Source organism: Protopterus annectens, chromosome 17.part0 (genome assembly GCF_019279795.1).
Source record: "Protopterus annectens isolate FY-2018-M chromosome 17.part0, PAN1.0, whole genome shotgun sequence".
Lineage (NCBI taxonomy): Eukaryota > Metazoa > Chordata > Ceratodontiformes > Protopteridae > Protopterus > Protopterus annectens.
Window position 1 is genome coordinate 162057959 of NC_056751.1, and position 72089 is coordinate 162130047.

Consider the following 72089-nt stretch of genomic DNA (forward strand, 5'->3'; position numbering starts at 1 on the left):
TGGTTCATACAGCCTACTTGGACCTCACCAAGGCTTTCAACACTATTCCCCACTCTAGAATCATAGATAAACTTACTAAGCTGGGCATTAATCCCTATGTCACTCGATGGGCTGCAAACTGGCTTACTGACAGAATGCACACTGTAAAAGAAGTCGACTCCAAATCCAGCTCCATACAAGTGACAAGTGGTGTACCGCAGGGTTCTGTCCTGAGACCACTCTTGTTTGGCATCTACTTCTCTGAAGTACAGGCCAACACTAAGGGACTCTGGCTTACAAAGTTCACAGATGACTGTAAGCTGGGAGCCTTATTGAATCCCCAAATGATGTGGCATATACTGCAAAAGGGCCTTACCGAAACAGATGCTTGGTGCCAGAACCATGGGCTTAAGCTAAATACCAAGAAATGTATAGTTGTTCCCTTTGGGAAAAAAACACATACCTGTGAACTACAACATAGGTGGCAGTACACTAAACACTGAAAGTGTGATAAGAGACCTAGGGACACAGGTGGACAGTGGTCTCACCTTTGATAACCACATAGCCACAACAGTTAGACAATCCTTCTACGTGGCACACCGCATCACAACAGTTAGACAATCCTTCTACATGGCACACCGCATCACTTTTCATCCAAAAGAAAGAAGGTCATTGTCCCACTGTACTCATCCCTCATTAGATCCATTATAGAATACAATACCCTGTTTGGTATGTACCTCACAAGACATCTGCAACAACTAGAAAGGCCACAGAAATACGTCACAAAAAGAATCACAAGCAGATGCCTTATGCTGACCATCTAAAGAAATTCTAGCTATACTTTGTCACATATCGCCTACTCAGAGGCGATCTCTGCCTAACATACAAGGCCATGTCAAACCCAGAGTTGTTGGACATACTACACTTAAAGAAATCCCAATCCCACCGAGCCACACGCTCCAGAAATCTTAACCTTGTCATCACAATGAATAGAACATGCTGGAGGGATAAGTTCTTGACCCAGATACTCCCCATACTCTGGAATAGGCTCCCCATCCATGTCAGACAGAGTACCTCAAAGACCCTCTTCAAGAGGAACCTTGACAATTGGATGGGAGATAGGAAATTCACCCTATGGATCACATAAGTAGCCCTGCTAGACAGAGGTCCCGGAAAGTAAATATTTATGGGAAGCAATAGCCAGGGAATCGTTATGGCTGGGTTTGTATAGGTCCTAGGGCCGATAGCCTAGTACCTACCTATGAACCTATGAACCTATATCCCCTGCTACTGGACATCATCATGACTTAATAGAATTTGCATTTACAGCAGAGTGAACTCAACATAATCCTAAAGATTTTCTTAACACTTCTTGTCCTTCAAAATGAATGATTCCCACTAAAATGCCAGAAAATTTATCATCAACATACAATCTGGCTAAGGATCCCACTGAGGAACAATTTGAAAACCAGACATATTGTTTGTGTTATTTGTATTAAATCCAGAGAGGTCACTAAACTCACTCGAGCAATATCATCCTTTTGTGGAAGGAAGTGCTTCCCAATTTTAGAAGAAAAAAAAATCATTAGCCCATTTGGGTTTATATTAGAACATCGAAGTTTCAAAACTTCGAATGTTCTAATATCGACCCCTATACACCGAACAGTTACAACATCGAACATGCAGAACAGCAAATTTTTTCCTAGGGAAAAAATTTGCTGTTCCAAAACACATACACACAACACAAGCACACCAAACAAACAGCAATCCACACACAGACACCTAATATCTTATATCTAACCCTACACTAAACTGTACAAACACCACTAACTATCCACTTACCTTAACCCAAACCCTAACCCTAAGGTCCGTCACTATCACACACTCACCTCACCCATGCCCTAACCCTAACTCACCTAACCCACCCAAACCCTCACGTACACACAATTGCACACATACCTAACCCACACCCTAACCCTAACTCACCTAACCCATGCCCAATCGCACACTTACCTGAACCCGACCCGTAACTTTCCACCACAGCATTGAAAATAGATAAGCAACAGAAACAGACAACCAAATTCTTTCCCTAGGAAAACAGTTCTGTTTTCTGTAGCTTCGCTATTTTTAGCGTTCGCTCAATAGGGGTCGATATTAGAACATTCAAAGTTTTGAAACTTTGATGTACTAATATAGACCCGCCCATTCCTTGAAAATGAATTTGGAAGAGAACAAGTTTGTTTTATCTTCTGACTGTAACTAGCTCCCAAACATTTTCACGCAGAATTTACACCTCAACAGGTCATTAACACATCCATTTCTAGCCATACATAATCTGTTTCCAAAGTAATGATCAAAGTACACAAGCAATAATGCCCAACAGGATTTGTGTTACTGTGTAAATAATGCCCACCCAGGGGTGTTTTGAGCCCAGACACTGCATGTTGAGAGCCTCTATGCCCATGGAAGGGCATTATTTACACAGTAACACATACCATGGATGATGCTATTGTGCTTAGAGAATGGGCTGTCAGTAAAAATGTGTTTTACATATTTACTTTTTATTACTATGGTATTATTATTATTTATAATTTTGATGTAAAATAGTTTCACCGCCTAATGTTCCAAACTTGCTGTAGTTTATGCAAATGGTGTTGAATGAGGTATTTTACATCCAAAATAAAACGTTTTTAAAACATGTCCAGATATTTGCCTTATTCATCAAATTTGTGGTTTATGAGCAATTACTGGGGATTGAATTCAATAAATATTGATTTACATTTGAGTTTTAGACAGTATTTCCTTCAGAAAAATGCATGCTAAAACAAATCTTTTTATTATAGCAACTTTCTAATTTTATATCTACAATGTTTAAAATCTGTTCCTGTTTTTTGTCTTTGTTCCCCCATACCTCTCAACCTCTAAGCTCCAGAAATCTGGACACATTACAAAATAATAGAGGACAAAGCTCTAAAATTAGGGACAGATTGTAAATATTGCACTTATAAATTTAGAAATTTACTATAATAACAAGATTTGTGATGGCTTGCATTTTCTGAAAGATAAGTCTAAAACTCAAATGTATGTCACCATTTAGTGACTTCAATTTGCCAGAGAACCTCAAATTTTATGAGGAACAATCCAAGAAACAGTAGGCAAAAGTCTGGACATCCTATAAAAATCTGGACAGTTGAGAGGTATGTTTCATCCTCCCTTATTTTAGGCTTTATCCAGATTTCTTGAGTTAAGAGGTTGAGAGGTACGCATATGTCATAAGTGCTGCTGCCACTGGTCTATTGCTTTCATTCTGTCTCCCACACATGAACGCACACACTTCTTCCTTCATGCATGCAAGCTCACACACACACACACACACACACACACACACACACACACACACACACACACACACACAAACACACACTGAAACCTAAACACACTTTTCTCTATTTTTATCTTTCTTTTTTTAAATGTTTATTTTAAGTCTGCACTCGTTAAACAGGAAAAGTGCTGCTTAGAGAGTGTAAAATAATGGCTCAGTCAATCTCACTTCCACTTTCATGCACGCATACACTCACATACACAGACATAAATACACACATTCTTCGATTTTTTTAACATTCTCTATTTTAACTTTACACTCAATAAACAGCAAAAGCACTGCTTAAGCATAAAATAATGCCTCAATTAATCCTCACTCTCACTTTCACCTTCATGCACGCATACACTCACACACACATACTCTTAGCTTTTTTAACATTATTTATTTTAATTTTACTCTTGCTAAATAACAAAACACTACTTAGCTACTTTACTACATTATGCATTCTTGCTAAGCAGTTGACAAACAACTGTGTGATTGTGTCAGAAAGAGCTACATATATTACAGTAGTCATTATACTTTGTACATATTATTATAGTCAGATATCTGAAGTGTACACAGTCAACAGAGTTGCTATAACTTCTGAGTATGGAGGCTCCCTGTGGATGAAAATGATTGATCCTGTTGTTGTCTGCTAATCTTACAATGTCATTATTCTGCCTTTGCAGGACTTTTGTGTACTTTTATAAAGCAAGATAGAATACTGTGGCTGCTGTTAATGTGAAACAAAGCAAAGGCATGCAGTGTCACAGTGTGTGTGCATGCATGTGTGTGGGAGGGTGCATGTGTGCATGCGTGTGTGTGAGTGTCTCGGTACGTGAAGCAGTGTCACTGATTTTATCTGTAGATATATACAATATTGGGGGCACATACATGTAACTCTTCCAACTGGTGTTAAAAAAAGAGGAGATAACACACAACTGGTCTTAAAAAAAGAAGAGTTAACATGTACTTGTCATTCAAAAATAAGGAATAAAATGCATCACAGAACATCTAGATCCTCAAAGCTTCTGGGATGGCTGGCTGTAGAAGCTGAATTGGACACAAAAGGCTTAGTAAGGGGATAACCCATGCTCACCCTCTGCCATGGGGCCCAGCTAGTGTGACCTTGGCCTTCTTGCAACTGTGCAAAGAAGGTAATCATAGCTTGTGTGGGAGCTTGGGAGAGTATGGTTAGTATTTCATTAACATTCATCATAAACATATCTCAGAGGTGTGTACAAAAGGTAGCTTGTGTAGGGAGAGGAACAATGTGTCATTATTTATTTAACCTTCCTCACAATCTGAGTTTAGATACGTGCAGAAAAGGTTGCTATAGCTTATCTAGGTAGTAATGTGCTATCTAGGATGAACAAGTCTGCATATATTATTGTGATTTTTTTTTTACTTTCCTCAAAAAAAGCTTAAATGTGTATATAGGTGACTGTGTTTCATGGGTACAGGTAATAAGACATGCTGTGCATATATATATGCATCTGTTAGCAACAAGATTAAATATATTACTGTGTCCATTTATTCTTCCACTCACATCCTAGTGTAATATCAGAGGGGTACACAGAAAATGTCTGTTTTCTAGGGCAAGTGTTAGGAGGTATATGTATAATAGCAACAACTTGAAATATTTGACTGTGGTCATTTGTTCTTTCAATTTCAACCCAATCTAACACCATAGTCATACACAGGAACTAAGTTTTTTAGGAGGATGGTGGCTTGGGAGGCAGGCATATTTTGGGCATTGTTACTCCCTACCTTCCATTTTTCTTTTGTCTTGTTGCCTCAGCCATGTTATATGCTGTTTCAGCAATTTGACATTACGTATTTCATTTACTGCTTGTCTTTTGCTGATCTTGCATCAGTTATTAAAGTTTACGTTATTGATTATTCTGAGGAGAAAGGCAAGTAACTCCCAGATATTTTGCTTGCTCTCCATCTCTACCTTGGTGATCTTATTGTGACAGTATTTTTCTTTTAGAAGTGGTTTTGGTATTGTAAAAATTATGCCAGTTACTCCCACAAAATCATAGAATCACCAGTGCAGCATAATATTTCTGTTGCCTCTGTAATATTTAGTTATAGTCCAATGAACCTTCTATTTGAAGTAGTTATACTAGGCTAGCAATTCCTACTAAACTGTAACCAAACCTCGGAGATGGAAAGCGAACAAAAAGAACACCAAAACCAAACGAAAACATTCGCAATTGAGAACCAAATGAGGGTCCAGACCGAGACTGCTGCCAAATTGAATAGTTTAATGTTCCAAAAGCACTGAACACACAAGAACACTGGTACTAACGCTTTACACACAGAAAGTACGTTTTCGAAAATCTTCATCAGATAGCAAAACACCAAGCCTGGGTAACATTACAATTAAATACATCAGTTTAAATGAGTGCACCAATGAATTCATAGCAATTAAATCAATGATTCAATTAAAATGTAAATTCATTAAAAGTTGAAAACTTTTCAAATATACTTTCCTTGTCACTTCAACACCAATACATTGTGTATTGTATATTATACAAATGTATATTTAAATACTAAAGTGTTTATCAAAAGAAGAATATATGGTATAAAATCTATTTAATACACATAAAATATCTATTTAATACACATAAAAAATAAATAGTTAATTAAAAAGAATTTGAATGGTCATTTTAAACCTTTTGTAGTCCTATACTACCCTCTAGTGGAGGTTTATAGTTTGGCACTCCTTAATTTTAAAACTGGAAGGATAGATATCATGTCATTTAAACCAGGGTTTCTGTTAGCTTCCAATATAATTTGCCATAATAACTCTCTGTATTCAAGTTTAGTCTCCCACATACCCCCCCCCTAATTTCCTTAGCCACTATTTCAATTACGAAAAAAACAAAGGAGGCTTGTGGGCAAGTTAAAGTGTGTTTAAAAAGTGTAGTATTCATATTGTGTTTAATGATTTCATAAAAGTGTTCATATATTCTTAATTTAAGCTTTCTCTCCGTTTTGCCAACATAAAATGATCCACAAATTGAGCAAAGAGCTAAATAAACCACACCGTTGGTGTTACAATTAGAGAAAGAATAGCTTTTAATGTGTTTATTCCTACTAGGGATATAAATGCTGGAAGCATTAATAATGTGTGAACATTGGGAACATGAACCACATTTAAATGTCCCCAATCTTTTAGATGTACCTTGAACTCTTGAACCACCTCCAAATTCAAATAACTTCTTAAAGTTGGTGTCCCTTCTATAAGTAAATTTTAAGGGTTGACTATGTATTTGTTTGAGTTCTGATATTTGTTTAAAACGTTCCCATTCTCTAGAGACAGTTTGTTTAATGTACCCTGAATCACCTGTAAAATCCATAACATATGTCTCATCCCAATTTTTAGTGGAAGTATTAGAATTGTAACAAGAGTTAGGTCCTTCATCCTGACCCAAAATAGGGGCAAATCTCTCTTTCCTACCATCAATAACTTCTTTACTAATTTCACAAATCAGATTTTCAGGGTAACTTCGGTCTCTGAACATTTGGGTAACAAAGTCACATTCCTTTAAAAATTCAGTATCTTCAGAAGTCATACGACTTATTCTAACCAACTGTCCTTTAAGTATGTTCTTTTTTTGAAAGAATGGATGCCCACTGTTAAAGTGGAGATATAAATTGGAAAAAGTTCCTTTTCTACTGACTTTAGAAGAAAAGGAATGGTCTAATTTAATTAAAGAAATATCTAAATAAATTAGTTGTTGAGTATCACAATGGTAGGTAAAGTCCAAAAATTCTGTGGTACCTTTCAAGTAGGAAAGAAATTCAAAAAATCTTTCTTGTGAATCATTCCAGAAAATACAAATATCATCAAGAAAGCGTTTGTAAAAACACCAACAATTGGAAAACTCTGAATCAGTAACAAATAATTTTTCCCACTTAGACAAGACTATATTTGCATAAGTGGGGGCACATTTTGCCCCCATAGCAACCCCTCTCTCTTGCTTGTAAAATTCCCCCTCAAAGAACATAAAATTGTTCTTAAGAACTATTTCCATTAATAACAAACATGTCGTAAAGTCCTGCGAACTAAATTTTCCACTGTCTCTCATACTTTCCTCAAGCCATAATAAACCACTTTCATGAGGAATAGAACAACAATGTCCAAGGTTATAAAAAGTATATTAGGATGAAATAATTCAGGTTTTACCTGCCTAAGAAAGTCCCAGAAATCCTTTAAAACAGTAACTCCCTCACTTGAGAGTGTTTTCAACTTAACATCCACATATTTTGCTAAAGAGGTAGTAATAGAACCCTCAGAGGAAACAATAGGTCTTAAGGGTGGATCCACGGGGTCCTTGTGGACCTTTGGAATGCCAAATACTGATGGTGTCCTTGAATGTTTATTGAACAAAAAATTGTAAATATCTAAATCAATAGATCCTTCTAACAACAAATCATTTAAAAGAAGATTGATTTTAGAATAAGCTATATTAACTTTGTTCAAAGATGATTTGGAATATTTAATATCATTGGACAACATATATTTCATTTTTGATTCATACAAAATGTAGGCCATAAGCACAGTTCCACCCCCTTTGTCAGGTTGCATAATTCTCACAGCTTTGTTGTTCATCAGTTCATTCAATAATAACTTCTCATTTTTGGATAGGTTGGAATTAACTCTATGGGTATTAATAGTATTTCTAATCTCCCCTTCCAATATTAACTCCAAATTCTTAAGCACTTTCAACCCCCCCTTGCACCCACAGCACTGACAAAAAGGCAGGAGTCAGAGTTTGACGTGGCAGAGTTGAAGATGTTATGATTTGCACTGGGTGTGACGAGGATGGACAGGATTAGGAATAAGTATATTAGGGGTTCAGCCCAGTTTGGAAGGTTTGGAGACAAAGCCAGAGAGGCAAGATTAGGTTGGTTTGGATATGTGCTGAGGAGGAATGCTGGGTATATTGGGAAAAAGATGTTAAGGATGAAGCTGCCAGGCAACAGGAAAAGAGGAAGGCCTAAGATATGGTTTATGGATGTGGTGAGAGAGGACATGCAGGTTGTTGGTGTGACAGAGCAAGATGCAGAGGACAGGAAGAAATGGAAACAGCTGATCTGCTGTGGCAACCCCTAACAGGAGCAGCCAAAAGAAGAAGAAGCAGTGTTATAAATAACCATTAAAAGTCTGTGTTTTCCTTGTCATACGCTTCACTGAATGTATTACATAGTGCATTTTAGAGAATTTATCTCAATGTACTCAAATGGTTGCAGTGCCTGTAGTAATACATATATATTCTCAATTAATTTTTTCTGCAGTATGATATATTATTATTATTAGTTTCAGTCAACTATTTCTTTTCACCGGTGTCCTGTTTGCAGTATGGCTAAATCAATGCTCATATTTTGTTCTTGTTTTTGTAAAATTTGGACAATAAAGGAGTGGATATCATCAGGATTAATTAGTTAGCTAAAAAAAAAGAAACAAACTACAGTAACGGGCATGATTAATCATCTGTGATACTACTCAGTTAGTTCTAGTCATGGTAGGGAAGACTTGATATGTTTTTGGTGTACCTCACTTTATGGATACAAACAATATCTCCATACACTCATCAGTTTGGGTTGATGGACACATGACTTGAGGATAAGTTCTCTTATAGGCCTGTCTAACAGTTATGCCTCTTAGCTGTGGAAAACTGAGAGGGGGCTTGCATGTCTGCTATATGCAGCTTCATTTTGGGGGGGATGGTGGCCTTGGTAAGACCAAAGCAATCTCGCCTTCTCGTGCACACCCCATGTATGTGTGATTGGCCCACCCTACATACACCAGTGCCACATAGTCCTTGCCATGCCTGACCCCTAGGCTTTGAAGTTCTACAGACATATGTCATGTAGAACTGTAATTTTATTCACAGATGAACATTCCCATTTCAGAAAACTATGCTGCAGAGTGGAAAACAAAGTAAATGCAAGTTTCCCCATGCAGCAAATTACATCTTGTTACATGTCCTATGTCTCCAGTCAGTGGATGATGAGTGATGAGAAATCTGTCCGGCTCCTCTATCATGCTTCGTCAGACATCATTAATGACATAAATGTTGCTAATGGCCAAAAGAGGGCATATAACCAAGTCAGATAATGGGTCACTGACATGATCAGTATAGCTAAAAGGCAGCCAACCTGCCTAGCACAGGAGCAGAGGGAAAGGGAAGGGGAGGCTATCCTCCAAGGGAACCACCACTAAAAGAGATGGAAGTGTTGCTGGTTTCACTGCATGGTGTCCTGACAGTTCCACAGTCCATAACAAGGCCCTAGATATCAGTGCAGAGGTGATAATTGTATTTATTTATTTATTGGCATTTGTTTACCAGGAAGGTGTGACTAGATCATTTTATCCATTTTCAGTTGAGGCTCAAGGAGAAAAGCTCACCAAATAAAAAAATCAGAAAATACATATAAATAGGTGAAAACTGATATCATATTACACTATATTGTAAATACATACATTAACACAAATACTAATGCACATGACATGTCAAATAATACACATATTCCATCATTATAGCAAGATAAATACAATATCATGTAGCAGTGAAATGTGTTGACATGTTATAAGCGTAAGCGTTTATTACTTACTCATAAAGTAAATGTCAAAGCGGAACAGTCAAACAGTGGACAAGGGAGAGGAGAGGAAGAGAGAGAAGAGTGAGAAGTAAGTATTTGTTTGAGGGAATATATGGAGTATATATGGCAGACAGGAGAAATAAATAGGAAAAGCAAGATTAAGAGTAAGGGAAATGTATTTATTTATGTATGTATGTATGCATGTATGTATGTATGTATGTATGCATGTATGTATGTATGTATGTATGTATGCATGTATGTATGTATGCATGTATGCATGTATGTATGTATGTATGCATGTATGTATGTATGTATGTATGCATGTATGTATGTATGTATGTATGCATGTATGCATGTATGTATGTATGTATGTATGCATGTATGTATGTATGTATGTATTTATTTATTTATTTGATATTTGGAAACCAGGAAAGTCTGACTGGGTACACATAACCCATTTTCAGTGGAGGCCTGGGAAGAAATGCCCAACACAAATTATACACAAATACAATATCATTAACATTGATAGATAAACATCTCTACAGATTTTTTAAAAAATATATACAGTTGATAACACGGATATTTACAAGTGGCAAAATGTACATCTTAGACATAGACATTAAACAGTAAGAAAAAATTACACATAGGAAATCTACATAGCTAATAAAATGCATTTTTGGATATTGCCAGTAGTAAAGAAAAACATAGATTGGCTACAGAGTTATTTTAGTGTGAGTAAATTATGACTTGGAGAACAAGTTAGCATGTAGTTAAAGAGAATACAAGGAGAAATTCATAAAGAAAAATATAGAAGCTGTTAATATTAGTTGAAAGCTAGCTAGGTGAGGAACATGAACATAACCAAGATTTGGAAAGTTGTTCTTTTAGGAGGGACTTGAAATTATGGTAGTAAGGGACTTGTCAGATAGTAGGAGGCAAGTTATTCCAAGTTTTGGCTATGCAGTAAGAATAGAGACTGTGGCCACTGGATCTGATTGGCCTGTAAATAGCAAGAAGGTGTTTTCAAAAGATCAAAGCTCCCATGACAAAGGTAGCATTTTAAGATGGAGAAGATGGTTGGAGAGACTGGGGGGGGGGGTTGTAGAGTAGTTTATGATTTAGGAGAAGCTGGTTCATCTGTTGTTGCTGTGGAAGCTCAAGCCAAATAAGTTGTTTAAGTGATAGAGATTTATGAGGTTAGGCAGTGGCGAATTTTGCTATTTTGTTGTAACATTGTTCAAGTTTGTTTTTTAGGGTGGTGCTTAGGTTTGTTAGAATAGGCGAGGCATAAGGAATGGAAGGTAAGAGGTAAATGGCAGCAGGTCTGTCTCTAGTAGAGTTTGTTAACCCTGTATAACATACCTAGTTTTTTGATGGGTTACTTTGATTGTCTTGTTGATATGCAAGTCAAATTATCAATAGTAACACCTAATAGCTTGGTATGAGGATCAACATCTATTACTGTGTTGTTTAATGAGGATATTCTGAAGGATACTTTGTCTAAAGAGTGTTGTTTACGAAAGAATAAGAGAAGTTTAGTCTTCTTGGGGTTGAGCAAGAGCTGGTTGTTGGAAAGCCAGGTTTCAATGGAGTTGAAGGTGTTTTGTGTCGTTGTTTGTAGTTCATTCAGGTTGTTAGAGGAGCATATAAGGGTAGAGTCATCTGTATATTGGACTAATGTAGCATGTTTGGATCCAGATGAAAGGTTTTTGATAAATATGCTAAAGAGGAGATTGCCTAGGATAGAGCCCTGAGAAACACCAGTGATGACTGGTAGATAGAGAGATAGAAAAATAGTCTCATTTGATGGATTGATATCTGTCAGATAGATAACTGGAGAACCATTTTAAGGTATTGTCCGAGGAGCCAAGGAAGGAGAGTTGTGATAGGAGATGAGGATGAGAGACAATACCAAAGGGTTTAGACAAGTCAAGGAATAGGGATGAGACAAAGTTATCCATATCACTGGCTTTGTTGACTGACTCAGTGAAAGTTAAGAGAGCTGTGGTGGTGCTATATGTTGGTCTGAAACCATGTTGGGTAGATTAGGGAAGATTGTTTTCAAGTAAGTGGTGAAGGAGCTGTTTGTGGATACATTTTTCTATAATTTTGGATAAAGGTAACAGTATAGCTATAGGCCTGTAGTTAGATATTTCAGTGGAATTTCCTCCTTTATGTAGTGGAATAATGAGGAACTTATAGAGGGATGGGACGTAGTTTTCATTAATAGATCTGTTAATGAGTATAGATACAGGGTAGGCTATGGCAATTGTGGCAATTTTTAGGAATTAATTGGGGAGATTGTCGGCAGAAGGATAGCAAGGTCTGAGTTGACTAAGCAACTGTTTAATAAAAGATGTTGGGATAGGTTTAAAGAGAAAAGGGAGTGGGTGGAGGTTGCAGGAGGTGAGATGGTAGGAGTAGAGGTAAAGCTGCTGGAAATGGTAGAAATACTTTCAATAAAGTAGGTAGTGAATATGGAGGCAGTATCAGTGTTAGAGTGGTTGGTGGAATGCTGAGGAATTTCAGTAGTTCCAGACTGAATAATGTTTTAGTAGATTGCCAAACATTTTTAGGTTGGATGTAGAGGTTTGCTCGGGGCCTAAGTAGTATGATTTTGTTTTGTCCTTAATGACATGTTTTTTTATTAGATTACCCATTTCTTTATAGAGAGATAGGTTAGAAGGGGATATTACTTTCTGGTAAGTTTTCCAGGTTTTGTCCCTGTCATGCGTGATTGATTTAGTGTGAGTTGTTAACCAAGGAGAACATTTATTTTTATTTCTTTATCTTCTGGGGGAAGCTAGACTATTTAGACTATTCAGGAATATGGTGTTGAATTTGTTAACTGCTTCATCTAGGGATATATATTTAAGAATGTTCCAATTTATATAGCTTAGAATATTATTAAATGTAAGTGGGTTAAAGTTAGTTAGGTTGTGGATAGTTTTATAAGTATGTTGTTTGTAAGGATGAGAGATGAGTCTGGAGGTACATGTGGGTCAATGATCAGTAAGGGCATCAGGAAGTGTTGTAGTTTCACAAAAATTATTGGGTGGGAGACTAATATCCAGTCTATGACTGATCTGTTGTAGTTGGATTTCTTAAAAACGGTGGGGTGCTTTATTAATTGAGTAAAGCCAAAGAGATTTATATTGTTGGTGGGGGAATTTGTGGATGGTTTCAGCCAATCTATAGTGACATCTCCAAGGATAATGGTTTCATGAGAGATGTTGGTTGACACCTAGGATAATGTGTCTTCTCGAGTAGTTAGGTTGCTTCCTGGGGGAATGTAGAGAGCAATAATGCATAGGTTTTTGTGTTTGTTTAGCTTAAAGTTGGCAATAGTTAGTTTGGCATTATTAAATGTGGGAATGGGCTGGTTGAGAGGGGTAAGAGAAAAATGTGATGGATGGATAGACTATGGCAATGACTCCTGCTTTTTTATTGAGGTGGTCTGTTCTTTGTATACTAAATCCAGGGGGAAGGATTTTAGAATCTTTGATGTGGGGTTTAAGCCATGTTTCTTGTGATAATGAGTATGTCAGGGAAGTACTGGGTAACCCAAGTGTGGAATTCAGTGATTTTGTTATAGGTACTACATATATTCATGGAGAGAAATTTAAGTTTAGTATAACTTGAAGTACACTGAGTAGATTAAAGTGACACAGTATCTTTTGGCCTAGGATTTGGGTGAATGTCACCACATAATAGTAGTTGGGATATAAATAGGTGAAGCAAGCTGCTTTTAGTAGAGGAGTTATATGTGATGAATTTGGTACATGGTGGTAGGATGGGGTGGCTGAATATTTTTAGTTTGAAAAAATAGTAGAGGAGAAATTTGACAGAGGTTAGAAGAAATAGGTAGGGAGTAATGGGCAAGGTTGTGGTTTAGGGAGGAAAACCAAGTTGGGGAGAATGGCTGAGGGTGTATTGGGAAACTGTAGGATGACAGAGAAAAAAAATTGAAAAGGAATGTAGAGAGGAGGCTTAAGAAGAATATAGTGTGGTAGTTGATGGAGTACATATTAGAGTTTAGAAGGATGACTAAGATGGCAATACAAAATTGAAGGTAGGAGAGACAAGCAGGATGATTTAGTAAAAGTGAGAGGGTGGAGTGCTAGGATTTTAGAGGTGAGATGAGATTGGAATGGAGGAGGTATAGATATAGCAAGGGAATGATATAGAATGCTAAGATGGAGGGGATTGTAAGGGAAACAGAAACTAAAAGAAGAAAGAAGGTGTTTTAGGGAGGTGAAGAAGGTAGAGGAGGAACAGTAGAGGGAGTGGATGGTAAAGAAGGGGGTGTGATGTGTTTAGATTGATATGGTAGGCAGAAGAGAAAATGATGTCAGGAGGGCTGGGATTAGTGGCTTTAAAAGTGGAGCTAGAGGGGGTAGGTGGGATTTGGCGATAGGGTGGGGAAGCAGAGTGAGCCCGAGCGGAGCGAGAATGAACGGAATGGGTAGAACTGAGAATATGACATTGATGTAAAAAACAATCAACAAAGAAAAGGAGAGATAAGGTGTACATATGAATTAGAGTAGAAGGAGTAGAAAGGTTTAGCCAGGAGAGCAGCATGTGCAAACACAGGAGCCAGAGAGGAATTATTTTCGTTGCAGCTTTAATAATAGAATTTTATGTATTGGCCTGATTGATGCAGGAATTATATTCCAGACTTTTACAACACAGTGTGAGTAGAGACTTTGACCACAGTTTTTGTAAGGCTTATAGATGTCAAGTATATTCTTGTCAGAAGATTGTAGGTGACAATTTGTGAGGTAGTGGTGAAGAATTGCACTTCTAGCTGGGCAGAAAGTAGGATTAAATATCATTTTCAGTGTTAAGAGAAGCTGGGTTATATTTAGTTGGTGGGATAATCCTAGCCAATTTGGAGTTTTTAGTGGAGAACAGTGATGTGTTCTGTGATTTCTATTAGCTGCAAACCTAGATACCTTGTTGTAAATCTGTTCTAGTTTAGATTTTAGGGTGCCCTGAATGTTATTCAGGATGGGAGAACCATATAATAGAGGGGGTAGGCATGTATTGGCAATAATGACTCTGCTGGACACAGTAAGGATTTCTGGTTTCTATATAGCATTCCTGGCTATTTGTGAGCTTTTTTATATTGCTCTGTATGCTTAAGGTGAGCCTGTCTTAATATGGACAAATATCTGCCATACCACTTCAATGTGTGGTTTGATAGAACTTACAATCATGACTACTTCATTTTTCAGAGACATCTGTACTTCAGGTGAAGAGATCATCTGCACAAGGTAAGCTACATATATTTTTCTGTGCCAATATATTCAGCATCAGTAGTTTATTCACATAGCTGCATGTATTAATGTAGGGTCTTAGTTTGAGTGATTTATTTTGGTGTTTTCACAAATGCTGTTTTATCAGGGTCTTTCATTGTGGATATACAAATGCCTGGTGTTGGAAACCTGCCCAGCTCCTTAAAATGGCAGCCGATTTCCACTATAGTTAGGACCCACATTTTCAGAATTAGTAACAGGCAATGTGATGGCCACATCCACTTCCCATTCCATGGACATAGCTTCTGTGCCTGTACAATCCATGCCACAAACCAAACCAAGGATGACACAAAAGGACAGGAACATACAGACAGATCTACTCTGGGAGGTATGTCATCACCTTGGGCACAATCCACTTTGGTTGCAACTAGCTCCATAGTTACTTCAGTCTAAGTCATGTGACACTATTATCTCAAAGGATGACCACTTACATACCTGATTGTGCATATACTGAGTATCCTCAAACACTTGACCTGTATGTACAGAGCTTCCTTGAACACCTCTCTGTGTATGTACTGAACTTCCTTGAACATCTGTCTATGCATCATGGAATGCCTGCCTGTGCATTTACAGAGTTTCCTTGGACACCTGCCTGTACATGTACTATGCTTCTTCAAACATTTGTCTGCTGAGACTTTTTAAATACTAGAATTTGCATGAAAGTGTTTACTAATTTCCTCAAACATCAGACTTTGCATCTCCTGAAATAAGTTTAACCACTTGATTGTAGGTGTACTAAGCTTCCTAGAACATCTGTCTATACAGGTACTGAGTTCCTAGAACACTAGTCTGTGGATGTAATGTATTTCCTTAACCACCTGTCTGTGGATGTACTGAATTTCATTGAACACTTTACTGTGCAGGTGATGAACTTCCTTCATTGCCTGTCTGTGCATGCACTAAACATCCTCATACACTGTCTGAGCATGTTCTGAGCTTTCTCAAAAACTGCTCTCTGCATGTACTGTACATCCTAAAACACCCATCTGTTCTTGTACTGCACATCTTTGAACACTTGTATGTGCAAATACTTAGCATCCTGGAACACCTGTCTATGCAAACGCTAAGCATCCTGGAAAACCTGTCTGTGTGTGAATGTATTGAGTTTCCTCCGACATCTCTCTCTGCATGCGCTGAGCATCCTTGAACCTGTGCATGCATTTTCTGAGTATTCTTAAGCACTTGACTGTGCATATACTGAACTTCCTCACATAAAGGTTAAGGTTTTCACCAAACTCACACAAGGTAAAGGGTTTGATTCTCACCCTTGGTCACTTTCTGGTTATTGGCTAGAGATGTAATAGTTTGCAAAGTAATTGCCTTGTTTTTTCCTATGAACAGCGCTGGCTTAATTAATACCTGAAGGTGATCCAAATGTGATCCCAAATGCTTGGTGGTGCAAGGTTAGCATAAGGGTTAGGGTCTTTCCCTCACAGATGCAAGGTACAGGGTTTGATTCTGACTTCTGGTTATTGACTAGGTGTGTAATACTCTGCAGACTAATACCCATGAACAACTGTATGCACATGTACCGAATACCCTCAAGAAGACTCAAAGAGTGTTGCATGTTGTATGCTTTTTCAAAGATAAGACCATTATTGCAGAGCACTACTTATCGTGTGGGCTGCATTGCTGTTTTCCTAAGCATCAGTCCATTATTTTTCCTTTTTTATGATGCAAATTCTGTTATATCGGTAGACTGCTGTTTGTTTCCAAACATGGAAATATTAGGGACATATTTTATTTTTTCTGAAGTCGGCAATGGAGGGTTATTTAATTATCAGTGATTTAGCTTTATTTATGGATTTGCTGCAAGTTCAGTCTTCTTATCTGTCTTACCAGATTATCTTTCGTAGCACTTACTACATTCCTGGAATCTGCAGGCGCATGGCAGGAACTTCTTTTCTCATGCTGACCAGCATTCCAACATCCTTGTTTCTGGGTTTTGATGATATGAATGATCTCCATCTTTATAATTCTTCTTTTAAAATGTCTGTCTTGCATTTAGGCAGAATAGTTCCTATAGCATATACATATATTTATAACAAAAACAGTTCTGTGCATTGTATGCCTTGTAGTAAAATGCCCAGTTTACTCATTATGTCAATATAATCATAACCTATTTCTTACTTGTAAATTAAGGCCATAGTATTCACTTTTCAAAAGATTCCTGGCAAATGTTTTGTTGCTTGAAGCTACTGAGGCATTATATACATGGTGTATCATGAACATTCACGTGTATTCTTCCCAGCTGCCTTCAAGCCTCATGCACCCAATAGGCTTGTTTGCTGAGGGTCTAGTGCAGTAAGCTGTCCATCTGAGTTCTTGCTGGAACTAGTTTCGATATGTTCTTACTAGATCTGACTCCTTTCTTCACTCCCTTCAAACACCAGTGCAGTGTATTTTCTCTGAGGTTTAATAACTGAGAAAACATTTTTTCTGATTTCCGTGTATATTGCTAATTAGGCACAGCTTAGTCTGCCAGTGTTTGGGAGCCATCTTGGAACATTGCTAAGGATTATCCCGTGAGAAAGGGTAATATGCTGTTGTCTGTGGTGTTCAAATTACAGCCAGCCTAGTACTGGGTTGCATTATGATTAGTTTTTCAGTTTTTTGTTTCTCACTTGTGGTCTTGCTCTCCTTTTGTCATGAGTACTGTGAGCTGTGTATCTGAGTTATTGCTTGAACCAGATTTGCCTGTTTTTACAGGAGTTAACTCTTTTTCTTTAGTTACTTTAAACACTAGGCAAGAGTGTTTTAATCACTTAAATTGCCATTGAACTCATGAGATAACAGTGTTTTGTTGATTTCAGTGCATATTGCTAATTGGACAGAACTTGGTTTACAATGTTTGAGGGCCATGTTGAAACATTGCTAGTGATTATTTTGTGTGAGATAGCAATTTGCTGCATTTCTAAAAGCTCAAATTACTGATGACCTAATAGCAAGTTGTATTCTGACTGGCCATTTCACTTTTCTGTTTTTTAATATATAATACTCTGGTTTGTGTGCTGTGGCACTCTGCTTTTTGCCACTATAGGAGAAACTGCACATTAGCCAGTTATTGCTTTTCAGAAGTCACTCTCAGAGTGAATAGACAAATAAGTTGGGTGTTTGGCTATTGGCTAATTTGCTCATTTAAGTGTTTCAGCATAGACGCATTACTGAAAGCTGTACACAGTTGCACATGGCTGTTATCCATTTCTAGACAAGCATTTATTTGCTATGATACTGCCTCTAGGTTGAATGAGTTTGCACTGGGCTGCTATTGGTTGTGCACTGTGCTCCTCGTTGTTACTGCATTGATACTAGTTGAGCAGACTCTTTATGTCTGACGTAGATGCTGTTGTAACAGTGTTCTTCTTACATGGTGTATACATGGCTGTGCTAAACCACACTTGGTTGTTCAGAACTAGCAGTGCCTTCTCTTAGCCTAGTTCTCATTGTACAGGCTACGGACAGTAATATTCAGCACATAGACTAAACTAAATCTGCAACCCTCCTGGACAAAATGGAAAATAAAGTTGCTTGTATCCCTTCTGTTGCTAGCCTTACAGCACTTGGGACACTCTGCCAGTGTAACAACTGCCATATGTTCTCAGACAATTTAACTTCTACTTGCTGTGAATAATTAATTCTGTGAGAAGGTAAAACATTTATGGATTTTGCAAGTATCCATCTCACCTAGTAAAATGGCCTCACCCCTCCCACCAGTATCCGTTCACAAGCACACTAAACGGACTTATGCTGAGGCTGTAAAACAGTTCCTACCAAAGCCTCCTAGGAATAAGAAGACTAGGTCACAGCAGACAGCCACCACATAAGCCACATGCTCATACATAGTAAATATCTCTGTGAGGTAGACTGCAAACCATCTAGTACCTCACATTCCATCAGTAGAACATAGTGATATCTTAGTAATTGGTGACTGTATTGTTAAGAACATTGCCTACACATGCACAAGACTGGACAAAGACAGGGTTCCAGTTAGTTTTCTTTCTGGTGTCTGGATCCTTGACATCACAAGGGCTCTAAAATCCTTCTCACCAGACAAATATGATTATGACCTAATGGTAGTTCATGTGGATATGAATGACGAATATGCAGAGATACATAATGGATCACACCATGCATTTGTCCATTGCAAACAAGACACTTGCCCTGTGTAGAATCTTTCCTTCACTCATGATGATGCCTTGGCATAATACTTGGTGTCATTCTGGTGGGGGGATCCAGTATGTGTCAGCATGGAATACGATGACAAGCAGTCCAACTTGCTTCACCAAGAATGACATGCATCACTTGTTTCATGGCTTCTGCATACCAGCTGAAGCTGTTGCTGCCCACATAGTGTCTTTATTTAGACAGAGTCCAGCTAATGGGCATCCCAACATACAAGATAACAATCTAACCATTCTCAGTCCTTATTAAGATCATATCAAGGTGTCTCTTTTCAATAACAAAAGTCTTAACAACAAATTGCCTCATCTTGAGGCTCTCCAGTAATTTAAACACATACATGTTTTTGTAATTACTGAGACTTGGTTGCATTGCAAAGATAATACTCCCTCCATACCTGGGTTTTGATCCTAACATACATTCATGCCTCATGTAAACTGTGGTGACATTTTTGTATCTGTCATGGACCATATCACCTTCAGACAAATTCCCAGAGGTCCACAAATGGAACTCATTTAACTCCAACTTACCTAAAACAAGACAAACTATCAAATTATAACCTGCTTTAGGATACACTCCATACTCCCTGATGATCATGTAAGATTCCAAAATGCACTTAAGGAACTCACTGTTGCCAAAAAATGCCTTTGTATTGGGAGATTTTAAACACCCCCTCAATAAACTGGTGCATCTATACCTCCAAAGTTAGGTATGCCCAGTGATTCTTACACTTTGGAAATAAAAATTTCCAGGAACAGATAGTTAACAAACAAACTAGAGGGTATAAATATTTGACCAGGTCCAAGCCAAAAAACCTGCTACATATACTGTCCCTCTAGTCTATCCTCCCCTGGTTAAGTCTGTCCATAAACTTGTAATCATCTGTTTCAAAATCTCTAAAACCCATGTAGTTAATAATTCTGAATTTAAGGATTTCAAATGGGCAAACCTAAAACTCTACAATGAGCTATATATTCATAACCTCATCATCAGACTCAACACTGACACAGTTACTATTTATACAAAGAAGTTCTATTCACACATAGATAAGTGCCCGCAACCAGCCATTCCTATAACAGCCAAATACAATTGGGAAGTTTAAGAACAAGCCTCCCTGGCAGCCTGCCAGCTTAAATAAAATATATAACAAGAGAGAAAAAATAACACTTCTTAAATCATACAACAGATCTAAAATTTCTCATATTAAAGATTGCTTCAAGAACATTTATAAGGAGCTAAAAGCTACTGAGGGGTTGTAAGGCAAATCATGAACTTAAAATTGCCTTTTGAAGCCAAGGATAATCATATGTCTTTTATTTACATCTGGAAATTAAGAAATAACACCCATCGGTATTCTGAGGTTATCCAAAATAGCACTACCAACTCAGACCCAGTAAACATAAATTATATAAATTATTCCTTAATATTTACAAATCATAACATTCTGTTGAGTACTCACTGTATCCTTGCTGTTGTCTGTGGTGTTCAAATTACAGCCAGCCTAGTACTGGGTTGCATTATGATTAGTTTTTCAGTTTTTGTTTCTCACTTGTGGGTCTTGCTCTCCTTTTGTCATAAGTACTGTGAGCTGTGTATCTGAGTTATTGCTTGAACCAGATTTGCCTGTTTTTACAGGAGTTAACTCTTTTTCTTTAGTTACTTTAAACACTAGGCAAGAGTGTTTTAATCACTTAAATTGCCATTGAACTCATGAGATAACAGTGTTTTGTTGATTTCAGTGCATATTGCTAACTGGACAGAACTTGGTTTACAATGTTTGAGGGCCATGTTGAAACATTGCTAGTGATTATTTTGTGTGAGATAGCAATTTGCTGCATTTCTAAAAGCTCAAATTACTGATGACCTAATAGCAAGTTGTATTCTGACTGGCCATTTCACTTTTCTGTTTTTTAATATATAATACTCTGGTTTGTGTGCTGTGGCACTCTGCTTTTTGCCACTATAGGAGAAACTGCACATTAGCCAGTTATTGCTTTTCAGAAGTCACTCTCAGAGTGAATAGACAAATACGTTGGGTGTTTGGCTATTGGCTAATTTGCTCATTTAAGTGTTTCAGCATAGACGCATTACTGAAAGCTGTACACAGTTGCACATGGCTGTTATCCATTGCTAGACAAGCATTTATTTGCTATGATACTGCCTCTAGGTTGAATGAGTTTGCACTGGGCTGCTATTGGTTGTGCACTGTACCCCTCGTTGTTACTGCATTGATACTAGTTGAGCAGACTCTTTATGTCTGACGTAGATGCTGTTGTAACAGTGTTCTTCTTACATGGTGTATACATGGCTGTGCTAAACCACACTTGGTTGTTCAGAACTAGCAGTGCCTTCTCTTAGCCTAGTTCTCATTGTACAGGCTACGGACAGTAATATTCAGCACATAGACTAAACTAAATCTGCAACCCTCCTGGACAAAATGGAAAATAAAGTTGCTTGTATCCCTTCTGTTGCTAGCCGTACAGCACTTGGGACACTCTGCCAGTGTAACAACTGCCATATGTTCTCAGACAATTTAACTTCTACTTGTTGTGAATAATTAATTCTGTGAGAAGGTAAAACATTTATGGATTTTGCAAGTATCCATCTCACCTAGTAAAATGGCCTCACCCCTCCCACCAGTATCCGTTCACAAGCACACTAAACTGACTTATGCTGAGGCTGTAAAACAGTTCCTACCAAAGCCTCCTAGGAATAAGAAGACTAGGTCACAGCAGACAGCCACCACATAAGCCACATGCTCATACATAGTAAATATCTCTGTGAGGTAGACTGCAAACCATCTAGTACCTCACATTCCATCAGTAGAACATAGTGATATCTTAGTATTTGGTGACTGTATTGTTAAGAACATTGCCTACACACTCACAAGACTGGACAAAGACAGGGTTCCAGTTAGTTTTCTTTCTGGTGTCTGGATCCTTGACATCACAAGGGCTCTAAAATCCTTCTCACCAGACAAATATGATTATGACCTAATGGTAGTTCATGTGGATATGAATGACGAATATGCAGAGATACATAATGGGTCACACCATGCATTTGTCCATTGCAAACAAGACACTTGTCCTGTGTAGAATCTTTCCTTCACTCATGATGATGCCTTGGCATAATACTTGGTGTCATTCTGGTGGGGGGATCCAGTATGTGTCAGCATGGAATACGATGACAAGCAGTCCAACTTGCTTCACCAAGAATGACATGCATCACTTGTTTCATGGCTTCTGCATACCAGCTGAAGCTGTTGCTGCCCACATAGTGTCTTTATTTAGACAGAGTCCAGCTAATGGGCATCCCAACATACAAGATAACAATCTAACCATTCTCAGTCCTTATTAAGATCATATCAAGGTGTCTCTTTTCAATAACAAAAGTCTTAACAACAAATTGCCTCATCTTGAGGCTCTCCAGTAATTTAAACACATACATGTTTTTGTAATTACTGAGACTTGGTTGCATTGCAAAGATAATACTCCCTCCATACCTGGGTTTTGATCCTAACATACATTCATGCCTCGTGTAAACTGTGGTCACATTTTTGTATCTGTCATGGACCATATCACCTTCAGACAAATTCCCAGAGGTCCACAAATGGAACTCATTTAACTCCAATTTACCTAAAACAAGACAAACTATCAAATTATAACCTGCTTTAGGATATCCTCCATACCCCCTGATGATCATGTAAGATTCCAAAATGCACTTAAGGAACTCACTGTTGCCAAAAAATGCCTTTGTATTGGGAGATTTTAAACAACCCCTCAATAAACTGGTGCATCTATACCTCCAAAGTTAGGTATGCCCAGTGATTCTTACACTTTGGAAATAAAAATTTCCAGGAGCAGATAGTTAACAAACAAACTAGAGGGTATAAATATTTGACCAGGTCCAAGCCAAAAAACCTGCTACATATACTGTCCCTCTAGTCTATCCTCCCCTGGTTAAGTCTGTCCATAAACTTGTAATCATCTGTTTCAAAATCTCTAAAACCCATGTAGTTAATAATTCTGAATTTAAGGATTTCAAATGGGCAAACCTAAAACTCTACAATGAGCTATATATTCACTCATAACCTCATCAGACTCAACACTGACACAGTTACTATTTATACAAAGAAGTTCTATTCACACATAGATAAGTGCCCGCAACCAGCCATTCCTATAACAGCCAAATACAATTGGGAAGTTTAAGAACAAGCCTCCCTGGCAGCCTGCCAGCTTAAATAAAATATATAACAAGAGAGAAAAAATAACACTTCTTAAATCATACAACAGATCTAAAATTTCTCATATTAAAGATTGCTTCAAGAACATTTATAAGGAGCTAAAAGCTACTGAGGGGTTGTAAGGCAAATCATGAACTTAAAATTGCCTTTTGAAGCCAAGGATAATCATATGTCTTTTATTTACATCTGGAAATTAAGAAATAACACCCATCAGTATTCTGAGGTTATCCAAAATAGCACTACTAACTCAGACCCAGTAAACATAAATTACATAAATTATTCCTTAATATTTACAAATCATAACATTCTGTTGAGTACTCACTGTATCCTTGCTGTGTTGCTAAAACCCGAAGATATTTACTTCTTCCATTATGACAAACAGATAATCTCCTCTTATTCATATCCGAATTAAAGCAATATTTAACAGACACCTGGAATTGATCCTTCTCTAATTCAGGGTAAATACAGTATAAAATAATCACCAAAATCCACCATTCTGCATTGCTTATACAGTAGACTCCCTCTTATCTGGTCTTGCTGTCACTGAACCTTAGGCTGGAATAACGAATGGCTGGTTAATCCGAAAAGAAAAACATACAAAGTAGCATTTATAAGTTGTAAATTAGATTAAAAATTATGTATATATATATATGCTGTATTTAAATATTTACTAAACATTTAATTATTTAGTTGAAAAATTTGTAATTTCTGAATGAAGTATATAATATGTTGTCTCTGAGTACAGTACACTGTAACAGACAACAGAAAAGAACAACACTTCCACCTCCTCTGGGCACTTCTTTTCATTTTAATCTTCAAATGTTAAAAACACATACAGTAGCTCTCAAGTGTCCCAAATTACCAAGGAGCATCCATTTTTATTCTAAAGTACATTCCCAGCCCTGAATGCCAGATTTGGCTGCTTTTTATCCTGGTATTTGCAGTAAAGAGACCTCTGTTTGGCTGCAAACGATTCAGCCAATCACAGCACCTCTTTACTGCACTTAATTTGCATGCTTCTTGCTGGCTGAACTTGTCTTTCTCTTTTTTCTGCCTGCTTACTCTGTGCCGGCAGACCTGAGATGCATTAGGTCAGGTTAGTCCGCAATCAACCACCATAGAAGACAAACAAAAGCTGTCCATTCTTTTGGAGTTGAGCGTAGTGAATTGGATGTCTATCCAGGGAAACAATTTGAGTGTGGCCATGATAAATTTGCTCCTCAGAAGAGTGGAGGGAGGTTGTTGCCATTGGCAATCATTGGACCAAGAGCTGAGTGATCTCTGAAGTCCAGGTGTAGTGGCTTGGCTGCAGTTTTGCAAGTTTGTCAAGGAAATTGATCACAGGATGTCTGGGGTTTGTTTTAAAGCTGGACTGAAACAGAAGACTCAATTTCTTTTTCTTTTGTGCTTTTTTTTTTTCCTTCAGTGCTGCTGCTGAGATTAGGAGTTTTTCTCCACTGCTGACCAGAATTCTAGGTAAGGTAGACTATCACATACCACCCAAGTAGGTCTGTTTTTTTATATTGCACTCTTGCAAAATAGCACAGATATTCTCATCTGCCATACGCACATTATTTTTTGCTTTGTCTCTGATTTTTGTGTTAAGAGGTTAAGGTTTGAGGACATGGAACCCAGAACTTTGTATTATATTTTTTATCAGCTCTTCATAAAACTTGCTTTTTTTCACTAGCAGATCCATTGAAGTTTGCAGTCACTAAATAAGTCGCTAAGTAAGACAATTTTTACCCCTTTTGCTTTGCAGTTTTTATTTTATATAGCACAAGTTCATTTTTGTTTCAATATTTTAATATTTAAGATTAAAACAATAAGCAAAGATGTTCTGAAGTGTCCAGAAGAGGTGGAAGTTTTGTTCTTCAGGATGATGTAATCAGAAACATGATTTTGATTGGTTGTGTTTGTTATGTGAGTATATGTGGACCTATACTTTAGAAATTAGTAAGTGTAGGTGATTGATTAGATGGTCAAAAAGTTCTGTAACCCAGGGAATTTGAGCGTTACAAAGTAGTATATGCCTTGTGAAGGATTTATTCTAACTTAAAATGGGGTGATTCAAAAAAGGGTAGTATGTTAAAATGCATAGCATCAGTAGATGCAATGATTAGCTGCAAACCAGATAAGGTAAACAACTGTATTACAAAAATACTTTATAAGTGCAGAACTTTGTTGAGTCTTTTATGTTTGTCTTTGCATTGAAAGGCCCTGTATCTTTAATTAGCATTATAAACATCAGCTTTTAGCAGTTAAGAAGACTTACACAGTGAAGAGCAGCGAATGGGAGAAGCCTCCTTTGTTGTGACCTATGCCTTTGCCTCACAGAAATATTTGGTAAAATATCAGTTTTATCATAATTAAATGTTTTAAACTTGTTTTTCTTGATTGTATTTGTTATAAGGTCAAATATTGTAGAACAAGGATAAGCGCTACCAAATGGATCCGTAACAATATTTTTTATACTTTTTAGATCACTGCATGTGGCGATATCAAGGATTCTCATTACATGTGTTTATACTCACCAGTTCTAAATTATGGTATAATAAGATGTCCAATCTATGTCATGATAATTAAAATCCCTCAGTAAAGGAATTTGGCCAGATTCTAGGTAAGTGCTTAACTTCTTATAGTAATGAAGATGTTCTGCATACCCCATTTGTGGGCAGTGAGGGGTTTTAATAAATTGCTTCCCTGTATGACAGCCATCAAGCATTCTAATGAATTATCTGTAGTGACAAGTTTAGAAAACAAACTATTGTAAACTAATAGTAATACACCTTCTCTCCTTCTGTTTTATACCAGATGTTCATATTTGTCAAACCTTGAGATATTATATATCTAGAATTTCATGCCTTACTAACTACTGTGAGTTTCAGGTTTAGAAGTTTAATAATAATTGCCAACTCAAGATATTTAGGATTTAATTTTCATACACACACACACACACACACACACACACACACACACACACACACACACACACACACACACACACACACACACACACACACACACACACACACACACACACACCTGGGAAAGACTGGCACAGCTTACCCACTCTACCAACTTTACCCAGACTATAAGGTAGATTCACTGCCACCACTCAGTTACTATAATGCTCTTAAAAGGGTGTCCAAGTATACTGTGTAATATTAATACTAATACAAATGGTAGTAGTTCACCAAAATGGATAGGGCTTCTGGAGTGGCCCACACAGTATCACAAAATAAATATAAGTACTCTCAAAGTTTAGATACTTCCTACAATGACTAGCACAATAAACATTTTAAATATATTTAATAATAAATAATAAAAGAACAGGAAAATATTGAATATATATTTACATATTGAAATTAACATTGATGGACAGACACATAAAAATACAGAAAAACACTCCCTAAACTAAGATTCACTATATTCCTTACTGAATCTAAAAGAAGTTTACTGTTCCCTAGTTAAGTTACTTACTACCAAAAGGCAAGATGCTGTGGATGTGGGCCTTTCTAGTCAGGCTTCCCAAACACAATACTCTATATTCTGAGATTTCTCTTTTTAATATCTAAAATTTAATTTCCAAAAGGGCTGGCAGAATGACCTCATCTGGTCACCTGACTCTAGGTTGTCACAGTATTACCCTTTGAAGTTGAAACAGGAATTTAGCACAGATGGCCACAATACACATCCAAATGTTTATGGCAGTACCTGGGGCCTCCCTTCTTTTCACTGAGTGAATGAACAAAGGCTCTTTCCCAGACCTATCATCTCCAGTCCTATTCAGCACTGTGGGGTGTTGGTTTAATGGTTTAACAGCTCATTTACATTTCCCTTATTTTTCTCAAAGTTAAACTCATTTTGTGCCAGTATTCTCTAGTAAAACATATATATTTAATTCAGCTACAATAATATATGCACATTTCTCTTCATTTTAGCAGGGTGCACTGTTGATGCATTTCAACACAAGCAAAGCTCACAAATACATTTTCAGCACACGTGTCTGTCCAAAATCAGTTTGATATACAAATGACATACAGTTCTAATACATTTGTAACACAAGCATCTTGAATAAATCAGTTTATTATTCAAAGAACATATCATTCTTAAAAAAACTTCAACTGACTATGCTGGCACTTGCCCTGTATCATCACAGTGAGGTTCAAGTTCAAATTCATTTTTTGAGTGCTTATTTCTTTAAAAATATGGAAAAAATTAAAATGAAATACTAAGATATGCTATATTAATATGTAAGAATAAAATATTGCAAGTTATGTATATTGTTAAGAACAATTACACTAAACAGTAGAACGTAAATAAATAAAAAAAGCAAATGGCATTCTACTACAGAATAAACACAATCACAGCAATTTTTGGGGTCTATATCAGATTGTCGAAGTTTTCATACTTTGAATCACTAAAGATCAAACTTTAGTGATTGAAGTCTGAAAACTTCGAATTGCTATAAAAATATTTTTAAAACAACCCCCACATCCCCTGCTCTTTAAATATACCAACTCCGAGATCGCTCTACAGTGTAGGAAATGGAAATCTTCCATTTCTGCACTGTACTGCACTGAAGTGCAATCTCGGAGTTGGTATATTTAAGTAGCAGGGGGTGTGGGGTGCAGGGAAGCTTCCCCACTTCTTACAGCCTTTAGGTTTTAAGTTTTGTATTTTAAAAATATTTTTTTAGTAATTCGAAGTTTTTAGACTTCGATCACTAAAGTTTGATCCTTAGTGATTCAAAGTATGAAAACTTTGACAATCTGATATAGACCTCAATTTTGTTTACAAAACTCAAAACTGATCCAGAAGTATCTTTAGAGAAAAGTTCAAATATCTTTAGAAAGAAAAAGAGTGAGGAGCAACTAAGAGAATACAGTGAATAATGTTCGAGTCAGACCACCCATACTTACAGACAGCCTGTTGTTATTAGCAGACTCAAGGAAGCCAAGTGTGACACTGCACAAAAACATATTGTCCTGCTGCTCAAAGTCCATAGCCAAGGCAGTGCAGAATAAACTGTAATACCAATTAACCTGTCTCAAGCAGGCTGAGATAATTCATCATTAACAATACCCTCCTCCTGAGTGTTATAAATGAAATATGAAACAGTCACACAGGCTTCGAAAGCACAAGGCAAGTCCATTTACAGATAAAACAAAAAAGTGGGTATATCAAGATTAAACAATCCCTGCAGCTAAGATGAAAAAGTAGACAGCAACAAAACAGAGAGTGATATAAACAAAAATCCCAAAGACTAGAATGTCCAAAGCACAAAGACTGCAGGACTGTGAAGCTCAGGGCTACAGAATACAGGGTTAGTGGACTACACACACTGCTGTCCACTGCTAAACTGTTCATGGAGTTGGAAGACGGAGTGTTGCACATAGGTAAGCTGGAAAGTGACAGAGATCCAAAGTATGGCCTGGTGTGTTAACTCAAAGCTCAATTTCAAAACCTGGACTGGTTCAGTGTTGAAACACTAAAAAGATCTAAGACAAATTAAACCTCCAGAGTTTGGTACACAGACTCCAAATGCAGAAAACACCACCAACTCTGATTGCGATTGTCCTTGGCAGCCAGCTCGGAGTCCAGAAAGGGAGATGTGCTAGAATTCAATTTAATGAGCCCTGACATATTTATCATTGTTTAGTGTTATATGTTTTTTGTTGAATGTTTTTTTTTTTTTAACTAGCTGGTCTGAGAGATTTCTTTTCCCTAAGGCAGTCATTTTCAGAGATCATTTTTTTTCTACAAGTAGTGAAGGTAGAGTCCCAGGAACTACACAAACCAAAGTCCAAACCACAAATCCAATTTATTGACAGCAAAAACAGACCAAATGCAGTCAAGCGCCTTCATCTTTAGCAAAGACTTCTTCAGAACCTGGCTCTGAAGAAGTCTTTGCTAAAGATGAAAACGCTTGACTACATTTGGTCTGTTTTTGCTGTCAATAAATTGGATTTGTGGTTTGGACTTTGGTTTGTGTGGTTCCTGGGCCTCTACCTTTACTACTCATGGTTCTTGGTTCTTTTCTTTTGGATAATTTTTTTTCTATATTGTCTAGAAACATGCACTGTCAGAGGCTGGTGCTACATTCTAGAAGCTGATTTATGTTCTGTTATAAAGTTTCAAAAATCCTGGCTACATGCTGTTAGGTCACACAGGTAGAAGTTCCGGGGGGTGGGGGGTTAAATAAAAAAATAATATTGGAGATCATTTGACTACACTCAGTAGGAAGTTGTATAATGTACAGTAAGGAAGTAGTCGGTCCTTTGTAGTAGAGACTGACACTGCAATGCAGACAGCTCACCTTCTCCTAATGATGGTATTTTTTCTTGTTTTTTACCCAGTTACAATAAACTTACTGTAATGTTTCTACCAGCTAAAACCAGGGAGTAACTTCGGAACATTTTTTCTTTTTTTTTAAACTTTACTTGGAGGTTAGCAAAGCAGTGATAATGTTCTATGAAAGCCGTATTTTGAAGCCACATAAAGTATACTGTGGCTTTTCCAGTCAGAGAAAGGAAAAAATAATATTCATTTGAATAACATGAAGAAAATGCTTAAATGTGTGATTGCTATAGCAAATGATAACATTAAGCACCAAAAACTCAGTGCCACCAACCTGCAAGATTCAAATATATAAACAGCTCTAGTATTACGATAGAAGTAAATATAAAGGATGAAAATAAAAATTAAGGAGACCTACATAACTTTGCTTCAAACATGGAGATGAAAGGACTATTTTGGTGCCAGTTGATTGGCACACATGTCATACCAAGCTGACTGAAACCAAAACAATCAATGTGTTCTTTGGCATGTGTGTATTTTTGAGTAAACTCTCACATCCCTCACTCACCCTTAGACTTAATATATTCATCTCTGAGTTCCTGCACCTTGATGGTAAAGGCTGACTCCTGCTATAGAAATCTCAACCAGTGAATGCATGCATTGGCCAAGTGCAATCAGTCAAAAACTTGTTCATTGAGCAAAGGGAAGGATTTTGAGAAGAAACAAGACTGCATGCACCTGGAGATGTTTTATGGTGTCATTGTCCCTTTCCTTTACAGAGATCAGAATTAGCAGCCTGAAACTTGATCCTATTAATTTTGTTAATAATGACACTAATTTTCTAGGTAGAACAAGTCATGACATTCACCTACTCAATCAGCTGTGACATTTGGAAACTGCTTTTGTTGAAGACCAGTAAATGCACGTAAATCTAAACGATCACTGTAATGTATAACAGGAAGCACAGGCAGTAGAAATAAGCAACACATGTACAGCAGTTTCAAACTTTTGCTTTCACACCATCTTCTATACTTGCACAACTTTATCCTTTTATACACAGCTTAAAGGTTGCCTTTTATACCTTGCTGTGCTTCTACAGTTCCAAAGATCATCAGTGTGGATCAAGCTTGCTTCAAAAGTACTCTTCGGCTGTGAAAAAAACTACTTTCACTTTTGGAAGGCTTCTGCAAGCTGTAAGAGTTTAAAACATATTTAATCATTTTCCTATTATTACATTCTGCTTGTAGCATGCTGTTGTGAGCCTGAATTCTCAAACTGCTGTGACTAAAGCAGTTCTACTAAATACAAATAATAAAGTAAATCACATGGTGGGAGAAAGGGAAAATATATTTCTGGTGCATGACTGCAAGCAAAACAACTTGTTTTTAAAGAATGTTCATTATACCGACTTCATACAGAGTATGTCACGCTGTATCAGCTGCAGTGTTCTGTTCTTAAGAAGCAAATGTCCAGAGTTTTCTTTTCAACTGCAGACATCGTGACCAGATATAGAACTGAGTTGCTTTTTTCTTCCCCACGTGTCTGCAAATAACTAATGACCTACCTGCTTGAATGATCAGCTGGTGGTACTTATAGACTCTGGGACAGAGAGTGGGAGCCCATAATGAGGTCTTTCTATTCTTTTACAGGCTCTATTTTTTTTACTATAGATCACCTGGCTGCATACCACAAAAAATAAATGATATGAACTCTTAGCAAGTATCATCCTCTGATTCTGTATTTATTTGTCTCAGTCGTTATTTGCATATAATGTAACACACTGAATAAATGCACTAACAAGTGAATTGACCACACTAGTGCTCAAAGTTCACTATTAAATATAGGCATTGATGAATAATGGATGTATTCAGCTAAGAGGGTCTTTAGTCCAGTTCTTTTACCTGATAAACTGTAAAAAATAATTAATTAAATTAATAAATAAAATGAATATCATTAAAAAAAGACACATAATCAAGTTCTATGGTTTGGAGCTACACAGCTCTGATTGTAACCCCTGCATCCACAGTTTTCTTCATGCTCCTTATATGAGGAGAAGCTGGCTTGGGGTGGTGGGGCATGTATCTGGTAGAGACTCCGTAATCATCTGATGAGATAGGAGATGGGTAGGGCACACAAGCAGTCAGCCCGCTTACTTTTGGGACTGTTGGAAGCTTGGAAACAATTTGCATCCAAGAAAATACATTTAAACTAGTACACTTATCTTACAATTTAAATCAGTTTTCTGTGTTTCCTGTTCATGCTTGTTCTGGATCTGAATTTAATGCTATTAATTGTAGATATTTTATAGCTGCAGTGCTTTAAAGTGTGCAATGCTTTTCAAGTTGTTTCTGTGCTATTCCTAGGTATTTTAATCAGTTACAACTGGTCTCTCATTTTATTGCATTTTTACTATCTCTCTTCTGAATCTGAAGCTACGGCTATAAATTGATTTGGGATTTACAGTAGCCATTGTTATTTTTCTGAGCTCTTATGTGGATTATTAGCATTGCTCATCTAATTTTGTGTTGTAGCCACTTTTTGAACTTAAAACAAAAAGCCAGCTTTGGACAGATGTGCGATTTGCAACTAGAGCTTGTATTAATCAAGCTCATCCCTTCAGTATTTTGCACTACACTAGCAGTCAGTCATCTTAGTGTTGGGACTGCTGGAAGCTTGGAAGCTTGAAAACAAAGCATTTGGACTGTATTTTGCAACCAGGGAAGTACATTTAAACTACATTTAAAATACTGTACTTCTCTTACCATTTAAATTAGCGTTGTGCGTTTCCTGATTGTGTGCCTTCTGAATCAAGTTAAAGGCAACTTGAAGGCATGTTATAGCTGTAGTGCTTTAAAGTTTGCAGTGCTTTTCAAGTGTTTTCTGTGTTGTCTCAAAGTGTTTAAATCATTTCTGATTGGTATCTCATTTTATGGCATTTTTACTGTCTCTCTTCTGAATTTTTACTCCATATCTGGCCTTCAAAGCTCCTTCCAGTCTCATATTTTATATATCTGGCCCTAGAAGTTCCAGTCAGTCTTATTTTCTCTGCTCATCTTCCTGGGTACTAACAGATGAAACTGGGAAGGTCCTCCCCTTAGACTGTTAGTTTACTTTGAAATTGACTTAAAGTGAGTGTGTTCCTCATTACTGGTTATCTGCCTCTGAATCACATTGAAATTACTTGTTTCATAGTTTCATAGTTTCATAGTATAGTACTAGGCTATCTGCCCTGGGGCATTTGTAAGCCTAGCCATAGTGATGTGGCTTTTGCCACCCCATGAAATGGTACAAAAATGTACAGAATAAATCTAGAATACTGTGCCTCTGTCTAGTAGTGACACAATGAAGGTCCCCTTATATAATAGAATTAGTTTACTGTGCCCCTGTCTAGCAGTGACACAGATGTGACCCCTGGGGTAAACTTACGATCTCCCATCCACTCATCAAGATTTCTCTTGAAGAGAGTCAGTGAGGGGCTCTGCCTAATATGAACTGGGATCCTGTTCCAAAGCATGGGAAGCCTCTGGGTTATGAATCTATCCCTCCAGCATGTCCTTGTGCCAAGGTTTAAGTCTTTAGCTCTCGTGGTCCTGATGGATTTGGATTTTTTGAGGTGGAGCATGTCCATCAGATCCTGATTGGACATGGCCTTGTACGTCAGGCAGAGATCACCTCTGAGCAGGTGGTATGCTACTGAATAGAGCTGAAGTTTCTTTAGTCTGGCAGAATAAGACATATGTTGGAGACCCTTGATCCTTTTGGTGAGGTACTTTTGTGGTCTCTCCAGCTGTTGCAAATGCCGGGTGAGGTACATACCAAATGGGGCATTGTACTCAATCATGGGTCTGATGAGGGAGGAATATAGGGGTACAATGACATCCTTGGATCTGGATGTGAATCCCTTCATGATGAGGTGTGCAAGGTAGAATGTTTTTCTAACCACTTTGGCAACGTGGGTGTCAAATGAGAGGTCGCTGTCTACTTGGGTCCCTAGGTCTCTGATTACTTTTTCTGTACTCAGTGGGTTGCTGACTATGTGATAATTTGTGGGTACTTTGTTTTTTCCAAAAGGGATGACTATACATTTTTTGGCATTTAGTTTAAGGCCGTGACTACGGCACCAGTTGTCCGTTTCAGTGAGGCCTTTTTGTAGGTTGTGTGTGTCTGCTGGTGTATCGACTATGGCGCCTAGTTTGCAGTTATCTGCGAACTTTGTCAGCCACAGCCCTCCCATGTTTACTTTACATCTGAGAAATAAATGCTGAACAAGAGGGGTCCCAGGATAGATCCCTGTGGGACACCACTTGTGACTGGCTTTGAGTCTGACATTGCTCCAGCGATTTTAACTTTATGGGTTCTGTCTTTTAGCCAGTTTGCAACCCATCTAGTGACATAAGGGTTTACTTTTAAGCTGTTTAGCTTATCTATGATGCCTGAGTGGGGTATTGTGTCGAAGGCCTTAGCCAAGTCCAGGTATGCTGTGTGGACTGCTTTGCCCACATCAATGGCTCTAGTGACTGTTTCGAAAAAGTCAACCAGGTTTAAAAGGCAGGATCTGCCCTTTACAAAGCCGAACTGGGTGGGGTCAAGTGTCTGTAGGTCCCCTATGTCTCTGTTTATGAGTTTCATAATGATTCTTTCCATAGCTTTGCAGACCAGGCTAGTTAAGCTTATGGGGCGGTAGTTTCCAGGGTCTGTAGAGGCACCCCCCCTTGTGGAGTGGGACCACTGTTGCTGTACGCCAATGTTCAGGTACATATCCCGAAGTAAGGCTAAGGTTAAATAGCATTTTTATGTGTGGGTTTAGCTCCTCTTGGAGTTCACGTAACACGCACCCCGGGATACTGTCAGGTCCCATTGATGCTGTGTTTTTTGCTTTGTTTAAGACGGTTCTCACTTGGACATCTGAGATGACAGGGAGATTACATTCAGCTGGGTTGTTAGATTTGTTTCTTGTGCCTTTTCACTTTCAGCTAACTAAAGTGTGTCTTTACATTAAAGAAGATTAGGGCTGCAATTCTAGGGGCAGTAGAAAAGTAACCTGCTCTGTCTGAGCTGCAATACACACATAGGCTTAAGTGAGAATTGCTTGTTGTAGCTAGTTTTTTTTATTTGTTTCTGATGCCTTTTAACTTTTGGCTAACTATAGTTTCTTTTTACATTAAGATGCCTGGGACTTCAGTTCCAATGGCAGTAGAAGCCTGGTCTGTTTGACCTGGACAACACACAGGGAGGCTTAAAGAATAATTACTTGTTTTAGCTAGTTATTTGATTTGCTTCTGATACCGTTTTAACTTTTGGCTAACTAAAGTGTGCTTTGCATTAAGAAGACTGGGCCTACAATTCTAGTGGCAGTAGAAAGGTATCCTGTTCTATAAAACTTGGAGAATGTACAGGGAGGCTTAATGTGAGATCATTTGATTGGCTGGTGGAATTTTTAGTTAGTTTAGTTGTGTTTCTTTTGGTCTATAAATTCAGCAGCTCACTGTGCAGTGGCATTTAGCAGTACCTTGTACAGATACAAGTAACTTAGAAATCTATAAAACTTTCCTTGTAACTTTACCCAATAATCAGTTGAGCACTGAGCAGCTTGTGTGCATGCTGAGGAGCACTGTCACATGACTTTGATCATGTATAGTCTAGCTGTAGTTTATACCCACATAGCAACCATGTTAGCCTACTATACCACCCCTTTGTAGTTCACCTAAACAAACCCAACACCAGGTATGGGGCACTTTCCCAGTTTCTGTGGTGGCAAATTAGTAGATATGGCCATCTTGATACAATGAAGGAATTGTCTCACATTCACTAATAACCAAAAAATCCTTAGACAAATGGATACAGTATGTGAGACATGAAATTAGTCAATTTCAATGGAGGCAAGACTGTCACACAAAAGCACTCAAAATACGAGGCTGTCAGTAATGCAAGCATTATACCCACCACACATAGTATTGACCTGACATACAGACCAGCATATGTTGAGGCAACTAAAAGCAACCTTCTTAAATCTTAAAGACCTCCTAGACTAAATTACTATATCTGTGATTGTGAGAATTACTTCCTTTGTGAACATATGAATCATATCCTTTGTGATTCTGAAAATTATGGCCCTCATAGACATGCAAATCACAATCACTGCTAGTCTGTGAACCACCTTGACTTGATTGCATTGTGACCTGCAATATGCTCCCTTTTCATCTACACACAGTAAATTCACAATTGTGGATATTTGTTTCACAAGTAGACCATTCCAAAATATTTAGTTGTATTGACAAAGCCTGAAAGAGTGTATTGTATTCTTTTTTATGCACACAACACATTATTTTCTGATCCAAAGGTTTTAGTTTGTGACCAGATTAAATCAGACATGGAGCTTTTGAGAGTGGCAGTGAGCCTTTCAAATACAGTTCGTTGAATAGGTTTTCAGTTATGATATTGCATTCTGCTCCAGTACCAAATTTAAACATAAATCTCTCATTTATACCCACATTTTCAATACAGTGATTTTTAAAATGACAATACTGTTGAGTGATATAATTTCATCTTAATAAAATGAGAAACACAGACTTTAGTCATATCAGCTGTATTCACAAAGAAATCTTCTGATGGAGAACATTTGTATGGGTGGGTCAAAAAAAGAAATCATTATAACCTAGTGTTGTCTGCAGTGATTTCTGCAGTTACATCCTACTGATGCCTCTAGGTATCAAATATTGCTTGTTCATATTTGCATTAATAATCCTAAAATCATGCTACACACAAAGTATTAGAATATTTCATCTTAAAGCTTACATATTGGGAAACACATCCATGTTGATATCTGACTTCTAGCTAGTACAGATAAAGATATATATATTATTATTTGTATATCTTTATTTGTATTGTAATCATTTTCATATTTATCTAAATATCTCAACAATCAATTGACACAGGCAGAACTGCTTATCCTCATACAGAAACTCACAGCTATATGAAGAAGATGCTGCTGGCAGTATATGTGTTCCTTGAATGGATATCTGTAATATGTTTATACAGTATTACAAAATGCAATACTTATTTTGTTTATTACAGTTTATAAAATCCAGTTTAAGACATAGAACCAAATGAATGCAACCAATGTAAAAATTACTTTATGCGGAATAATGTGCAATTTACAATTTTGTAGTAATATTTATGGTTCTTCTGAAATGAACATAGTTTGAAGTGTGTGGCAATAACATTAGTTTTTAAAAGACTCAGGCCACACCCATTTAAAGTTAATGTACAAACGCAAAAGAACTCCACTGGTGGGAATGAGTTACATCAGCCATTGCACAATCATCAATTTTCTTTGCACTGACCACTCACAAAACATGGTTATGCCCTTTTTTTATTTTCTTTAGAATCACAGACTTGAGAAAAATGGTTAGGTCTTCCACATATTTTGCATACTCAAGTAAGTGCTAGACATAGCTTGTTATCATGATGGGAGCCACACTTTGAACATAGAAACATTAATGAGGTAAGCACTCCTTTTTATTTTTATGTATGGATTTCTTTAGTGGTATACTGTCAGAAGCATTTCTGTTACTGTACTTTGCCTTGACAGTATTATTTTGATTAGTATAAGCAGATTCTGGATTTGTTTTTATTTTACAAATATCCAAATCATCCTGTATGCTCTTTCATTTCCATGATAATTAGTTCTGTAGCTTTGCTCACACTGACAGCTTTACCTAATTCAGACTTTGTTAGCAGTTTGCTTCTTACTTTGTCGTTTTATTACCTCAGACGAGTCTATGTCTCAGCAATGATTCATGCAGCTCACTAAACTCAACCATTGGACATATGTCTTAATTCAGATATATGCAGTGACCTCCATTTTCTAGTGAAAAATAAAAGGCAAATATATGGCAAGTTTATGTGTGGTTCACAGTGTTTCTTAGACCTCTCTTTAATGACCACGCAATCATACTGTTTCTCTGTAGTAAGATTAAACATTAAATAACCCATAATCTCTAAATAGGTGAAAAAAAGTTATGACTTATACTTCTTTGCTTTTTTTCAGGTGTAATGGAGACAATACTGTAAGAACTGATATATTTCAGCCACTGTTTCGAGTTTTCTGTCAAATTGTCCTGGGATACCACTCATACTGGTGACATGAACATTAATACAGATGACACATTGAACCATCTGTTTATGAAAAAAGATGGTTAAAACTAAGACTTTTCCAGAATTTTCAACTGTAAGCAAAAAACATGGCTTTTTGTCTGAACTTTTAACTGTAAGCAAAAAAAAATGGCCTTTTGTCTGCACAACACCTCATTCTGACTTCATTTGGTGAGCTGCAACTTTCCCTAAGGTATTTGTTTTTCAAAATTACTCTCAATTTTTCTGCATCCTCTTTATGCTCAGTACCCTTTATAGTGAATAATTTGCTTATTTTCAGTTAAAAGACATTTGGATAGTTTTTTTGCTTGCTTGCTGAGTGGTGGAATACATTCACTTAAATAAAATTCTTGTCATTGTCTAGCCGTAATATTTTACATTTTTATGTGGTTCATTCTGACAATATGCAGGCAGAGTGGTTATTAACCACATGTTGACTTCATGTTGATAGAAACCAAATGCCATGATTCCTTATGACATTAAGTGATATTGTTGTTGGTTTATTTTCAGTGCAAAGCATTATACCTTGATGGTAAATATAAACACCCAGTATTCAATCTACATAAGTCTACACCGATTACTTGTTGTGTCTTTCGGCTTTTCCCGGTTAGGGATTGCCACAGCGGAACACTGGTCCGCTAATGATTGGCAGTAGATTTTTACGTGCAGAGTTGCCGGCTCTGTCGCACAACCTTCAACGAAGGTATGCCCAGTCACGCATGTCTCCACACAGAAGACGCTCTAGCTGAGAATCGAACAGGAAAACGTCTTACTGTGAGGCGACAACGCTACCGCAGCACCACCACCGCATGCAACAAATGAGAAGAGTGCAAAAACACATAAAATCCCACATAAATTATTAGACTTTTGGATACACATAAAGCTACAGTGCACTCTCTCTCTCTCTCTTTATATATATATATATATATATATATATATATATATATATATATATATATATATACATATAGATATATATATATATATATATATATATATATAGATATAGATATATATATATATAGAACCACTACTAAATCCCAAAAACCCAAACTACTGACACCCAAAATCCCGAGATCAAATACCCGAAACACTAAAATACCAAAACATCAAAAACCGTAAAATTCAAACCACCGAAAACTACACTCAACATACACCACACACATACACATACACACACCCTTCCCCAGAACAGAAATACACAAACCTAAACTACAGACAAGCAGGGGGACAAGCCCCCTGCCCCCCCTACTTAAATATTCTAACTCCAAGGTTGCACTACATACACAAACACAAGAAACACCACCGCACACCTACATTCCCCTCACACACACACACACACACACACACACACACACACACACACACACACACACACACACACACACACACACACACACACACACACACACACACACATCACAGTCACACACACACACACACACACACACACACACACACACACACACATCACAGTCACAACACACACTTATACACTAAACCCTAACCAACACATTTAAACATAGATACTTACCTGACCTTCCACCATACCACAACACCAGAAGTGCGAATGTCAAACTCCTGATGATCGGGATTTTGAAATTCACGCTTCTAGTCTTTCGGTAATTAGGGGTTTCAGCTATATAGTCTTGAAAGTTTGAAATTCGGTATTTCAAACTTTTGAGATTATGTAGTGAGCCCATATATATATATATATATATATATATATATATATATATATATATATATATATATATATATATATATATATATATATTGCTTCAATTTCCCCAAAATAACTTAGCTGCCACACCCAAAATGGAACAGAAAGGATCTAAACTACAATGGGTTATATTGTGCAGGGCTGCTACAGTTACATAGGATAAAAGAAAGGGAAAGACAAAAATATGCCATCTATGTCACAGTGTATGCCTGTATCCATCCATCCATCCATCCATCCATCCATCCTTCCTTCCCCTCCCCCTTTATCCCATTTTTGCATATGGGGTCTGTGCGTCACTTCAACAGTGACAATCAACGAGAGCCTGGGTTCACACAGCTGGGTCACAAGCCCTGCAGTATAATGCCTGTATTCTTTTTTAAAATCATTTGTTTATCTTGTGCAATGAGATATGTCAGAATTCAATTTAAAAATTACCTGACATATTTACAGTGGCTTATGGTTATATATTTTGTTGAACAGAATTATTTTTCAGACTGCTTGGCTGGCCGAATAAATGTTTGCTTAAATCATTATGCTTTTTTAAAGGTATACTAACCAGAAACATGCATTGTCAGGGAGCTAGGGATAACTCTTGAAGCTAGTGTATATGCTGGTACACAGTTCCAAAATTCTTGGCAACACACTTAGGAGCAATGCAGTTAGATTAGCTAGACAGAGCTCCATGGAGTAGAGAGATAAACATAGTTTTCAAGATGTGTTTGATAGATTTCAGAAGGAATCTGAGTTATGTGCAGTAAACTAGCAGTCTAACCTCAACAGTAGGGATTGAAACTGCAGCGCAACCAGCTCATCTGTTTTTAACCCAGCCAGGTAGAGTGATTTCTTTTCAGTTACGGCCTAGCTTAGAATTTACTTACTGTAAAGATTTCACCAGCTAAAACAAGGGAGAATCTATACATGGTTTATCTGTGGAACTTGCTTGTAATAGCAACCACGTCTTGAAGCTTTCAGATTATGTCACATTGGACAGCATTAGTAGCAGAGACTGACACACCAATGCAAACAGCATTTTCTTTTCTAGTGTGGACATTTTCTCCTCATTCTTTGCCCAAGGTGAGGTTAATGTGGGAGTAAGTGCATGAGGATTTACCTGTGTTACTTTGCTGTATTTGGTAAGCTCTTATTGAAAATTCCATAGCATATCATCCAGGACAGTATTAATTCATTCTCCCATACAATACCTACTAAAAGGCAACAAAATCAGATATGTTTTTTATTACTATTTTAGAGTTAGCTGAAGGTTAGCAATTTACTACTAATGATAAGGGTAAACTTGAGTTTTCAGATGGCTGTATATGGAGAGGATTTTTCAGTCACTGAAAAATATTGTGCTCATTTAAAAATATGAAGATAATGCTTAATGCCTAATGTTTTGTAACTAATGGTAGTAGTAAGCATCCCAAATCAATGCCACCAGCCTTCAGCTTTCTAGTCTATGGAGAGCTCTTGCAATACGATGGAAATGAAGAAGCTAAACGTGAAGGGCACCTGGTAAAGTTAGCTTGACGTGCGTAGATGAGAAGGCTGCCTCTATGTCAGCTCAATGAAGTGTAAGTCATTGAAAAGCAAGCTGACTGAAAGATGGCAAACAGCTTCCTTCTCAGTGTGGGCTTGTTGTGTCGGAAGAAACTTTCCACATTCTCTTGTGGTTAATGTAATCATATATGAGATTACTACCTTAAAGGAAAGGAGCAGTCCATACTGCAGTATTCTAAGATGGTGAATACAGATTCTGACCAATAAAAATTTTGATTGTTGTGGAGCCGGTACATATCAGTAAAACAAGAAGACTACACACTGTATCAGTCCTTGTCAGTTCTGTCTGAGACCAGGTCATGAAAAGTTGTGTAACAGCTATTAAATTTCCTGATACATTCATCTTGCTTGGTGATGTGTCACAACTGGTAACTGTCTTTGCAGAAGACCTCTAGATACAGGTTTATGTGAATGATCAGTGTATAATAGCAGGAAGCAGAGGCAGTAAAATGAGCTATGTGTACTGCATTTTCCAAGCTACTGCTGTCACACCAGCTGCAATATTAGACAGACCCTTTCTCCTTTTATGTCCGGCTTAGATATTGCGTCTGTATCTCGTTCAAGTCATGCAATTCACTACATCAATATTGTAATCAACTTTGTGTTCCATCTTCTACAGAATCACACTCTGGCTGTAAAAACTAATATTTTTTAAAGATTTCTACAAGCATGAAAGGTTACACTTTTTGTATTATTAAATTTAGGCAGTTGTATGTTGTTGAAAATTCTCAAACTGCTGTGACTAACATGATATTCCTGAATATAAAAATATGGTAAATTGCATAGTGGGAGAAAGGAAAACTACTATTTCTAGTGCATGACTGCAAGCAAAACAACTTATCTTTGAAGAATAAAAATGAAGCCAACTATTTACGAACCTAGTATGTCATGCTTTATTTCTAACTTAGCTCAAGCGTTCCATTCTTAAAAAGAGAATATTTAGCAAGGTTACAATCTTCAGCTGTAAAAATCATGATCAGATTTAGCATTTAGATATTATTTTTTCCAAATTCTTGCAATAATTAATATCCTCCCTACTTGAACGTCTTGATGCTTCTGGTCTCTGGGGTATAGAGTGGGGGCCTGTAAAGAGGTGATTCTGTTCTTTTCTGGCCTGCTATAATGCAGTGGTCTGACTGCATAAGACAAAGGATTAATGACATGAACCGCTAACAATTATCTTCCTATAACATTTTATTTAATTTTCTCAGCCCTTATTTGCATACTACATGAGACTGAGCATGGCATTTACCAGACCAGTGATCCAGTATCATGTCCCAGAAAAAGGTATTTGCACACAGTGAATTTATATAGTTAACACAAGAATAAAACAGAAAAGTAGAAGGCTGAGTGAGCTGCACAGCTTCTAGAGATGTAGCTCTGACTACATTCTTAGCATCCTAGATTCAGTTATGGGTCTGTACACTAGTAGAAGCCACTTGGGGAGGGTAGGATAGGAGCGAGAGGCTGCTGGTATCTCATCCATTCTCATGGCATAAAGTAATGGCTATATCCTACTGCTGGAACACTACCTGATGGAAGCCAAGATCAAAGGCTAAGCTTTAGGGATACAACACTGAGAAGCAGTGCATTGCACTGTAGGTGGGGAGGAGTATGTAGAAATGCATTCACGTGTACTGTACTTATCAGTAATTAGAAGAGAGGAGTAAGTCTAGTATATAAATAAATTCCAAGCATGTACTGGGGCTGTGACTCGAATCAGCACGTTACTGCCCCTAATGCCTTATGCATGGTGTCATCTTTAAAAGTGAAGGCTCAGAAGGTCATAGAATGTTCACTAAGAAAAAGTTCTATAACATTTTCACAACCAACCAGTCAAGAGTATTGAAAGCCTCATGAGGGAGGTTCCAGTACAAGTACAACAAATGCATTATATCCTTGTATGTCAGCAGTGATGTGCTGTGTGGTTTTTTTCTCTTTTGTTCACTGCTGTGCAGCTGTGTAACTGTAGAGTTAGTATCATTTAAATAAGGAGGATGTATGGAGACAAAGCCTTTGTGTACTTGTCTGGAGGATAGGGACACAGTCGGGTTAAATTAGTGCTGGTAGTCCTTAGACTAGCTTTACAAAGTGGCATATACTCACAAACTATATTCTTTCTTCATGCAGCATTATGCCTGGCAAAGCCAATATTTGAAACTGGACGTTCTCCCCCATGAAGAATGAGATCCTGTTACAGGCTGTCTCTCTCCATGGCTGATGGATATTTGGCGAACAAAATGTCAACTATCCCTACCATTAACATACATGGCATGATATGGCAACAGGCATAAACACAGTTGGTGGCCAAAACTGAAATTATGAGCAGGTCATACTAATGGCTACCGACATGATTTATGATGCAAAAAATGTTGCTGCCGACCTTGTACAAGACAATTTGACAACTGGAGATAGACCATCAATCAAAGCACCTCTGACAGAGCTGGAGGAGCTCCTGGCTTTTCTGTAGGGAGGATCAGACTCTTTAGCTCTCCATAGTGTGCCTCTAGAGTATGCATTGGGGATGTACTGAGTCTGTTGTTCTGTTCTATTGGCTTGTCAGTATAATGTCTGCACTTTTGCTGCTGTGCAAACAGTTAAATCATGTTTGTCCTGCTGTTTCATCCCTCAGGACTGAAAGGGACACAACTATCTGCACAAGGTAAGATTATCATTTCTATTACTGCCCCTTTAGAATGTCCCTGTTACTTTTGTCCAGGGGATAAAATAAAGGTGATGGACTATACTTATACTGGCTATTCTTCTTTACTATCTTTATAGGTAATATGCCGTCCATCTCCAACACCATGGATACACCACTGCCAGATGCCAAAGATTACTTCGACTCAGAGAAGCTGGAATAGTCAAAGAGCACAATGGCACTGTTGGGTATAGGTAATGTACAACCCCTGCCTACTGCATGGGCATGGCCCCTGGTCCTGTGACTCCACCACAGACAGACAGACTTTAAACATAAGCCAGGTTGGTGGTGATGTATGCAGTATGGAAACTGAGTCTCCCTGTGGCATAGGGGTAATGTTCTGCTCAAGTTTCCATAGGGTGTAGGAAGGACCACATGGGCATGTGTATAGGTGGGCATAGATGCCATGGGTACCACTCCAATGGAATATTGTGTGTCAGTGTCTGTAACCTAGAGAATGGGCAGGGCAATCATTGAGGCATTACTGTGCTTATGGACACTTAGCACTCCCATCCTTGCCAAGGATGTGTTGCTACCTGTGAAACATTTAGAAGAGTCAGCTCCTGTGGATATGAGAGTGCATGGGATGCCCACACTTCTTTCATAGGTACCCTGGACCTATCTGTAAGACTGAATAACAGTACTACACCATCTATTAAGGCTATGTCCCAGCATATACATACATAACCACACACACACACACACACACACACACACACACACACACACACACACACACACACACACCACACACACACACACACACACACACACACACACACACACACACACACAAATGAACAGCCCCCAGTTATCTCATATACATACATATACACACACACACACACACACACACACACACACACACACACACACACACACACACACACGCACACACACACACACACACACACACACACACACACACACACAAAACAGTGACAGTGGCCCATGCTAAAACATTTTATGGTAGTCCCCGCCACTATCATCTTTGACCCATAATGCACTCTGATAGTGTCAGTTTCTACAGCACTCATACACTTCTCTGTTGGAAATATTGCACACTTGTGGTCCCTTCTTCACCTGCAGAAATGAAGAAAATAAGTGTACCATGCTGTTTGTACTGTGTTGCTTATGTTGCCTATGTGTGATGCACAGTGTGTTCAGTCTATGCATGGGTAAACACAGTCTGGTTGTGGGTTTGCATGCATCACATTTTAATGCAGTGTATATACATTACAAAGAGACACAGCTATGTGCCAGCTGCTACCTCTTTGTTAGTGCTGCAGCATACTGTGTCCATCTCCATCTATTATGGTCATCCCCTGCTACTTGGTCCACCACTTAATCCTTATCTGCCCCATCCTCTACTGCCTGGTACACTGGGAGATGTTCCTCCTGCATATACCATCAGTGCTGCAACTCTATCTTCAATATAATGCTGTGTAATATTGAACGCACTGAGAAAATGTGCCAGGATTATACTGCAGAGTAGAAGCAGATACATCCAGGCAATGAAAGTGTGCATTTAGCAACCTAAGCACAAAACTCCACAATGACTCTGGTTTGGGATAGGGCATAACTATATCCATTGTCTGTCACAGACTGTGGATTTATGATGTGTCATCAACCAGGATTCCAGGACATATCTGGCATTACCAATAAGCTGCCCCTGTGGAAAGTCACCCCTCACAAACCATTAATACATGTCACATGGATGAGATATATGGGAGTCATGGTAGCTGCCTTGGTGGCTTAAAAACACAGTCTAAACCATAGCCTCTAAATTACAGACCAGCTGGCAGTTGATAGAATGATAAACTTTATGGTTCACATACCTTACTCCTTGCTCACTGGGGGGATACTTTCTCAATGTGTGTGCAGTGTGTGCCCCCCAGTACCTCAGGGAAACAGGTTATATCATAAACATCATGCATGGTATTGGCCTCTCCACTGTGGTACAAGGAAACCACATATACTTTCCCATGATAGCATGACATCAAATAACTGTGTGGTACTCTTAGAGGCTGATGCCTGAGATACTGCCACTGTGCCCTTGTTGGTCACTGAAAGGTCCCTGTAGCTAGTATTCAAAGGCCACATAGTATCCACTGGAATAGGTAATAAATCCCACAAGGCAGCATATGAGGCAAACATGTGTATACCAGCTCCTATGTGGTATCCCTATCCACACAGTATTAATTTATAATGTTTGTGTCATGAAGGCCATGAAATGTTAAGAGTGATCAGACAACACAGCACTTTGGAGGCAACAGCAAACACTACTATAGTTGCCAGCAGAAATAATAGCCTGTTGCATATTCATATTTGCTAAAGTTGTAGCAGCTCCTAGCATAATTCTTCTTCTACCCTGCATGTAAACAAGGATGTCACTGCGTTCAATGACACTGGTGTTAGTGCATCAAATTGTGTACTTTCATATGTTTCTGAATTGCTGTGCTGTCTTGTTTTCCCTCATTTGTGCAAGCAATGGCATTAATGTTGATATTATTACACACTACCATGTCATTATATTGCCATTAGCATATATTGTGAGCAGCTATGTTACTTAGCCTTCTCTGGTCATATTCAGTGAGTCTCTGAATCCCACATATCTTGGGCATGGGCTACTTGTCGCACACAATTGCCTACAACAATGTGGCTAATGTTCTTGGACCCAGGAACTCCCTTAGGATATTATTTTGTGTACTGTAGTTTGAGAAATAGCTCTTACAATTTCTTTGCTAAAATGTATGACACAATATGTAACAAATAGGCAGAATATGTGGTACATCAAAACTTGTGAATGGAAGCATAAAGCATAAAATGTACTAGAATGCTTGTTATTTGAAGACTGTAGGGCATCATAAATTATGAATTGCTGCTCTAAGATATTACTGACAATGTGTAAAATCCTTTTTTGCAGTACACAGGGCTTCTGAAAAAAAAATGAGAGACATACTTCATCAGGTGTGATAGCTAAAAGGTAGGGTCTGAAATGTCAGGTAGCCACTTGTATTGCACAGTACTTTTAAATGACTTTATTTAGAATTATACATCTCAGGTACAGAGAAGATGCAGAAATAACTTTATATTAATAAGATGAAATGCAAGAAAAAGCTGATATAGGTCAGCTGGTACAATGCATTGCTCTCTTGTTGAGTTTAAATTTCATAATAATGCTCATAAGTTTATTTTTAATAGCCATTTCAGTTTTACCAATATAAAATGAGTGGCAGTAATCACAAAAGGCTAAATAGATCACCCCCATTGTATTATGGTCCCAACTATATGATTTTCAAATTTTTGGTACTTCTATCAGTTGATAGGGATCCCAGATAATATATGTTTTTGGAAGAAACTACTAAGTTGTTGAAATATTTGTCAATAGAGGTTATTCCTTGGGATTACTGGAAGAAATCAAAACTGAGGTGGTAGGAAAAATACAAGGTAGTTTTGCTCCACTTCTTGGCAGAGATATTAACAAGGAAGCGACAGGTAACAGTAGTGAAAGCAGCACAGATAATTATGAAAATTCTGTGGTAATTACATTCAGCAATTCTCCTAATGCCATTAAAATATTGTCAGGAGTAACTGAAAGCTTTTAATTAGTGACCCCACGTCACAGTTAGAGTTGGTGCAGCCCCATGCTTTACATTTAAGAGACATCAATTTAAAAGAAAAACTAGAAAGAGGGGTGGTGAACATTGAAATAACTAATAGTATCAAGAAAAATAAGGGTATGTTAAAGTGCAGATTTTGCCTTCAGTGCAAATATATTTTTGTGGGTGAAATTTTAAAGTTAATAACTATTCCACGAGAATTTAGGCTGAATAAGACTTGTGATTGTAATACAAGGGGGTGATCTATTTAGCTTTTTGTGATTACTGCCACTCATTTTATATTGATAAAACTGAAAGGGCTATTAACAAGCAAATTTATGAACATTATTATGAAATTCAAACTCAACAAGAGAGCAATGCATTGTACGTACATAAACTTGCACGTACAAATAATAAAATGTTTCTGCTTTTTCTTTTAGAACAAGTTTTACCAAACCCAAGACAGGGCTTCAGAAGACAATTTAGAGTATCAGGAGCTTTAGTGGCAGTTAATATTAAATGCTGGCATGCTGCCTGGATTAAAAGACAAGCCTGAGGATTTAATAAAATCCATGTAGGCATAGTGTAAAGACTGCACAGAAGGTACTGTGGCTGTTATGTAGAATAATGAAGGCACGTTATTGAGGGAGAGCACTGTACCAGTTACTGAATCAGTGTAGGGAGTGGGTTACTGTGTCCAGAGATGAGTAACACGCCCCCAGCACTGTCAAAGTGCCAGATATCAATGTATGCATATGTAATAAAAAGTTTTTTTTTCTGTTTGTGCGGCGTGGTGCAGCATGCAGTAATGGACAAGTGCTAGACATCTAAAAATAGAAACCAGATACATTTAATTATAAATGGAAAGGTCAAGTTTAAGCATAGCTGAGCATGCCTGAGCACCACAGTGCTCAGCAGTGCATAAACATAGTGGAGAGTTATATATTAAGGGGTAGGAGGTTGGCGTAATGGTTAAGGTGCTTACCTTAGAAACACAAGGTGCAGGGTTTGATTCTGACATGGAGTAACTGGCTAGGCTTAAAATTGCCCATAAGGGCAGTTAGCCTAGTACTAACCTATGAACCTATATAAATGTATAGTAGTGATCTTTGCATCCACATAGCTGAATGGTTAGAGTGACAGCCTTATGTGCATTAGGTGCAGAGTTCAAATCCACAGGCATGTTGTTTTGCAAATACACATATATGAGAATTATTCCAAATCCCACTTAAATATTTTGTTTGAATACACAGACAAGTTATGAAATTTATTTTGCAAATATACATTTATGAAAATCACTATTAAATCCCTTATTGAATTTTGTATGAAAACACAGACAGATTATTAAGCACGTATGTTGAAAACATACATTATAACAAGTATTCTTAAACCCTTGGTTGAATATTCTGTGTAGAGAAAGACATGTTATTTGGCAGTTATTTTTCCAATACACAATATGAAAATTATATTTCAATCCCACTTTGTATTGCCCAGCTAAGCACAGCTGAGCTTTGCCAAGCACTGCTTAAACCAGGAATGTTTTAGCAGTGCTTGGCTGGTTTGAGCATTGCTAAGCAGCGCAAAGCATTGCTAAGCAATGCCTGTTTAAGCACTACTCAGCCTAGCTAAGCTAGTTTGTACACTGCTAAGCATTGCTCAGCTGAGCTTGGTGGGTTTGTGCAGTGCTAAGCGAAGTGCCACATTTTTAAAAATGGCCCAATGGCAGTAAATGGCAGGAAAACTGCCTTATTTAAGTGCAGCAGGTGGGAATACAGCTAGAACCTGTTGGAGTTTGAACTTGGCAGGAACCAGGGCAGGAGTTGGAGAGGATACACACTTCAGGGCACGGTGCTGGGGTATTCTGGAGTCCAGGGTCATGGTTGGACTCCTTGTTAAATACCATGATGTCCAGCCACTGCAGGAACAGTACCAGAGATTGGAGTACAAGTCAGAGGCCTGGGACCAGCTGGCACACAATCTCACCAGTGAAACTGGTATCTCCCACACAGAAGAGCAGGTGCATCATCATTATGATGACCTGAAGCATTGTAAGGGGGATCTCTTGGCCACCTGGGTCCAAGATGTTCAAGACAGGAATGCCCCACAAGTTTGTAAGTATTGTCATCATTGTTTTACCAAAACCTACTCTGAATGTGTGATAGACAGGTATGCATAATGGTGTGTTTCTCTCCCCACAGCTGCAGAGGAGAGAGCTTGCAACCTAGATGCCCATCCAGGGAATCTGGCAAGGTTGCGCTGTGAGTGTGGCAAGTACAGATATAACTTGCAATCTTTAGTCATATAAACAACAATGAGTAAATTAGTAGCTGCCACTAGGTATAATCAGTTTTGATTGTACTGCAATGAATTGTACTGCAATGAATGTGGCATAAACCTGGACTGAAATAAGTGAGTAATGCCAGATACAGTTCAATAAAGATGAAAAGATAAAACCTGATAATGTTAAGAAAATAGTTTCTACTGTATTGCTAATGTTAAGGGAATAAAGTTTCTACTGCATTAATAATGTGAAGGAAATAAAGGTTTCTACTGCATTAATAATGTGAAGGAAATAAAGGTTTCTACTGCATTAATAATGTTAAGGGAAATAAAGTTTCTACTGCATTAATAATGTGAAGGAAATAAATGTGATAGACTAGCATCTACTGCAGCAGCATGCATATTCTGATGTGTATGATGTATGACACTCACATCTGCCTTCCCCCTTACTTACGTCAACCCACATTGTTTAACACTGAACTGCCACATAATCAGAAAATCATTTGACAATGCCCAAACATAACATACAAAACTGTGGATATTCCACATAAATCCCAACCGTATACAGTATTTGTACCTACCCTCTGTGATGCTGTAGTCTCCACACCTCAGTAATGTCCTTCTCAAAACCTAGGAAAGGGGCCAAGGCCTACATGAAGGCTTTAAATATTACAATGTTGTGCCATGTCATTGGCTAATGAAATTGCAACCCAGCTGTTCTGGATGCAATTAGCAAGTCTGAGCCACTGATTGGTGCACAGACAAGCACCTGTTATTGAGCATTACCTACAAAAGGCAAGCAGCTGCTTATGATAAACAAGTTTGTACCTTGCTTTACCAAGCCAGACTGCGTTTCCAGAATCAGTTTTCTTCAGGCTTTCTGCACAAAAGGATTATGGCACTCTACCAGGTATGTAATACTAGTCCCCATTTAATGGGATGCAGATGGGAGGATGCAGTTATGGAATAGGGATTACAACAGTAAGCATGTAGTACATCTCTGGGAATTACATGTTGCTGATAGTCTGCTGTCCAAAAGGTACAACCATGCCTTTCAAATCTGCCTGCTGTGACTTAGATCACAACTGTGGCCCTCTCACTCCCTCCTACAACAGTTGGGTCCTCTACAAATGCCACTGGATTGTGTGTTAGACATAGTGACAGTGAGTAATGGTGGACACAGATGGCATATCACATGATGTGCCATCATTCAGCTCCTCTCAGTCTGTGAATGTCACACAGGAATAGCTCAGACATTGTACTGGTGTCCCTGACTGTCCCTGATGTACTCTGGCTTTGTTACTGTGTTGTCGACATTTGTATCTCATCGCTTGACAGCTATGGCTACCATACCTGGCAACCCTGTACAGCAGGACTTCAGGTTATAGCCATTAATAGTGGGGGGACACAGGCCCATCCTCAGTGACAAAGTGTACATAATGATCATACAGTGTAAAGGTATGAATACATTAACAGATATTAATGTAGCGTAAATTGTATTTTTGAGGGTTCTGGCGTGTGACAGCCAGATTCTCCACAGTCTAGGAACAACCAACAGTTATTGTCCACCTGTTTGCCAGCCATCCACACATTTCTGGCAAAGAGACCACATATATCAGGTGCATCTACACACTGCGCATACATCTGTGTACTGGAGAAGTAGGACACTTACAGAGAAGATATCCTACAGCACATTTGCATTGCTGTCTGTCATTGTGGCACACGGCTGTTGCTGGACTATCCCCATATACTCATAATAACACATGCCTATTTGTCAAACAGTGGTTGTCTGACATGGTAGTTGGATGTCAGAGATAGAGTGCACAACATTGATGGGAGTGTAGACATTCGGCACACTACATCATGGCATACAGGGACATAACTATTATTGCTACTATGTTGCTGATAGCCACATACAGACTGTGTTGATAGATGGCAGGGTATGACATCGGAGGTTGCAGTGCATAGGGCAGGCCAGTGTGGATGTGCAGGGTGTGTACATAATGGAGAGCAATGTATGTGGTCCTGTGATGTGTTCCCCTATTCTTGTCTGTCAGAAAGGATGTATAGAAGGAGGCACCCTACATCTACAGCTGTGGAAAATGATGTAATCCTAGATGTCCTAAGACTGCATCACTCTGCTCTGCAGGACTCGTCACAATCATGAGCAATGTTCTACAGTGTAGGCTGACCTTGTCACAGCAGTGAACTGCATAGAGCTGCAGGACAGAAGCTATGAGCAGTTCCATCACAGGGTGACGGACGTAGTAAATGCTGCATGGCAAAGGTCTGCTGCTATGGCCAGGGACCATGCTGTCACTTTTGGTTACCTGTAGCAGTAGAACCACTCTTGGCCACAGAAGATTTCTGGTGAACCTGGGATCAGCCACCAGCACCCAAACATCCATCATCCCATACATCATGGAGTTGGCTGACACAAACTCCACAGCAGAGGGGCATCCAGATAAGCCTCCTGTGTGCATCACTGTAATACTGTAATACTGTATCAGTCACTGTGGCACACTCTGCATACCAGGAAACAGATGTCAGGTCAATCTGCATTGGGGGGTTGTTTGTAATGCACACCTGTGCACACATACTCAGAATGTCAGAAATGTAGGCAGTATGACAGTACCTACTGTACATGTAGTTATACACACATATCATCCTGCAAAAATGCCACATTTGTTATTGCTGACAATACCTCTCCCTCATCTTTCCATAGGTATGTCAGGTGTGGCCGGAGTCCAACGTCCTGTAACCAGTGAGTAAGATAATGATTTTGTATGGCTCATATATACCCAAACAATGTTAAGGGCTGCCATTTTGCTGCATACACAACTAATATGCTTAGCCAGAGTACACTACTTGTATGTTCAGTCTTGGAGGGGTTAACTACAGTGCATTGTATCAGTAATCACAGTAGTGTATGTTTAGGATCTGTAACATATTTGCACTTATTTTTTGTGAAGTTCCATGCAGTCTGCTATGCAGGGGGCAATAGTATGCTAAAGACAGGTGCTCTGAGTTTTAGGTGTAGGTCTATCACATAAACTGGCATATCGCTTATCTCACAGGTGTATAGTAGTGGCAACATTAACCGGACATAGCTGTAGTGCATGTGGTTTTCTTGGCCTGTCATGTCTGTGTATGTTGTAGTCTGCTTGTGTGTTGTGCATGGGATCAGAAATAAATGAGGTATGTGTGCTTCAGTTGTGGCACCTCATCTGTATGTGTGTGTGGATCACCATACATAATAGTGCAGGTAGTAATGCACTTATTTTGTCTTCCTCCTCACAGGTGACCATGGGAGTTGGAGTTTGTCCCCCTCACAACCTGATGTCAGTGTCTCATCAGACTTCGATGATGATTGTGGCCATAGTGAGGCACAGGTAGGGTTGTTGGGGGCTGAATCTGTCCCCTGGGTTGACATCCCACTTCCTCCCCCTTTGTCCCCACACTCAGTCAGTATGCCCACACATACCCAGTGCCCTGTGGACACAGATATCAGACAAAGTGTGGTGGCATCGAACAGGAGAGTGTGGTGACAATGGCATCAGTGAGTGTAGACACTGGCCATAGCCAGAGAGTTGTTGAAGTCCCACACAGGCAGATTGACAGGGGTGCTCAAAGGAGGACTGCTGCCCATCCTCCACCTGTCACAGGTGTCACATCATGAGTCACCCAACGCATGTTTCAGTCTGTCATGGAGGCACAGGCATGTTCCAAATGCAACACCAGACTGATGCTCAGGATGATGAATGCATCACTGTCTGACATCCGTGGCTCCCTCCATCACATTGGTGACACCATGCCTCATTTCACTGAAGTAGTGGACAGATGGTGGGGTGAGACATTGTCAGTCCTTGACCGCACATTGTCTGTGCTAGAACATGTGGTGGGAGTATGGTTTTGGACATATGGGTGTAGATCGGTAACAACATCTGCTGAGAGTCCACATGGCCATGCACACTCACGTTCTCATAGTGGCAGTACCTCCAGCACTACAGAAGGGAGAGTGCTGTCCACACCATGACATGGCAGGCCATGGACATGTGGTCCTGGGCAGTCAGATGAGGGACACAGGCCCATTAGACACAATTCACCATCACCGACTAGTACTGCATCTGACCCTGGGCATGGTGGTGCCAGTGCCACTCCTGGCAGAGCCAGTTCCAGTGTTTGTGGCTAAAGATGGTAAACTGTCCATTCTGCCATGTATGGTCCACAGCTGTCCAACATACCCAAGAGTAGGGCTAGCACATGGCTTGACTGTGTACATGCACACACTCATACATCACTGTCACATGCAGGACACCAACAGACCCACACAGCACCACTCCTTGACCCTGCTGACCAACACCCCTTCCTGACTTCCACACATGATGTCAACTGTTTGCCACAGCCTAGGCCTCTGGTAGCCCCAAACCACACCCTGTGCATGTGATTTTGCCTGTGCCACATCCATGCCATCCATACCATTGATGCAGGGACATGCAAATATGTGTTTGATGCACATGGTGACTATAGTACATTACATGACATGTTGTAGTATGGTTGTGTTATGCCATGACAGGTGCTGTATGCAGGGGTGCATCATGAGTACGTGTCAAAGTGTTTGTACCATTGTCACATGATGTTAGATTGGTGATGCTGCTGCAGACTGACAGGTGTGTCTGAGAACTTTGTTTCTGTTGCAGAGGTTGTTGGTAGATTCTTTAATTCAAATCATTATCTGTTTTGCCTATGTAAAACATAGAGCATTGGCCACAGTGTGCAAAATACACTACTCTCTTGGATAAACAATTGAATTCATCACCTTTACCCTCCTTACTGATTGACTGAAAAATCGGATCATTATAAACAGTCTCAATGAACTGGCCTTGTTTACATCTACCACATTTCCTGGTAATGTTTGTAAATGCACCTGTATTGGTAATGAGAAGCTTCTGCAGTAAATTCTTGATATTAAATTTGTTACTGTATGTAAAAGTTGGTACTATATTGCCCAATGTCCTAGTGTCATTGTGGCACTGAAAAATGTCCTAGTTCTTCCGAATGCCTTCTATATTTTTGACATCAACGGTGTAATGTAACACCATATTATGACTAGTGTCATGAGACATAGTGTAGCCACTGTTAAATTCCTGGCCACCACAAAGACTGTATTTTATAATAGGGGCATAGATATCTTTCCTCTTTTCCTATATCTCATGATGAAGCTTGTTCAACAAATCGGTAGAATATCCATGTTTCTTAAACATGTTCTTAAGAAAATCGAACTCTCTTAGGCATTCATTGTCACTGGACATCAGTCTAGAAATTCTAATCAATTGACTTTTCATGATCCATCTCTTTTGGTGGAATGGATGACAACTTGTAAAAAATAAGAAAGAATTACAGAATGAAGTTTTCTGTAAATTCTAGTCTTAAATCCACCTACAAAAGAACATGAAGTTTCAATGTCTAAGTAATTCATCTTGTCCTTGTTCACAGTACAAGTGCAGTTGCAAAAAGTCTGTAAGTCCTTCCAGGTCTCTCAAAAAAATCAGCAAACTGTTCATCGTTGCCCTTCCAAATAATAAGCAGATCATCCAGGTATCTGAAGTGCCCAACACATTTTTTAAAGGAGGGCATTTTAAAAGCCATATCCAACTCCCATTTTAGGAGCACTGTGCTTGCAAATATGGGGGCACAAGCAGCTCCTATAGCCACACCTATTTTTGCTTGAAAAATTCCCCATTAAAGGTTAAAATGTTATTTGAAACTATTTCCATCATATCTTGCAAGAGATCTACTTCTGTTGAAGTCATATTACCATGTCTGGAAATCATATCCCCAAACCACAACAGACCTTCTTCATGAGGAATAACTGAAAATAAAATTTTAATATCACAAGTAGCAAACACACATTGATTGATATTGTTCACTGAGCAAAGTTTATCAAGCAAGTCTCAGGAGTCATTCACAATGTGATAGAAATCCGTCAAAATGTTCTTAAGCTTGAAACCTATGTACTTGGCCAATGGTTCAGTACATGACCCACCTACTGCAGCAATTGGTCTTAATGGTGGGTCATTTAAATTAGAATGAATCTTTGAGATGCCAAAAATTGTAGGTATAATTGGATAGGCCACCCTCAGATAGTCATATAACTCTTGAAATATCACATCAAAAAGTAAAAACTCATCCAGAACCACCTTGATGCCTCTGTAGGCAATATTAATCTCATTCAGTGTGACAGCACTGTACACATTATTATCTAACAGTAGATTGCACATCCATCCTGAATAGTTAGTATCGATGATTACGAGACCTCCCCTTATCAGGTTTCATACACCTAATATCATCCTTGGATCTAACAGAATTCAATACAGCTCTATCCTGCATGGTAAGATTGTGAAAATTACCATGCCATTTTTGACCCAAGGAATCATGTAGGTCCCTTTCACAAATTGTCTCAAACATATTAATCAGAGGGTGTAAAGAGCAGTTAGCTAAGCTCTTTCTTCTCAGTCTCACAGACTGTTCAGCCCATCATCCTTATCCTTGAATAAAATTTGAAAATTCAGCTTTCTCGTAAACATTTTGAAATCAAGCAAAAATATTCTCTATCTTTTGCTTTACTACAGAAGATGAAATTAAATGCTTTTAAAAATAGTTGATGGAGAGTTGGCTCAATTTGCATATCGGTATAATTATAAATTTTGAAATCAAAAAATGTGGTGACATTAATTGGACTAGAGCACATAAGATTTACTGTTGTTTAGACTTCTTCCAGTTCCTGTTGTAATTCTACAGAGTGTTCTTTTTCCATCTCCTGGGACCACCCCTGGAAGTCTCCACTCTCTGTTGGAGATGACATCAGCAGGCCCTATAAAGGAGGACAATGGGGGTTAACAGGGCCTGAAAACATATAGCCATTGCACACATAGACAGAACAAACACACTGCTGCAATAGGGTATATTTGCACACAATCACACACACTGAGTTGCCTTTATGAGATTAGAATCCCTACCTATCTAGTAGTATATACTGTAATACTACTCACTTATTGCATGCACCACAAAGCTTATATGTTCTGAGAGTGTCTGCCAGTGCTGTTAAGGTGGATGACATCAGCAGCCCCTGTAAAAGAGGACAATGAGAGGGTTGACAGGGCCTGAAAATGTATAACCATTCACACAGATAGGTGAGGTAGACACACTGCTGCAAGGGGGTATATCTACACACAGTTGTTCTTTATGAGATTAGAACCCCTATATATATCTAGTAGTATATCTTATAGTACTATGTACTTATTGTATGTGCCATAAAGCATATGTGTTCTTAGAGTGTCTGGCAGTGCTGTTAGGGTCAATGACATTGGTAAGCCCTGTAAAGGAGGACAATGGGGGGATGGCAGGGCCTGAAAATGTATAACCATTCCACACAGGATAGGTGAGACAGACACACTGCTGTAAGGGGGGCATCTTTACACACAGACAGACACACAGAGTTGCCCTTTTTAAGATTAGAACCTTTACCTACGTAGTAGCTTATGCTATTGTACTACATATTTATCGGATGTGCTACAGAGCTTATGTGTTGGACAATGTCTGCCTCTGCTGCTAAGGTGGATGACATCAGCAGCTGTTGACAGGGAGGCCACTGTTGTGAAGGATGTTAGTCAGAAGGCCATAAAATAAATGACTGGCCACTGCACAGACATAAGCCTGATAGGGATGTCTGTACTGCTGTATGGGAAAGATGTACATGCATACACACACACACACACACACACACACACACACACACACACACACACACACACACACACACACACACACACGGTGAGTGATGTGAGATTAGAACCCCTCCCTACCTACTAGGTATGCACTACAGCTGACAGTACTACTTGCATGTACCACCGATTACATTTAGTGTACAACTAGCTGCAGCACTACAACACTCTACACTTTTATCTCTTTCTCTCTCTCTCTCTCTCTCTATATATATATATATATATTTTTTTTTAATCTCTATATATCTATATATATATATATATATATATATATATATATATATATATATATATATATATGTGCCACATACCAATAGATAAGGGTAATCATGTCTGAGGGGAATAGGGAGAGACAGACACCTATACATGCCTGTCTGTATGTACAGTGATATATTCACATCTCAGTTCTTTAGGCATATGAGCCATCAGACATGGGCCAAAATTAGCTAAGTATATGAGCATGCCCAGTGTGACTGTCACTACCTACAAGGTGACTCCAGGCCAGACCTATCTGTATTTCAGTCCAGGATTTTGTGTGCTATAGCCAATTGGCTGCTGCACCTGATACAACAGTCTAGCACCTTCCTGATATTATGTCAATGAAATTCCCCAGCTGTGTGATGCACATAATGTCTGAATCATATCTAGGGTGTGTACAGATTGTGATTGACTGTACAGGGTTTTGCATCATATATCTGGTACATTTTACATAGCATTGTGATTTTCTGGTACAGCTTTACTGGAAAGGCTTACCCAGATTCTGTGACAGTTTGCTGTGTGGAAACATTAGTTTGCGTTTTATTTCTTGTATTTTGTATTACTTTATTCCATTTTTCTATTTTGTATACTGTAATTTGTTTTCTTTACATTGTGTTTTACTTGTATTCTGCTTTTAACTGCATATTAAAACTTAAAAAGAAACTACAGCTTTGTCTCTTGTGAGTCAGTCAGAAATTTTTCTCACCCTTCCACCCTGTCACTGTTGTGTTATTAAATGCCACTGTATTTCTGGTTGCCTGCCCCTTATGTTTATTTGACCATATATCTCACTTACTCTCTGCTTTTACTGACTGGTGTGAGTAAGCACAAAATTATAATTTTGTGAAATCACTCCCCTTGAGCTATTTAAATTTATTTGCCATCCTACTGTATTCCATAGTACCAGAATACAAAAGTGTCCACCGCCTTTCAAACTACCTTGCTCTTTCAAAAATAGTGGCTCTCCACTAAAACTTAACTTTTTAGACAAGTTACCCACTTTCATAGCTAACTGCTTAGTGCACACTGCAGTGTTTAGGATAAACCATTTTTTTCATCTTGCCTTTAAACATCTATTGCAAAACCACCAGTTATTGGAGAGCCCACATTCTGCCTCTCAGTAGTCATCTTGGGATTAGTGCTTCTGTTTTCTCCTGGTAAGAGAATGAGTACAGTAACATTATTTTCTGGAGACTGCTGATCACCAGAAAGCATAATACTGCTTTATAGGCGACAGCTTGGAATCTGTGCTTATATTCTGATCCTGATGTGAGTAGGAGCAGAGTGCATTGATTCCTGACTCTTTCTAGTTGGAGAGTGAGTGTCTGTGCTCAATGTACCTGATTGGTCTGGTTGCTATTCGAGGCATCTACCAGAAAAAGGCTACAAGCCTACAGACCCTTGCATCATCTGGGACAAGATTGTGGAGCACCAAACAGGCTGTGGCCTGATTCTCTTCTTGGGATTGGTGCTAACATTTTGCCTCTGGTGAGAGAACAACCAAAGGAGTACTGTATCCCAACAGAGTGAAGCTGTGCTGAGACCAACATTAGTAGTAGCCAGGCAGTAGCCATTCATGCAACTCCCCACTTTTCATCATTCTTGACAAGGTAGTTCTTTGTTTTCTGTAAGTACTGCTTGGTTTTTCTAACTTCGGAATATCTGCCTAAATACTTCATCCTTAAATGTTCAGGATCTATGTATTAGTTTCCCCTCAATTGTTTGGCAGTGGTCTGTACTGACTCAGACATCTTGAGGACATTTTTCCTGTAAAAGCACAACTGAAATTTCTCCAATATCTAGTTGCACACAGAACAAATAGTTTGCAGTGATAAGCACTGTCCACATAGCTGCAAACCGGATACTCTTGACAGTGATTGATATTCTCACTCCAACAGTCTAATCAATAAAAAAGGTCTGTTGCTATGGATATGAACTTTCCTACTATCACCATTACTGGCTTGGTGGATATGGGCATCCAGAGGCAATGTAGAAATTGCCTCATGTTTACTGACAACCAGTTAATTCTCAAACAAACTGATAAGGTATGTGAGATATGTATTTATACAATGTCACTGGAGGCAAAGCTCTCACATAAAAGTACTCCTAATGTCAATAAGATTGTCAGTAGTACACATGCTACACCCATCATGCACAATTCAAAGTAGACATATAGACCCACATATACTGAGGCACTTATATATAACCTTCCTAAACCACAAACACCTCCTAGACAAAGTACACATAAGAAAGATCCTCAGCAGCCCCAAATGCATGCTTTCAAAACAACACCAACACACACACAGCTACATCTCATGGAGCCTCTACTGCTAAGCCCATAAGGCAAGTCACCACACAGTCAAACATTCTAGTCATTGGAGACTCCATTGTGAGACACACTGATGTCCCTCTCACCAGGCTGAGTAATGAGAAAGTTATGGTCAGTTGCTTATCAGGGGCTAGGAAATGTCACATTACACATGCACTCAGGTCATTGAATCACAATTACCAGTATGACTCAGTCATAGTCCATATGGGAGTAAATGATCTGAGACATACCTCCCTAGACTATATGAAGAGAGACATCATAGAGCATTCAGAATATGTGTCTCAGGCTGGTATGAGCCTAGCATTGAGCAGCATTTTACCTTCTCTAAGGATGATGCCACAATACGAACAAAAGATGATTGACTTTAATAATTGGCTTAGTTTCTGGTATCATTCTAAGTGGATGCAATATTTGTCAGCATGGAAGGAGATGGGCAACAGACCACGCTGCTTTGCCATGGATGGTCTGCACCTCTCCCCTATAGGCTTTCAAATATTAGCTAAAACATTATCTTCCCCATAGTGCCTTTTTTAGGCAATACCAAACTGAAAGTACTTCCGACATACCAAATCAAAACCAAGAAAATCTAAAGGTATTTGCTCAATTCTAGGAGCCTAAACAAAAACTCCACTCCCTGGAAGCTGTCTTTACCCTAGAGAATGCTGATATTTGTGTGGTCTCAGAGACGTGGTTTAAAGCCACGGACAGCACACCAACAGTGGAGGATTATAATGCCTTCCACACATTTAGACCAGCTACTTCACAGGTAGGGACTAAAGGTGGAGGTGTCTCTATTTATGTAAAAAATAAATATATATCAATTCTGGTCAAACAGGATGATGCACTTGAGCTGCTCTATGCTCAAATCACCATAGGTAAAATCCAGTACTACTTCCTTGCAAGCTATAGGTCCCCTCTATGACCCAGGATACCCATACCATGTAGTTAAACTTATTAGAAACACTAACCATCCAACCCAATACCATATTCATAGGTAACTTTAATTACCCTAGTATTAACTGGTATCCTATATGACATCAAATGTACATGCACAGAGATTCCTGGATTTTGTAAATACAAACTCCCTGGACCAAATAGTCAATACACCAACCAGGGATGTAACCATACTGGATCTGGTCCTCTCTAATATGGGAGAGTGCTGCACACCCCTATTGTAATGCCTTCCCTGGTAAGGTCAGACCACAAAATGGTCTCCTTTGAAGTAAAAATATAACTTGGACCCCTAGCTAAACCAGGAATATTAAGGAACTATTCTAAGGCTAACCTCCTGCTATTAAGTGAGAACCTGGCAAAATTGCAAGCACCCATAAACCCTGAGAACATTTCTGTCTATGCAGAACAGTTCACAGAAACCCTGTACAAGCATGTTAATAGCTTTATAGAGGCAGCTGTACCCACCAGGAAGAAGAACAGAACTAACTCAAAAAACAGCCACCTTGGTGGAATCACAAAATCAATAAGATGTATAACAGGAGGAAGAAAATCATGGCAAAAATTAGGAGGTGCAGCACCCAGCAGGATAAAAGCACTCTCATTAAACTAAACAAACAACTCAGAGGACAAATAAAGTCTACCAAAGCCAAATTTAACATAAGTTTGGCCTCCCAGACCAAGGACAACCACAAAGCATTCTTTAGCTATGTTCGCAACCTCAAAGGCAATACAGAATTGTGTGCAGAGCTCCTTGTAAATGGAGCCACCTATACTGAGCCAGAAGATATAGCAAACTCCTGGCTGATAAATCTAGCTACAGCTTTCCTCCTCTCTCCCCCTCTCAACCTGCCCTCATGAAATATCATCAAATATAATTCCTCTGACTATCACTAGGGAACAGGTCCTTAATGCCCTCTCTAAGACCAAAAAGACTGCATCAATGGGCCCAGACAATACCCCAGGATGCTTTCTAAATAGCAGGGCCTCTGGAATTACTATTTAACTGTATCCTCCAAATAGGCTTCATGCCTCATGAATGGAGAAAGGCAATAGTCATCCCTCTGCACAAAGGTGGGCCATCTACAGACCCTGGAAACTAAAGACCCATTAGTCTCACTAGTCGTATATGTAAAGCCATTGAAAGAATTATCATGGAGATGATCAACAGAGATATAGTAAACCTCCAGACACTGGACCCAACTCAGTCTGGTTTCTTAAAGGGCAGGTCATGCCTACTCAACCTGGTGGACTTCTTTGAGAAGATCACCTTAGCAATGGATGAGGGCAAAATCGTTCACACTGCCTACGTTGACCTGGCCAAGGCATTTGACACAACACCCCACTTGGGCATTGTTGACAAACTTAAGAGGTCAGGTACAAACACATAAGTCACCCATTGGATAGCCAACTGGCTCACAGACAGGACTCAGGAAGTTAGAATTTGGGGGGGTCTACCTCTATCACAAGTGCAGTCCCTCAGGCATCAGTCCTTGGACCGCTCCTTTTTGGCATTTACTTCTCAGAAGTCAAAGCCAATGTCAGTGGTCTCTGGCTGACTAGATTTGCAGATGATTGTAAGTTAGGAGCTGTCACTGAATCTCACACTGGCACAAATGTTCTCCAGGAGGGACTGACACAGACAAACAACTGGTGTCAGAGTTATGGACTAAAACTAAGTGCCAAGAAATGCATAATAGCATCCTTTGGGAAAGCATCCATCCCTGGTAACTATCATATTGACAGCACACCCCTTAGTGTTGACCCAGCAGTCAAGGACTTAGGGACACACATAGTAATCCAGCCTTTGCTCATCACGTGTCTATAGTGGTGAGGAAATCATTCTATGTTGCACAACATATAAACAAAGGTATGGCATCTAAGTCCAAGGAAGTCATTGTTCCAATGTATTTGGTATTCATCAGACCTAATATTGAGTACAATACCCTCTGTGTTATGTACCTAACCAGGCATATCCAACAACTGGAACATCCACAGAGGTTCCTGACTAAAATAATACAGGGCATAAGTAATATGTCCTATGCAGACCACCTCAAGGCCCTATCCCTGTATTCTGTCTCTTACAGGCTTTTGAGGGGAGATCAATCCCTGGCATACAGGGCATTGTCAGACCCCAATCTAATGGACCTCCTGCATATCCACAAAACAAACAGTAGCAGAATAATCCATTCTAAAGACTTAAACATTGCCTGTGATATAAATAGGACCTGCTGGAGAAATAGGTATGTATCCCAGAGACTATCCTATCTATGGAACAGGCTCCTCATTCATTTGAAGCAGATTTCTTCCCCAATCCGATTCAAGTGCAACTTGGACAATTGGATGGGAAACTGGAAATTCATACCTGGTGTGGCACCTATGTCTCTGATGCAAACAGGTAACCTGTAAATGGTTCATCCCCCAGGCCCATGATTACACTTATCAAGGGTATCAGAACTCATGAGAGATTTGGGATACATGGCTAGGCATAAAAAGGCCCTTGTGGTTGTTAGCCTAGTAAACACCTATGAGCCTAATCAGTGGCAGATCTTTATAGACTCATGTTAGGAACTGATGACAGACAGTTGATTTACTGACTCCATCCACAGCAGGGAAGCCATGTTACTAGATGATCTGTTGTTCTCTGCACTGTCTACATTTGTGTGGTCTCTAGCTGATCCTTCTCCTTATATGTGGGCCTTTGTCCCACTCCTGTTCATGGCTTTGTCCATATTCCATGCTCTAAATAGTTGTACGTATGCTGTGACTGGGCTACATGCTGTAACACCTCACACAGGTTTACAGACTTCTCTCCTCTGACTGTACATGTTTCGTAGGATGTCCAGCATTCTGCCCTATATGTCTGCTCAACTCCTCAGACAGTTGTGTTGTTTTGGTAATATACAACTACATGGTGCTCACTGACTTGTTGTAGGTACTGGCAAAGTTACGAGATGGCCTGTACATCCTGCTGCTAATCTGACTTGTTACAACCTGCTGTTGTACTAACCACTTTCTAGGTTACTCAGTGCATGTGTAATCCCCATAGCTGTGGCACCCTGTCCCTCCATTCCCTCTGACATTGTCCAGCTTTCTTGCAGTAACAAATACTGACATATTTTTTTTCAGTCTGTGGGACTCCTACCATAGGAGTACCTCACATGCAAAATTACAGGTGCAGCCAGCTTCAAACCACGAACACCATCAACCGTGCTAATGTACTTATTCCACTAAGCCACACCAGCCACCAGAAAGTTAAGTTTAATTCCTGATGCTATCAACAGCAGACAGACATAACTTTGACCCCTGCATATTGAGGAAATAGGACATGTCACCAGGCTGTTTGGGACAGCCCTGAGACTATGTGGTCTGCTGCTGTGACCTTGCTAACATACTGTTACTGCAATTGTATGGGAACACGGCTGTGTTGGTGGTAGGGAACTCTAGCATTGATAGTCATGTGTCTGTCCTATGACCCACTGTTTGGCATTTCCCTCACATAGTGCAGTAGGTTTTGCTGCCTTGGGGCCTACTGCATATTATGGGGTGGCCAGTATTGGACAGAGAGTACCTGTTGTCCCACATAGCTGTTAGTTCTCTTAAGGTAGCCTCGTAGCCCACTCTATTCCCTTGCATGCATGCAGCAGGTCTATACATATACTAGCATAGTGTAGTATCCCATACATTTGTTGTAAAGAAGAATATCCTACCTTGAGCCTGCAACTGTTGAGATCACAGTGCCTCAGGGCCGACTCTGTCAGATGCATGCAGTACAGAGCCAATACATGGTCAGGTACCAATTGTGTGGTGTGGCTGGTTCTTTTTACTATGTATGTGAGTCAGAGTGAGGTGTCAGTTCCTAGGTCCCTAGCATGTCAGTGCATGTGCTATGCGTTGTGTCTTTGCCAAGGCCAGGGCATACTGGGTACACCTATGTCTGCCTACAGGGACAGGCTCAGGGGGGTTCCTCCTCTGAATTTTATTTATTTTATTTATTTATTTCCAGTTTGATGACCGGGGAGGTCCACTGAGCACAAGGAGCCCATCTTCAGTGGAGGCCTGGGGAGAAAAGCTCCTTAAAACACAGTAACAATAAGCAAAAAAGTAATATTACATATCCATAATACACTAACAATAAGCAAAAAAGTTGTATTACATAGTAAAACTTAGTAGGGTTTGTTTGTTTGTCTTTCGGCTTTTCCCGGTTAGGGGTCACCACAGTGGAACTCTGGTCTGCTAATGATTGGCAGTAGACTTTCACAAACATCAAGGTGCCAGCTCGATGTTCAACCTTCAGTGAAGGCACAACCATTTACGCATGTCTTTCGAACGTCCACCCAAAAATAGTGGAACATGCATTACATACATGCATATATACTAGAATTGGGACAAGTTGTACAAAGGATTAGTTGCACTGAGGAAGTAGATGATGTGAGCAAGCTTATAAAATAATTGTAATTCATTCAAATGTAGTTATTCATTTGAATGTAGTTATAAACTGACATTTGTAAACACAACTTTGCATTGAGGGGGTGAATATAGGTGGAAAGTACATTATTTAAAAAGTACAAATTTGAAACAGACAGTTAAGAACTAGAACAGGTGGGGTGCATGCATCACCATTCAGGATATGAAGTATGGATGTTTTAAGTTAAATAGCATCAAACTTTATGAGTTGCCAGTAGAGAGAACCACCCCCAGACAGGGGAAAGAGGACAGTTAGTAAGCTATTTACAATATATACATTTAAGATATAGATGTTAAATTATGTTATATTCAGAGTGAGGCTACTCCTTTAGGTAATCACTATAGAGTAGATTAACTTGTAGTAGGGACATTAGTGGGCTATATGGGTTGAGTGCAACTGCATTTCCAATTTTGGGTGAGATGGGAATGGAGCTGAGTTTTAAAGGGTTCAAAGTTTTCTTAAGTTATTAGAGTGGGAGGGAGGGATTTCCATTTTTTTTCCTAGGCAAAATGATAGGAGAAGTTGACCAGCGGGACGGTTTGGTTTGTATACAGAACGTAGATTTTGGTGGGCAGATCTTAGAGTTCTTAGAGTTCTGTGAGGGGTGTATGATGGTAAGATGTTAGTTAGAGCTGGGCATCTAGTGAGTTTAAAAATTAGTTTGTGGGCTGTAATGTGTTGGAGATAGCTAAGGTAGTTGGGAAGTGCTAGCCAATTTAGCTGGTGGAGAGATGTACAGTGGTGGGAGGAGTATTTGGATTCAGTGGCGAATTTAGAGATTTTGTTGTAACAGATTTCCACTTTGGAAGAGATAGATGAAGACAGGTTAGTTAGAAGCGGAGCACCGTACAAAAATGATGATAGTAAGTAAGTAGTGGTGAGTGTTTGTCTTGTAGAAGGAGAGAGAAAGTGGGAGTTTCTGTACAACATACCAAGTTGCTGATGTGTTTTCTTAATATTTAGCTGAATATGAGTTTCAAATTTTAGGTGTTCATCAATAGTAACCCTAAGAAGTTTAGCAGAGGGAGCAACTTCTATGGAGGAGCTGGCATGACTGATAATTTTGAAAGAGTTTTTGTTGAGAGTGAGGGATTTAGAGGGAGAGAAAAGTAGGATCTTAGATTTGTTGGCATTTAGGGAGAGGTGGTTTGAAGCATCCAGTTCTCAGTAGTTGAGAAGGCAATTTGAGTTTCTGTTTGGAGCTCTGGTAGGTTAGAAGTGGAGTAGACTAGAGTTGAGTTGTCTGCGTATTGTACTATCTTAATGTTTGGGATGGCTGCATAGAAATCATTAATGAATGTATTAAAGAGCATTGGACCAAATATGGATCTTTGGGGTACCACGGTTGGGGTGGGAAGGAAGGCTGAAGTGCCAGTTTGCCACGTCACTGCCTGAGATCTGTCAGCGAGATAGCTACTGAGCCAGGTTATGGTATTTTGAGAGGGATTAAGGTTAGAAAGGTGTTTAAGGAGGTGGGATAGGGAGACAGTGTCAAATTCTTTGGAGAGATCAAGAAGGACTGTAGATACAATTTCTCCAGAGTCACAGGCGTGGTTTACTATGTCTAGGTAAGAGAGAAGAGTAGTTATAGTACTATGGCCAGGATGGAAACCATGTTGTGTAGGGGGTGAACAGTTGATTATTGGTAAGGAAAGGCATGAGCTGGAGAAGGATGCATTTTTCAAGAATTTTTGAGATTGGGGAGATAATGGCTATAGGTCGGAAGTTTGAGATGTTATTTTTGCCACCTTTGTGGAGGGGTAGGATAAAGGCAGAGTGCCACCATTTGTGAACATAAGATTCCTGTATGGATCTATTAATGAGAATGCTAATAGGGATTGCGATACCATCAGCTGCTAGTTTTAGGAATAGTGAGGGATTATTGCCAGGGGCATTGGAGCATGGCTTAAGTTTGGAGAGAAGTTTTTTTATGTATGAGGTGGATATGGGTTTGAGTTGAAATGTAGGAGGATTGCTGGGGATGGTAGGTTTGGTAGAGGTTAGGGAAGATGGTTTGAGGGGATGGGAGGGGTCATGATTTGCTAAGGTCTTGGTCAGTTCTGCTATAGAGTTGGTCAAGAACGAGTTGAATAGAGTGGCTATTTCTAAGTCAGTTTTGCTGGTGTTAGGGCAAGGATTTTTTTTGGTCCCTGGGTTTAGAAGAGAGTTGATGGAGTTCCAGTATTGTTTAGGGTTTTTGGAATGATTAGCCTAGAGTTTGGTATAGTAGGATTTTTTTATCTTTTATAATCTGTTTTTTGGCTTGGTTGCGGAGTTGCTAATATTTCAGAACGGTGCCAGGTTGTTTATTGTGGTGGTAAAGTTTCCAGGTCTTGTCTCTTTGTTGCATAAGATTTTTAGTATCTTTAGTTAGCCATGGGGCGGAGTTGGGTTTTATATGTTTTGTTCTTGGTGGGGCTTGGGAGTTCAGGATATTTAAGAAGGTTGAGTTAAAGAAGTCTATGGTATTGTCTAGAGGAAGAGTCTTTAGAATGTCCCAGTTTGTGTGTTTGAGAGAGTTGGAAAAAGTTGTGGGGTTAAAGTTTATGAGGTTTTGATTCTGGATTTATTGGTGTAGGTGAGGAGTGGAGGGGGATGGATGAAGGCTGGCAAGTGGTCACTCATGGAGTCTGGTAGGATGCCTGAGTATGAGATTTTATTTGGGTGGGAGGCTAACATCCAGTCGAGAGTGGAGCCTGGGAAATTGTTTTTATTGGGTCTGGTGATGTCATTTATAAGTTGTGTGAAGTTAAATAGATTGATAGATATGGAGGGACTTTTAGAATTAATTTTGTTCCAGTCAGTGTTCACATTCCCTAATATGTATGTCTCAAGTGTAATATTGTTTGTGGCCCATAGAAGTATTTCTTCAAGTGTATTTCTGCTGTTTCCAGGAGGGATGTAGAGGGCCATAATGCAAATGTTTTTATGGTCATTCATTTTGAGTATTCTTATGACTAGTTCAGTGTTATTGAACTGAGGAATGGGGTTTGGGTAGGGAGTGATGGAGAGTAGACTAGAGTAAATTAAGGCTACTCCTCCTCCTTTCTTATTGCAGCTGTCATGTTTGAGTGCTTGAAACCTGGGGGTTAGGATTTCAGAGTCAGGAATGTGGGGTTTTAGCCATGTCTCAGAGACTACTACTATATCTGGTAAAGTATAGTTTAGCCAAGCCTGGAAGTGGGATATTTTATTTCTCAAACTCTGGGTGTTAATGGTAAGTAGTTTGAGATATTTATGGTTGGTAGTATGGGTTCTGTTTGGGGGAGTGTGGTCGGTGCTAGTTTTTGGTCAGGGGTGTATGTCTCCTGATAAGTAGAGGTTGGCAAAGAAAAATATGAGCAGGAGCTTGTGTTTGCTCCTTGAGTTTTGTGGGGAAAGCAATATTGCTTTATGTGTGTTGTGTTTCAATGAGGGGGATGTAATCTTTGGTTTGTAGTAGTAGTGGAGTGGGTTTGGTTGAATAAGAGAGGAGGATATGGTGTGAAAGTGGGATGTTATAGGGTGTGGATGGGAGTTGGTTGTAGTGGTGGGGTGTAGGAAAGGGGGGGAGTTTGGAAGAGGAATACGAGGTTGCATCGAATAGAGTGATTAGAAGTAAGCAGATAGAGTGGCTGTGAATGGTTAGTGAAAGTGGAGAGATCATGGTTAACTAGGGAGGTATGAGTCAGTAGTTTGGTGGTATTGGGTATGTGAGAGAGTAAGAGGGAGGGGGTATAGATAAGTATAAAGGGTGTAATGGATCAGGCTGGGGAGTTGTTGGTAACTTAGTGGAGAATGGGTGGAGGAGTGGATGATGAGGAGAAGAGAGTGGATTGGATGAGAGAGAAGGGTGTGGAGAATAGTGGTGGGAATAAAGGTAGGAGTAGTGGGGGCATGTGTGAATTGGGGGCAGGGTAGGGGAGCAGAGTGAGCCCGCAGGGCTGATGGAGCGGGTTAGAGCAAAGAAGACTTAGCCTGCAGAACAGAAAACAATCAGTGAAGCAGAGAGCAGAGCTCAAGGTAAATGGGCACAGGGGATGGACACTGGGTCACAATGTATCTAAGGGGCTAACACCTTACTAACAGCCTGTTTGAGTCGGTATGTAATATTTTTCTTATTGCAGTAATTTTGTAGGATATATGTTTTTTGATACTAACTTCTGGGGGTTAAACTAAGGATACTGTGAATTTAAGAGGCTTAGATAAAGGAAGCTATGGGGGATGCAGAGTAAGAAGGGTATGGCTGCTTGATGTCTTGGCAGGGAGTGTGCTCTAACCACCTAACAAAACTTAGGCAATATCACTGTGCATTATAGGAGGTAAACATCAGTTAACATACTTTCACAGTTCCTTGAATGTGTATTGCTCAGGGAGCAGTTTGGAACGTTTCCTGTTCGGGATGAGGCAAACAAATTTTGATTTATCTCTATGTAGCTGCTCAGCAGGGCACAGTTGCTAGGCAAATGATTAGTCAAGTAGGATGGATTGTTTCACAGTTCCTTGAATGTATACCACTCAGGGAGTAGTTTGGAACTTTTCCTGTTGGGAATGAGGCAGACAGAGAATCCCTCTGGGGCTGTGGCTGTGAAGACCTTGGCACTGATGGAAGGCTGTATGTCCCTTCCCTGTGATGTTCTTGTCGCAGCTGTTTCTACAGGATCATATTGTGTAGCATGGCACTTATTGTGAACACCTGTGCACATGTGGCTGGAGTACTGCAGGGCTCCACAAGATATATCGAGGCAGCAGAACTGTGACTTGAGCAGACCAAACACGTGCTTTATGATGTTCCTTGTTTGTGTGTATGCCTCATTATGGCATTCTTCGTTAGGGGTGTGTGTGCATTTCTGTTGGGTGTCGTCATCCATGGCTACAGTGTATAGCCAGCATCCCTCAGGATATGGCCGTACGGGATGTCCCCTTTGGCAAATGTCTTGTACAGCTGTGATGCATGCTAGATGTGGAGTTGCGATAACTGTCAGGACTGCCAGCACACAAATTTATGATAATGCCCTGGGCATTGCACATGACCTGGCAGTTGATAGAGTGATACCTCTTGTGGTTGACATAGACATTACCCTCATCACCAGGTGGTGCTTTGATGTGGACATGAGTGCAGTCTCTGCCACCCAGTACCTCAGGTTAGTGTGCTACACAGTGGAAGAGATGTATATTGCTGACCATCTCCTCAGAGGTGCAGGGTAAATATGTGCTCACTGGCATGTGTTTGCATGGCAGCCAGGAACTACCATGGATACAGATGCCTGTGAGACTGCCATCAAGTCCCCAGTAGGTCTTTGAAAAGTACCTGTAGCTAAGGGCTGCACATACCTTTGTTTCCACTGGGATGGGTTCCCCTCTGTTGGTTCTGGGTCTGAGTTGAGGGTGGCAAAGCTCAGTGAGTTCTTGTAGTATGTCCCTGTCCACCCTGTAGTGCTCTGCAATTTCCAGCTCATACAGCCCCTGGAAAGTTACCCTGGGCCTGAACACTCTTCTCCTTCTTAGTCTGGGCCTATTGCCAGCATCAGCACCAGCACTGACCTCAGGGTCTAGCGCATTCAGATGTAGCACAGCAACAGCAGCCCCAATCATTTTGTCGGTTAAAATTCCCACATGTGTACTCCAATGGTGTACAGTATGTGGGAAAAATCAGATTGCAGGGTGTAAGCATATTTCATAGTGGTCTGCTGCAGATGCAGCCTGTGTAATTGGCTGACTATGATGCATTCCACCTGCCAGGTTTATCATTAAAGGTTTTGAATGGCCCAGTGGTACTGGAACAGGGCTTATTAGTCATTTATACTTGAATGGCTTTCCCAAGCTATTTCCTTTTATTTATTATTTTTTTTTTTTACTTTTTCCACTGCTAAGCACTGAGGGGTGGTGTGCAAACCTGAGCCATTAGTATAAACAGTGCTCAGCAGTCTGGACACACTCTGTGGGCATGCTTAGTTTAGGTTAAACCAGCTAAAACATGCACCACACAGCTAAACAAAACTTAGCAGCACTAGACCACCCCCCCCCCACTTAGCTGAGCTGTGCAGCATGCAAACAGGTACCTCTGAGCTCCAATCCACTTACACTTATAGTGACACACACCCTTTTTATGTCAGCTACCTGTTCTACTGACACCAACATCATTCTGGGGCCACACAGGTTTTATCTGCAAGCACAGTGGCCCATTTTTGCTATTCAGTAACCCTAGCTCATTTGCATGCAGATCCTTGCACATAACCTGGATACTTCACTATTCCAGGGCCTGCCTCCTTAGCAACCACTGACATCTACCATCATACATA

At 39.2% G+C, this 72089-nt stretch overlaps 1 long non-coding RNA gene across 1 annotated transcript; it reads left to right on the forward strand.

Moving 5' to 3' along the window:
- The first annotated feature begins 15193 nt into the window (after positions 1 to 15193).
- Positions 15194 to 26314, forward strand: LOC122791386. The gene is made up of 3 exons (XR_006363159.1): positions 15194 to 15234; positions 25125 to 25174; positions 26181 to 26314. It is a non-coding gene; the product is annotated as an uncharacterized LOC122791386 (long non-coding RNA).
- The last annotated feature ends 45775 nt before the right edge of the window (positions 26315 to 72089 follow it).